At 34.4% G+C, this 60,948-nt stretch overlaps 2 protein-coding genes across 3 annotated transcripts in view; both read left to right on the top strand.

Annotated features, from left to right (window-relative positions):
* Nucleotides 1-12,856, top strand: part of LOC131153086 (ubiquinol oxidase 4, chloroplastic/chromoplastic) — an 18,848-nt gene extending 5,992 nt beyond the window's left edge. The window contains exons 3-9 of the mRNA XM_058105127.1: nucleotides 220-313; nucleotides 1,272-1,387; nucleotides 2,562-2,670; nucleotides 3,236-3,304; nucleotides 3,839-3,910; nucleotides 3,997-4,044; nucleotides 12,337-12,856. Coding sequence (XP_057961110.1) covers nucleotides 220-313; nucleotides 1,272-1,387; nucleotides 2,562-2,670; nucleotides 3,236-3,304; nucleotides 3,839-3,910; nucleotides 3,997-4,044; nucleotides 12,337-12,557 — 729 coding nt within the window. The 3' untranslated portion in view covers nucleotides 12,558-12,856. The remainder of the gene's footprint in view (nucleotides 1-219; nucleotides 314-1,271; nucleotides 1,388-2,561; nucleotides 2,671-3,235; nucleotides 3,305-3,838; nucleotides 3,911-3,996; nucleotides 4,045-12,336) is intronic.
* Nucleotides 12,857-30,381: 17,525 nt separating this feature from the next.
* LOC131153379 (E3 ubiquitin-protein ligase COP1-like) lies at nucleotides 30,382-59,220 on the top strand. 2 transcript variants are annotated; one of them, XM_058105649.1, is made up of 13 exons: nucleotides 30,382-30,934; nucleotides 35,690-35,767; nucleotides 37,386-37,541; nucleotides 38,588-38,941; nucleotides 39,366-39,523; nucleotides 39,771-39,836; nucleotides 56,099-56,177; nucleotides 56,606-56,761; nucleotides 56,846-56,944; nucleotides 57,383-57,487; nucleotides 57,913-58,092; nucleotides 58,520-58,630; nucleotides 58,700-59,220. In XM_058105649.1, exons 1-13 carry the CDS (start codon nucleotides 30,572-30,574, stop codon nucleotides 58,868-58,870), a joined length of 2,076 nt encoding a protein of 691 aa, XP_057961632.1. In that variant the 5' UTR covers nucleotides 30,382-30,571; the 3' UTR covers nucleotides 58,871-59,220. The 2 variants fall into 2 exon arrangements, with proteins under 2 accessions (XP_057961632.1, XP_057961633.1); XM_058105650.1 differs by lacking the exon at nucleotides 37,386-37,541 and having other exon boundaries at nucleotides 30,440-30,934.
* The last annotated feature ends 1,728 nt before the right edge of the window (nucleotides 59,221-60,948 follow it).

Consider the following 60,948-nt stretch of genomic DNA (forward strand, 5'->3'; position numbering starts at 1 on the left):
TTGAATTATAGTGATGAAAACTTTCTGGTGCAATATGCATTGCAGTGCTTTTGTTTATTAGTGTATACATGTTGGGTACCTAGTACACACATTTCTTTGAGATAAAGCGTAATAGGGATAATTGTATGATTGCCTAGATACACATTTGTGAGTGGAAGTGTTAAAAACAATCTTAAGAGTTTTCTTTCTGGTATAAATTGAACTCTACTAATATTCCAGGAATCGGTGATAAAGATACTTGATACTTTGTATCATGATCGGCATTATGCGAGGTTTTTTGTACTGGAAACAATTGCCAGAGTTCCTTATTTTGGTGAGTTTTTTTTTTTTAATGTTTTATTCATACGAGGGGAAGGGAATGTTTGGGCATGTATTGAGAAAGCTTTTTAAAATGTTTGACCTGTTTTTAGTCTTTAAGATGTTAAGGTAAAAAATTTTGGATGCTTCACAGCTTTGTGTTATAGTATTGGGCTCAACTCCGGTGAGATATTGTTCTCTTTGGTCCACTAACCTAATGAGTTTGTCCTATAAAAGACGTTTCACATAAGTCTCCAAATTATCCTTAGAAGTCCAAGATCTCTTTGGTACACATCCGATGTGGAACCGTTCCAATCTTTGACGCCCTCGTCAAAGTGGCTTACACCTCTTTGTAGGATCCACCCACATGATAGTACCCCCAGGGTGACTCTGATACCAAATGTAATAGACTAACAGTTTTGGGTCCTACTCAGGTGAGGTATTGTTCACTTTGGCCCACTGGCCTCACGGGTTTGTCCTATAAAGTGCGCCTCACATAATTAGAGCTCAAACCATCCTTATAAGCTCAAGATCTCTCTTGTACACATCTAATGTGGGACTGTGACGCTTTGACGTGTGATCCTACTAAAATGTCGATAATAGAGAACTTAGGTGTGGCCTGGGCATTTTTATTTTTCATTGGAAAACTAGAGGGCTTGGATCATAAAGAATGAACTATTAGTGAAAAGGATGAGGGCCTTGGAAATACTATCAGCTGTCATTTACATATCCCTGCATAGAAGTGTATGCTCTAGCTATCAAGTATCAATCCCTTTAATCATGCATGAATCCACTTTGTAGAATCTTTTTATCTTTCAAGGAATTTTTTCATTTGATACTCAAATTCTGAAAGTTACTAGAACACTCTGCTACCTATCCTCTTTTTTTGAAAAATTGTATATTGTGGTATGTCATAGCTTGTGTCAATTGTGTGATTTGTGATTTGTGCCTTGTGACACTTGTTGTTATGGCAGCCTTTATTTCTGTTCTGCATATGTATGAGAGTTTTGGGTGGTGGAGAAGGGCAGATTATCTGAAAGTGCATTTTGCTGAAAGCTGGAATGAGATGCACCATCTGCTCATAATGGAAGTAATGCTCTTTCTCTGAGCTTCTTATTTTCCCCTTGTGTTTAATATGGCAAGAACTATAATGGAATTCTCCACCATAAATTTACTCAATATTGTTATAGCATCTGTATATTATCCATTTGTGCTATGTTTTCTACTTTCTTTTTGGAAACTAGTGCATTGGAAATGCTCCCTAGTTTAGGTAAGGTTTCTGAGGCTGAAAACATAGAGAAGGTTGTATCAGATGATTTGCATTGATACCAACTTTCTGTCAGTCGCATCTGAGAACCCCCCAACTTTGAAGGTGCTAAAACCCATTTCTGCTTGTGTATTTCATTTCTTCTTCCATCTGCCTCAAACCTTATCTAGGAAATCTTTTTAAAGAAAGTTTGGATTTTTTGAAATTAAAGACTAAGATATCAGCTATTTTCCATTTGGTTGGAACAAATATCTTTAGATATTGAATACTTTATTGTAAATAAAATAATTTTTAAATCTCTCTTTTTCTTTAAAATGTATATATATATATTTTAACTTGATGAATAAGCATAGTTTGTCAATCAAATGAGTCTTTCTTTTTTCTTTAATATAGATATCTAATTATTTTCATAGACTTGTTTAGTTTGTTTGCTTGAACAAGTTTAGTTTTACCCTTTTCTTAAAATCAAATATGCACATTGTTGCATTTTGGTTGTGTTTGGTTTGTTCTGCATGCAGCACTAATTATCCCCCAATACAAATATAGGTGAAGAAACTCTGAATGTTAATACTGATGGAAGCACTAGATTAATATAAAACACAATATCATTACATTGATTTTGTGTGGAAAAGATGGGTTGAGAACATGCATGTGTCTGCTTATGGTAGTATTCCCACCAATAAACGTTTCTTCAGGGACCAAAATGCCATGCAATACTGGTGGTCAATTTAATTAATAAAAAACATAGCATGGATAGTGTGTTGAGATTGAAGTTAATGTCACAAATTTGGAGCAAATATAAATAAAAAAATGAAACACTGAGTGCACAAAGCTCCCACACCATAACGGAGGAGGGAATGATGTACTCCAAACCACTTTTGCCTTCATCCGCGATCATTGGTCCATTATTTGTAATAGGCACCAGATGACATTGACATTTTTCAAATACTACTTGTGCAGTCCGTTGATGTTAGAGCACTTGGCATTTTTGTTGCAGGAGCTGGGGGGAAATGCTTGGTGGTTTGACCGCTTTCTTGCTCAACATATCGCAATCTTTTACTATTTTATGACAGTCTTTATGTATGCATTAAGCCCAAGAATGGCATGTAAGTATGCATATCTAGTTCATATTACAAGCCTCCCCACCCTTGCAAAAGCATTCTAGCTCGCAGCCTATTTATTCAATATCTGGAATGGTTGTGGAAATTTTTGCTTTGTTTTAAACTCCCTCCGTGCCTATATGAAACCTGAAGTTTATAATTACTTCCAAATGGAGTGTCTGAAATATTTCAAAATAACTTCATAAAATTTCCGTCATGTAGAGCCAATTTTATAATGTTTCAGATTTTTCTTGGATTTCAGAGGATACTCTCTAAAATTTTATTTCTCAGAGATGATCTAGCCACTTAAATGCGTACAGCTTTAGAGGAAAATAAAGCCTCAAACTGATTTTGGGTCACTTCACCAAAAGTGCACTCAAGGCCTCTTGATGAATGAATCCATTAGTAGCCCAATTATGAGAAAATTTTATGACCTTTCTCTTGTCAAAGGTTTTTCTGGATGTATTTCAAGCTGAAATTTCAGTCATTAATGCTTGAAGATATGGATATAATGTAGTGTTTAGCTATATTGATTTCAAGCTGATACTTGTGTCATTGGTTCGATGTGCAGATCATTTTTCTGAATGTGTAGAGAGTCATGCATACGAGACTTATGACAAATTTATCAAGGCCCAAGGAGGTAAGATCAAGCATTCAAATATAATCTTTAGCTTGATTTCCCTTATACATGCATGGCACTAGAAGTTAGAGATAATGGCAATGTATCTTCCCTGATCCTTGATATGGTATGGAAACCTTTTGGAGGTCCAAAGTTCAAACCTTCACAAGGGGTGGGTGGGTGGTGGTGTGTTTAGTTTTGTAAAGGGCATTGTAGGGTTGTAGTCTTGTCTAGGAGACTGCCAAATGTGCAACACCCATGTTGGACCTCTCGAGTTCCAACCTTGGGAGGGAGTGAAGGGATTGTGGGATGGGGGTGAACACCCGAGGAAAGAGGGGTGTGGTCTTCTGAATATTTGGTTGCATTTTAACACATCTGAGCATGTAAAATATGGCCTACATTTGAATAATCAATTAACCATTTGATTGGCCACAGCAAGGTTTTGCCTCACATATCTTAATGCTACTTCCCTAATTTCAACATGGCCATGCTACTTACAGTATTTTGGCATCCTGATACAAATAGCAATACATTACCTTACTGTTTGTGTTATAGATGAATTGAAAAAATTGCCTGCGCCTGAGGTTGCTGTTAAATACTACAGTGGAAGTGACTTGTACCTATTTGGTAAGGCGGTTTTTTCTAGTATGGAACTCCTTCTGACTTCTCTAATGTTATTTGAGTTTAACAACTTTTGAGCATTTCTTTTTCAGATGAATTCCAGACTGCTAGAGTTCCTCATTCTCGAAGGCCAAAAATTGGTGAGGATCAAACCCAGTTTGTCTTTTTAGTTTATTCACAGTTGGTGACGAAGGATTCCTCAAAAAGTTGACGATCAGTAGTCCCTTCTAGAAATTGAATGGATCATTTAATACATATGCAAGGGGAAGGTAACCAAGAACAGCTCATCTTCTTTCTTTAATAAGTAATGAGCCGTGCGAGACACGTTCAGCACAGTTTTGAATAAAAAAGTGAGGAATTCTCCTCTTAACTGCCTTCCCACTCTAGTAGTTACTTTTATGTCACTTACTTCAGAAGTAGCTGAAGTGGACTGTTGAGATTTTGATTAAAATGAATGACCTAACTAGAAGATAGGTCTCTCCCTCTATTTATAATACAAATTAAATACATTTTAATGACAATAATACCCTAACTCTCACTAATTAACGTACTAACACACTTAATAATAATAATAATACTAAAAGACATAAATAACCTCTAACACTCTCCCTCTGATGTAGGACGGTTCTAAGTAGTCCTTGTCCTATGGTTGACCCTCTTTGTAGCACACACGCACAATATCATAATCTATGGGAAGAATTGAATTAACCAAGCATGAACATCACAAACATATTCTAATGATCACAAGGTGTTGAGATTTTGAAAATGTATATGATTTGGTTTAAAAGCCCTTAGTTGATCATTTCATTCAAGTAATCATGTTCACTTTAAAATATGTTATATTAGAAGTCTTAGATCACAAGTCCCAGTGTACAAATCAAATATCCCTAAGCACGGTACTAGCAAGAATGTTCATGTTAAATATCTAGGAAGATTCAAAGAGAATGAACAAGGTTTCTCAATCAAGGATTTGGGTAGAGTTTCAAGGCTTACAAGGTGCTTTTAGGGGCTGTTTTAGATGGTCACAAACAAGAAATTGAAACGAGCTTACCAAAAGGTTCGGAATGACAAACTCCAAGACACACGAGTACTCGATCGCACCACGAACAAGCTTGTTAATCCTTAGGAATCTTGAGACAAGAATGAAGCTTGAGGTGGTTGTCGCTATGAGCTATGAAAGAGGAGTGGGCGTGTAGTGTTGATGTTGTCGTGGCCTCTCACCACCCAATCTCTAGGGAGACAGAACGTAGCCTCTCACTACTCACTCACAAGGAGAGGAATAAGATTCACAAGTTCAAGCAAAGGCTTCCTTTTCAATTGATAATGCAAAGATACCTTTTACAATACAAGTGATGACATATTTATAGCCTTACATGAGCATGCTCATGACTTGCACATGGCTTCTTAAGATATTAAAGAAAATACAAAAGTAAAATAAAACATTTAAAACTTAGGTAATGAGGTTCCTAGGAAATAGTTTGTCATAGGAAATAGGTGCCTAGGAACTAGAATGATTATGATAGTGGTGTCTAGGAACTTAAAATGAAATAAATGTTTCTTGAAAAAATAAGACTCTGTTGCAAGTTGTCATGCTTTTTGAAAAACCAACACTTTTTGACTTGCAAGTTGTCATCCTCTTTCCAAGCTAACTTCCAAGAGAAGCTTCAATTGCTGCAAATAAAGTTCACATCCAGTGTTGGACTTCGGGCGGTCGTCCACGTGTCACAATATCTGCGAACGATACTCGAGGTGCATGTTGATCCCCATCACCCTTCAGTTGGAGCATAAATGTTATATGCTCCTAGCTTGTTACAAATAAATTTAACACAAGCATCCCCCAACGCTTTGGTAAACAAATCAACAAGCTGCATATCAGAATACATATGAGCGGTAGTAATGAGTTTTTACACAAGTTTCTCCTGAACAAAGTGGCAATCAACTTCAATGTGCTTTGTTCACTTATGGAAGTCTAGGTTAGAGGTAATATGAAGAGCATCTTGATTGTCACACATCAACTTCATAGGCTTAGAATGCGAAATACCCAATTCTTCCAACATGTTCTTCAACCAGACAAGTTCACAAGTAGTGAGTCATAGATCTATATTTTGTTTCAGCCCTTAACCTGACCACTACAGTTTGTTTCTTACTCTACCAAGAAACCAAATTACCACCAACCAACATAATACCTGATTGTGGGTCTTCGATTAGAAGGTGACCTAGCCCAATTTGCATATGTATATCCATGAATATAAGTGTGACCTTGATCACAATATAAAAGACCTCTCCTAGATGTACCTTGAGCTATCTCAAATTATTGCGTCCCAATGACTTGTTCTTAGAAAATCTAGAAATTGACTCACAACACTTGTTGCAAAAGATGTATCCGACCGAGTGACTGTGAGAAATTCAACTCTCCAACCAGTCTCTGTGATTTTCCAAGATTAGGTAGCAAATCACCCATATTTGGAACTAACTTGCTATTAGGATCCATGGGTGCATCAACTAGTTTAGATCCCAATAATCTAGTTGCATACAATAGATCAAGAACATACTTCCTCTGTGACAAAACAGTTCCTATGCGAGATCTAGATACTTCTAAACCCAAGAAGTATTTCAACGGTCCCAAATATTTGATTTCAACGGTCCCTTTATCATCATCACTTGTAATAACAATATCATCCACATAAACAACAAGAAGGGTCCTACCTATATGACAGTAAAAAATGGAATGATCCATTGCACATCGTCGAAGACCAAACTCACGTACTACAATGTTGAAACGACCAAACCATACTCTGGGAGACTTTTTTAAACCATATAGAACCTTCTTCAATCGACACACTAAGCCTGACTCCCCCTGAGCAACAAACCCAGGTGGTTGCTCCATATATACCTCCTCTTCAAGGTCACCATGCAAGAAGACATTCTTCATATCTAACTGATGTTGAAGTCAGTGACAATTAGTAGCAAGGAGGTGAACAAATGTACTAATGTAAGTTTGGCAACCAAAGAAAAAGTATCAGAATAATCCAGACCATACACCTTAGTATGTCCCTTAGCAACAAGATTGACCTATAGAACCATGAGGGTTGATTTTCACAGTGTAAACTCAGTGATAACTAATCACAAATTTGTCAGGAGGAAGGGGTACCATGTCCCAAGTGCCATTGTCATGTAAAGCATTCATCTCTTCAACCATAGCATTCCTCCACCCAGAGTGGGCTAAGACTTCCAAAACAGATTTAGGAAGGGTAGTAGATAATAGAGCAATAATAATTAAAAAAACAATAATAGGAGGGTGATAAGAAGTCATAACAAACATAGTTGGAAATGGGATGTTGGGTGCATGTGTTAACCTTTATGAACAGAAATGGGAGGATCAGCATCATGGGAAATATGATCATCAGATGAGGAATTCAAAGGCATGGTAGTAGCTTGAGGGACTCTCTTCCTAATCCTTGGAGCCGCCATCACGAATACACCTGCAAATTAGGATAATCAAGATGATGATGAGAAGGACTTGAATTACATGGAGACTCAGATAGTTGGTTGGGAAAGGACAGAAAAGTAGAATATGAAAGATTAGGCAAAGGAAGAGACTCATTAAGCTCAGACGCACTCAGGGACTTGGTGTAGTAAGGTGTAGACTCAATAAAGGTAACATCGGCAGAAACAAGGAAGTGATGCAACACGGGACTATAACAACAATATCCCTTTTGGGTATATGAGTAGCCTAGAAAGACATATTTTATAGCACAAGGATCTAACTTATCCACTCCAAGAGTTAGTTGATGAACAAAGGATACACACCCAAAAATACGAGGAGGGAGGGAGAATAAAGGTGGATTAGGAAAGCGAGTAGGGAATTTTACCACTAAGAATAAAAGATGACATCCTGTTGATTAGATAACAAGCAATAAGTACAACATCACTCCAAAACACTTTAGGTACATGCATTTGATATAGTAAGGTGTGAGAGATTTCAAGAATATGTCTCTTTTTTCCTCTCTGAAAGCCCATTTTGTGGAGGAGTGTGGACACAAGATGATTGATGGAAAATACCAAACTGAGTCATATAAATTGTAAATTGTGCATTGAAATACTCTTTAGCATTATCACTTCGAAGTGTTCGAATTGGCAAACCAAATTGAGTCTTTATTTCATAACAAAAGGCAAAAAATACATGAAATAACTCTTTAACGATCTTTTATTAAATATAACCAAGTTAGTTTTGAATAATCATCCACAAAGGTTACAAAGTTTCTAAAACCCAACTTGGACACAACTTTACTAGGACCTTAAACATAAAAATGAAATAACATAAAAGGCTTGTAGCCTATTTATTGGCTTGGGAAGCGAAAGGGAGACGATGGTGCTTTCCCAACTGACAAGACTCACAATCAAGACTAGGACACAAAACTCAAACTAGGAACCAGACAATTTAACTTTTCTAATGAAGGATGACTAAGGTGACAATGAATTTGGAAAGGCGTGGCAGCAGCATTGCAGACGGTAGGAGTTAGGGGCTCAAAGTGATAGAGTCCACTAGCTTCATGTCCTCCTCCAATCGTCTTCCTTGTCTTCAAATCTTGAATAACCACAGAATCAGGGAAGAACGACACTGAACAATTCATGGATTTAGTAATCTTGCTAAGGGATAGAAGATTGAAAAGAAATTTAGGAATATACAAAACCGAAGGAAGAGATATAAAAGAAGTGGGATTTACAATCCCAATTCCCTTGATTGTGGTGGTAGATCCATCAACAAGTGTAGCACAAGGTGAATTTGCAGGATATTGAAGAGTGGAGAAGAAGCTAGGTATGCCTGTGATATGATCAGTGATAGCTGAGTCTATGATCCAAGGACTAGGACAAGAAGTACTGGATGACAGGCATGCCGTGGGATTACCTGTTTGGGCAAGAGATGCAATGGGAAAAGAATCTTGTTGTGACGCTTGATACTGCTGGAACTTGGAATACTCTTTCTTTGGCATGGATACAGTACGCTGCCCCCCACTTGGCCCCAAAGTTGAGGGGTTGGTGGTGGCTGCATTAGCTGCCCCCAAAGGTGTGAAGTTGGTGGTTGCTGCATTGGCAACACATGAAGGTCTACCATGGAGATCCCAACATTGCTCAATAGTATGATTATTCTGTCCACAATGAGTGCATTTGCATGGAGTATCTCTACCTCGTCCTTCTCTACCACCATGACCACTCGAACCACCTCAATAACTCTTGTGGTTGTTTGGGAGAGAACTAGAATCACCTTGTGTAGCAAAGGCTGTACTCTCATAGCCAGATGCAAGTGCAGGAGAATGCGTGCTAAAGGAAGCACAAAGGACATGAGAATAAACATCAACAAATGATGGCAGCTCAGCACTACTAAGTATTTGGGACATGACTGCCTCAAACTTGGGTCTTAAGCCTGCTAGAACACGAAGGACTTCATCTGCTCCCTCTGCTTATGTATCTCAGGAACGTCGGTAGTTATAGGTTGCATGATGTTAAGCCCCTCATGAATATGCTTAATCTCTCCAAAATAATCTACAGTACTCCTATCTCCTTGTTGTAACTGAAAGTATTCATGGGATAAATCATATGTATGTGTAATGTTACTAGAGTATAGAAGCTTGACATAATCCTAAATTTGCACGTTTCTTGCAAGAGATCTTTTCCTAATATCAAGCGTATTGGTATTAGATAGAAATGAAATGGTAACTCCAACATTCTTTGTCCTCAACGCCCCTTAATTGAATTTCCAGGAATTAGTCACTTCAACAGTCTTCGATGGTTATACAGGTATCCCAAGTACAAAGGAGATGGATTTTTGTTGTCCCAACCATTTTTGTTAGTCTCGATCCCAATACAGAATGGAGATAATTTATAACAAAGTTTTCCTATTGTTGATTCCTACGTGTAGTGCTTCTTCCCTAGATGCACACACATATATGCAATCTGTGGCTTCATTGAATTTCATAAGAGGGAAACAATCAATGCATCTTCTTAAACCCACATTTCTTTTCTCTTCTTATTAGAAGGATCTGGTTGGAGCAAGTGGTCAGATTTTTCTAATCTTGCTAAAAAAACCTGAACAGCTTCAGATCATTGAACATAGTTCTTTCCATCCGACGTTTGAGTCGTTATCTGTGGCAGGGATGTAGGAAACAGATTTTTAGCATTCATAGGCTCCATCCCAACACTCACAAACCAGCAGCCACACCAATGTCAAACAAGAAGAGCAATCAAAATTGATCGGGACAATCACAAACTATGTGAAGCACTGACACAACCACGGACAAGGTGAGTGACTCACTGACTGAATAGCACTGCCACAGCCTCACAAATGGACATACAAACACTGCCGCTGCTCCAAGAAACACACAAAGAAGCCTTCACAAACCTCGAACAGGGATTAACAGAGTACTGTGAGTGCATGGTTGAAAAAGGTTGGATTTTTTAGCAAAAAACTGGCCCAACAGCTTGATAATATTGTCTAGAGAAGGAATTAGAACATGGCAGAGGAACAAAAAAGAAAAAGGTAGCCAGAAACTCACTCATGCGCTGGCGCGTGGGGTTGGCAGTGCTGGTAATTGGCCGGAATGTGGCAGCGCATGGGAGCTTTTCCAGTGATGGGATTTTGTGGGGTTAGGCTTTGGAGGGTTCTGCGATTGGGTTTATGGTTGGTTTTGTGAAATAATGAGGGGTGGAGGTGGATCTATGAAGGACAGCAGCGGGAATGGCGCTGAGAAGTGTTTAGGTTGGATCACACTCTGATACCATGTTGAGATTTTTATTAAAATGAATGACCTAACTAGAAGATAGGTCTTGCCCTCTATTTATATTACAAATTAAATACATTCTAATTACAATAATACCCTTTTTAACTCTCATTAATTAACATACTAACACACTTGATAATTATAATACTAAAAGACATAAATAACCTCTAACATGGACCAAATTTGCACTCCTTATTTTATTTTCTTCAAATTAATTTGTGGGGTATAATGCTTTGTGCACACAATCTGATATATGCATTCACAAGTACAGGTAAGGTTCCAATTTCCTACAAATTAGTTGCCCTGGCTTTATAACTTCATAATTGTGGGGAAAAGGTTTCTTGTTTTGTTGCTGCTTGATATTATATGGTTATTAATACTGATTTTTTTAAACCAAATCCCTGTGAGTCACCCCATTAGCAAAGGCATGGACAATGCTTGTTGGTTAGATGTTCGAATCTCATACCTACTTTGTTGGAGGAGGGTAGGAATTAAGGGGAGCCCCCCTCTGCCTTGTAGATTAATTGAGCGTGAAAGGGAATTGGATGGTTACAAAAAGAAGATATTTTCAAATAATGTGACTTCTTTTAGATCCTTTCTCCCTCATTCAAACCCTCTCGCCCCCCCCCCCCTCCCCCACAACACGCACACAAAACAAAAACAAGATGGGATGATATAAGGTGAATTTTGTTTCTCTACATTCTTTTTGTGAGCACTATATGGTGTTTTCATGATTCCCATAAAACATTTTTTGGCTAGAGCAATCTGCCAGCATTAGAAATCCTTCATGCCTTCTGATAAGAAGCCTTTTCTTGTCTTGTTGAGGAGAGCCTTGTCGTCACCTCTGTTTTAATCCAAGTGTTACAGTGTATTTTTGTCCGGCACATCCATGTGCAACCTGTATGCATGTCACTATTGGACTTTTATAGTTAACTTCCATAGGATTTGTCCAAAGGCATTATTCAAAGTTACTTTCCAGTTTAGTTCACCAACTTCACGTACAAATTTGACTTGGCCATTACAATAGCTACAAGACAGGAGAAAATGGTTGACGTGGTCCACATCCTCCTCCCTTCTCCACCCTCTCTTTTTCCCAGGCGATCAAAACAAGCTGAAGGGGCATGCAAGTACAAGACTGATGAGAGTTGTGCTGATTGGGAAATAGAACAAAAATAACCTTAATCTTTAATGTAGTGCCTTATTTGGAAACCTTCCTGAACCTAGTTCAATTGTATTGGCCTCTTTTAGGGTTTTGACATGTTCATACTGTGATTTTTGAGAGTTACGCTAGGAACTTGCTGAATGAAGACATTTCATAGAGCATGTGGCTGTTAAACTTCCCATTTTGTCCTTCACAGGCAGCATCGAGCCTATTTAGATGTGGAAAATAGTTTTCATTTTCACAAATTTACAAAATTGTGGCCATGTTTTTCGTTTTCCCAACATTTATATGGGAAACTTGAAAAATAATAGATGTTTCCTAGGCTTGATGTGAAAATTTTGAAAAATAATGCCTTCACTAATGGTTGTAAAGCTGCTTGTTGCATATAGAGCTTATGGAAGTGTTATATGCTTTTGTGGGCTGCCAAAAATGAACTGACAGAAATTATCTTCCACTTTCTTCTCCTGGTTTGTACTTTTTCTTCTCCCCAGACAATTTGTACGATGTGTTTGTGAACATCAGAGACGATGAAGCAGAGCACTGCAAGACGATGAAGGCATGCCAAACGCATGGGAACCTGCACTCCCCTCATTCCCGTCCCAAGGATTCAATTGTAGATGATGAGTCCGGCTGTATTCTGCCACAAGCTGATTGCGAGGGGATTGTAGATTGTATGAAAAAATCTGTAACATCCCAGGTAAGACAGAAATGATGCACATCCAAGAAGAAATATTACAGAACATTATACATTTTGCCGACACCGACACGATCTGTATGCAGAGTAGTGAAGATTCAACAGAAGCCTTTTCTCAATCCATCATTGATGCCCCCCTGTTAGGAAGTAATCTGTTCAAGTTGATTCCAATATTCAAGCTGAATTAAACTCATACTTGGTCTAGTTGCAGCTTAATTCAATTCCATTGATTTGTGTTGTCGTTTCGGCTGGGTGGATAAACAGTATAACATTAAATGATGAATTAAGAAATAAACATATTCGTAACTTTGTAACTATGCATCACGAATAGAAAATATAAAATAAGAGAGGGATATTAGAAACGCAGGTTAAACTTCAAATTGAATTGAATTGGAGCAATTGAAAAATTAACCGTGGTTTATTTTTTTTGGTTTCTATCGATTCTTCTGTGTGAGAATTGAAGATAGCATTGCAACGTATATAGGTCACCATCACCACTCCATGTTATTGTCAGTAGGCATGATGTGGTTTGACACGAACTGAGATTTGACCTTGGGTGCGTTTACGCGTGGCTGTTGGTCGCACAGTGCCCCGCACAATCGTACGTTAAATATTTGTTTGAAGAAAAAACAGTATATTAATTGTACTTGTCTGATTGATACACTAATTTAATAAAAATATGTTGCTAAGGATTGCTTATAACTTTGGATCATTTGGTATTGCTGTTAAAAATTAAAGAAACGAAATTAAAAATTAAAATTAAAAATTAAAAACAGACACTAAAAATTAAAAATTGACAATATGTTTGATTAATACAAATTAAAAATTTAATTAAAAAATATTCATTTTCATCTTAAAATCAAATAATATAATAAAATATAATTTAAACAATAAAATTATAAATAATTCATATTAAAAAAATTATTATAATAAAAATAAAATTTATTATAATTATTCTACTTTTAGAATTTACTTTGCAATTAAAATTTTATTAGACATGAAAATCGAAAATTAGTGAAAGTGTTTTATTATTATTATTATTATTAAATTTATGCATGTTTTTTTTCTTTTTATTATTTTTAAATTTATATGAACATTTTATTTAGTTTATGATTTAAAAGTGTATAAAATGAATAATTTAATTCAAAAAAACTATTTCTAAATATTAAATTTTTTCGCAATAGGTTGTTAAAACAATTGAAAATGATAAGATCTAATTTTTAGTTTTTTGACAAATAGCTGAAAATGAGCAACACAAACAGAAAATTGACAACATAAACAAATGCGTTTTTATAATCTGTTTCTTCATTGTGGAGAAACAAAAATAGAAAACAGAAAATAGTAATGATACCTAATTGACCCTTATTCGAGAGTTTGATTTAGGAAAAAAATTTGTTTAAATTTGTTCACTATATAAATAAACGATTTCTATGCCCAATTCTAAGAAACATGAACGGAATAATGGACTTGTTTAATAGTTTTAGATTAGACTCATTTATAGATTTATTTGATAAGGTTGAATTATATTTTGATTGATTGTAACAGGCTTACTTACGAGTAGGAATTTTTATCTAAGTATGGACTTGTCTAACTCAAACTCCATAATTGAGTTCAATGATAGGCGCGGGCATAGTGCCAATACCCTATTATTATTTTTCACCCCTTCATCTTCCACCCCTTTCCCTATAAAAGGGCACCCTCTCCCACTAATTTGTGATATACATATAGCATGCTTATATATACATATTGCATGCTTGAAGTGAGGACTATATAGAAAGGAAAAGAAAAAGAGAGAATGGTAGAAGTAGAAAGAAGGATGAGAGATATAAAAGAAAGTGGGAGAACTTTGTAATTCCTATTGAAATAGTGAAGCTTTGATCTAATCCGCCTGTGAAGTAGATATATCCAAACCACGTAAAATTCGGTCTCGTTTCCATTTATTTTCCGCTCATCTTTATTTATTTTATTATTAATTTCTACATCATTTTATAACACGTTATCTACACTAGTCTCTAACTAACTGACATATTTTTATATATTTATACTGTCTTAATTGACGGTTTTATTTTTGTTTATACCGCCTTAATGGCCGATTTTATTTTTGTACCACCTATATATATACATATATGTATTTAAAGTACCAATCTCCAAAAGAGATGGTAAAATAGTCCTCTTGAAAAGGTTGTATATATTTAATCTATAGAAGAGATGACAAGATACATCTCCTGAAGAGACTATATATTTAAATCTTCCATATATATATATATATATATATGTAACGCCCTGAACCCTTAAATTCGGGTCTGGTACGTTATACCTGATAAAATCCTGATAATCCATCATCCATAATATACGCTTCGGAAAACATCACCATAATCTCCATATAACATAATACTAGAGTTTACTAATTCTAACTATAATCCATAATAAATCATCCATCATCTGCATTTTCATATATACAAATATCTCAAAAACATTTCATTATTTACAATCATTCCTTTCATAACTGACTTAAAACATAAAGACATAAAACATAAATATTTACATTCCCCAAAATTAACATAGAAATATACCATTTTCTTTTTCTATTTTCCAATAATGCTATAAAAACCTCGAGCTTTCAAAGCTCGATCGCGAAGAAATCCTAAAAAATATGAATTCATATTTGGGTGAAACACATCTTAGTAAGGGAAGAAATAATATATTAAACACAGCTTGTGACTAACATGAGGTATATAGATTTCATTTTAAATACATTTTCAAATTATTATCATAACATTAAAACCATTTTCTGAACCTAAACAATCACATGTAGAGATTTACCCACGAGATTACCCAAGGATAGGGGAGATTACCCGCCTATATAAGTAGTACCTATCTGCTCTGATACTTAGGTAACCCTAAGGTTACAATCAAAACATACCAGAGCACTCACCTTACTCAATAAGCCCTCAAGTGTAAAATTAATCTCGTATTCACACAGTTTAACAATAGTTTACTAGCAAAGGCCCTAAGGATAGGGAAATCTATCCGCCTATACAAGTAGGCTCTCTCTACCCTAGTACGTAATACAACTACTGTCATATCTGTGACTACTAGTGCACTCGCCTTACTCAACAAGCCCTCAGGTGAAAGGTATGTCTCACCTAATCGTAACATGTTCTACGTACATACATACTTCTAATATCATAATATATCATTTTTTCTATCATACAAATCTGTTCATATTCATGGCTTAACATTGCATTACATTTCACTTTAAGTAACTCTTTCCCATTTGTATTATTCACGTTTCACATTTCATTTTATTGCATTATTGTTCCATTGTCATTTCATTGTATAACGTTTTCATTTCATTTGATTTCTTCGTACTACAGCTGGTCTTTAGCCATCATCAGTTAGTTCACATAAAAATGCGATATAATCTGCTAACACAGCTCCTTTTAACTGTCATCAGTTAGTCCACATAGAAATGAGCTAGATCTACTAACATGACTGTCTTTCAACTGTCTTACATTTATATGGTTGCATTTAACATACACATGCAACATTGTCTATATCACATTTTATTCATAATGTCTTACTTATTTAGCCTGCATCTCATACATTTAACATATATTTGCACAAAATCTCATGCCACACAATTTAACAGTAAAAATTCATACATATTCCTGTAAAATAGGTCAACCTACATTTAACATTTATATGCTGAAAATACATTTCCATTTCTTACATAATTATCTAGAAAATTTCTTCCACTTTCTTCAGTTCATTTCCACAAATACATAACTAAATAAGTGGTCTTAGGCTCAGAAATCATAGTTTTACATGATTGGTATTTTAATAATTCACACCAATACCTACATATAATATAACATAAATTATTATCTTTAATTTCATAAAATCTGATTTAATATATAATTTTCCCTTACCTAATTTCTTGCACTACGCCAACAGGAATCTCGAAAAGATGCCTGCGGTGCTCACTCGGATCCTGATTCAAAAACCTTAGTTTCATTAAATTATTCCTAAATAAAATACTATTTAAATATTTCTTAGGATCATAATTTCCAAATAAATAGTTATACCCGAAAATATAACCATTTTGTCAAAATTTTCAAATCTCACTCTTACTTTTGAGTGGAGCCTAAAAAACCCTAATTAAAAGTTTACCTACGGCAAAATAACAACAATCACGACTAGGACCACGTGGTGGTATCCGATTGTCGATTTAACCGCATATTTTATAGAAAAATTGGGAATATGGGGAAAAGTTACCTTTCCCCAGGAGTAGGGCTTAAGCCGTTCCCACGACAAATCTGCTCTAATAGAAATGTCGGTGGCGGAGTTAGGAATTCAATGATACCTTCCGTTTTCCAATAGGTCGAGTATCCGCTAGGAAATTGAGAAGAGAGGGACGGGGACGGAGGAGAATGACGAGAGCTGCGTAGGAAAATTCACTGGGGCGTGAGTCTTTGCAGAAAAACAACTTCATCTCTTGAAGCTTAGAAGCTTCAAAAGAGTTCCCATATATATATATATATAATATTATAATCATATATTATATTATATTAATATATATTAATATGTTATGTTATATAATTTAATTAATGATTATCATTATTTAATTAATTACTTAATTTAGTTAATTATTTAATTCAATTTAATTTATTTTTAATTTTTAATTTTATTTATATATTTATTTATTATTTTATATTTTTTTAATTTTTTAATTTTTTTTTAGGATCACTACAATATATATATATATATATATATATATATATATATATATTAAATCTCTCAAAGAGATAATCCTAGTGAAGAGCCAATATATTTAAAATTTTTCATTTACATATTTAATCTCCCGAAGAGATATACCTCCCGAAGATGCTCTATATCTAATCTCCAAAAGAGATGCTATATATTTAAATTTTCCATCTATATATTTAATTTCTAGAAGAAATATTAAATATTAACCTCCCGAAGAGGGTATATTTTTAACCTTTTGGATAGAGATTCAAATCGACCTCCTAAAAAGATGAAATGTTTATCCTCCAAATGAGATAGTACATTTAACCTCCGAAAGAGGTGATAATTTATTATCCAATTTAATATTGTAATTGGGATCATACTCCTGAAGAGTACAAATTGAGAAAAATAAAATAGTGTTCCTAAAAAAACATATTCAAGTGCCCCGGAAGGGTGGAATTAATATTATATTATTATTTTAGTTTTATTTCAGCTTTTACATTTTGTTTTTACAAATTGCCTTATTATTATTGTTAATTTATTTACATGTCAAACATAAGTAAAATTAAATTTGTACTACTTGACATCGAAAGGCAATAATTATATGTCGTATATTCTTGATGTCAAAATCCATCTAAATACAATGAAATTGAAAATACTATTTTAGATGGAAATACCGCATCCTTGCAGGATCGCGTAAAATCATGATTTTCCTCACACATGTATGTATGATGGTGTGTGGAATGTGCACGGATTAAACAACTTATTAAGAAAATATTATTATTATTATTATTATTATTATTATTATATAAAATCACACATTGGTTCAAATGTATTTGCCTCTTTTATTTAATAATCAGATCCTCATCTAATTAATAATTCTTCTATCTCATAAATGTTATCTCTCTTTAATTGCTTTCTCTCTCATATGTTTTTATTATCATTGTTATTATCATTATATTTATAGATAAAGAATTAAAGACTGAATACATCACTGTCAAAAACCCACTTATCGTATGAAAAATTTTTAAAGGATATATTTGACCATTAGATTTTACCAAAAGCTCGATATGAATAGTTGCACTTGAAGTTGTAAGATTTTAAAACAATTAGTAAATATAATTCAGTTCTACATAAAATTAGCTTGAAGCTAAAACTATGTGATGAAAATATTACTGACAGAGACATGCTTGAAAAGATTTTTACTACTTTTCATTCCACTAATATGCTCCTACAGCAACAATATAGGGATAGGAAATTTAGTAAATTTTCTGAATTCATATCATGTCTTGTGCTAAGTAAAATAACGAGTTTTTGATAAAATATTACCAAACTTGTCAAACTGGTTCGATCCTATTCCCTGAAGTGAATATGAAAACATTTTATGGTTGAGAACGAGGTCAAAGGCACGGTCATGGGCATGGTTGTGGACTTGATTGAAATTATCACTGACGTTGAGACATAAGGATACGATCCCCCAGAAGAGGGATGACCCCCAGAAGCGGGATAATCAATGATATGCATCATGAAAATGAATGTTACAGATTCAGAATAAAATGTCATTGGTTGCGTACCTGTTGTACGTCCAGACACTTGGTAGATCTATACTAAGCATCTATAAATGAAAAGGAAAATAGTAAAGAAGTAAAATAAATTTTATTGATTTTCTTGCAAATCAAACAATGATGCAAAGGAAGCAATTTCATGTTTGGATTTTTCATTGCTTTGATAATAGTGCTATAATACACAATTATTCAAGATAGGAAATTTTTCCATTACTTTAATATATTTTCAATAAATGTCAATACAATATCTTTTTCTACAAATTTGATTGAACTTTATCAAAAATCAATGAAACTTTATATTACAATAGATTTAGAAGAAATCTGTTAAGTTTTAAAGATTTAAAACTCAATGGATATCACATTGAAATTACAAATGAAGGTAGTAAATAATTTCTTTATATTATTTCTATTGGTTCTGGAAGAAATAAATTTTAGAAAAACTGCCAACTTTATTTTCTAATTTGTATTATACAAAGATTAAAGCAATTGAATCATATAATGTCTTGCACTAAAAGTGCAATGATCCAAAGTTATTTACACTTTGACATGATCGCCTTGGACATCATGGAGATGTAATGATATGAAGAATCATTGAAAATTCACATGGTTGTCCACTAAAGAACTAGAAGATTCTTTTATCAATGGATTTCATGTGTACTGCTTGTTCTTAAAGGAAATTAATTATCACTTTAATGAAGCAATATACCCGTTTAGGAGGAGCAAAATCAGTGCCTGAAGCACAATATGAAATCACATGGAATGCCATGAGTTTATCTCATTTAGATTATTTCACAAATTAAAGTGAACTTGAAGGTCAGAAGATTATCCCTTTGCAAGGGATTGCAAATCAATTACCAAATTCTTTTTCAGATACCAAGGTCATGTTAAAAGCATGCAAGCCATCACTTGAAAACTTAAGTCAACAACAAAAAATAAATAAATAATTATCAATATGTGAGTGTGGTGTGCGAGAATGTAATGCAAAAAGCAAAAACAAAAGCAGTATAGTTATTATAGACCCAAGTGTATATATGAAAAAGATGAAATATATGAGCTGCTGATCCTCGAGGTCTCCTCTAGGCCTCTCCATCATCAGGCCCTTCTTCATTGCCACTTACATCCATCTGCTCCTCACCGTCATCCTCCTCATTCATCTCCCTCAGGCACTCACCAAGGATGTGGAAGTTCGCCTTTACAACATACTGAAACTCTGTGAACTCGGCATAAAACTCAGAATGCCTCGCTTAGGATGAGGAAGCCTGGTCCCTGTTCTCGCTCTAGATAGACGTCTTAAACTCATCAAAGGACGTAGTGAGACCAGTAATGGCAGCCATAATCTCAGCATTAGATGGCATGTGGGTCTACTCCTGAGGAACCTCCTGTGGCCCTGGTCCTCTCTTGGGTATTAGGGGTGTACACGGTTCGGTTTGGTTCTGTTATTGCCAAAACCGCTAACTGAACCGAACCTCTCGGTTTTTAAAACTACTGAACTGCAACCGAACCGTACACCGTCGGTTTAAAACCAAACCAAACCGTTTATTTTACGGTTCAATTCGGTTAATTCGATTTTATCAAATTTCAAACTAACAAAATGAAAAAATAATTACATAAAGCCCCAAGTCAAGCCACAGCCAACTGGGTCACGGCTTTGAGTGTAAAGCCTAGCGCAAAGGAGATTACAGATCCAACTTCATTAAATAGGGTGGGGAAAATTTTTTCTTCCCATTTCCAACCGATGTGGGACGGCCAGAGCACCAAGATAACGTGGGCGTGACTGTGAGCGTCTAGCGTGGGTGACGGGCGTGAGCGTGGGCATTGCTGTGTGCCTGTGTGTGAGCGTGGGCGTGGAGAACCGGAGATGTGGCCGTTGGCGTGGGCGTTGCTGTGTGTGTCTGTGTGAGCGTGAGCGTGGGCATTGCCGTGTGCGTCTATGTGAGCGTGAGCGTGGGCGACGGGCGTTGCTGTGTGTGACTGCGTCGGCGTGGAGATGTGGGGTGGGCGTTGGTGACTAGCGTGGGCTATGGGCGTGAGCGTCGTGGAGAATCGGAGATGTGGGCGTTGGCGACTAGCGTGGGCGGTAGGCGTGAGTGTCGCTGGTGTGGGCGTGAGCGTCGGAGGGCATGGCAGTCGGCACTCGGCACTGTGCAGTGTGCAGGTTACTAGGAGATGGAGAAGATGATGCCTGCTGTGGTTGTAGCACTGTAGCAGGCTGCTATTGGTTCGGCTCTTCCCAATAGCACTCGTCCCACATGGCCAAAATGGGAACCTTTGGTTCTCATTCCTCCTTTATAAAATCCTTCCCCACTCCTTGAAAAAGTATAAGCCAATAGTTTAAATTAAAAAAATAATGTAGGTATAATATTTTTTTTTTCATGTACTCGTAATCAGTTTTCACAGGATATAATTATTTTAAAATTATAATCGGTTTTCGGTTTTTATGGTTCGGTTTTTGAGTGAAACCGAAACCGAAACCGAAAATCTATCTTTTATATATTGAAAACCGAAACCGATTACCGAAACCAAAAAACCGAACCGAAGCTTCAAACGGTTCGGTTTCGGTCCGGTTCTCGATTTTTCGGTAAATTTTGTACACCCCTATTGGGTATAGTTGGCAACCACATGTTGTCGGTCAACTCATAACCCATCAGCTTCAGGGTCGTGGAGGAGAAGGTATCTGTAAGAACCCGAAATATGAAAAATGGGTTTAAATATTAAGAGAGGGGCAAAATTGAAAATTGCCCAGGTCAAAGAGCTATAAAAGGAAATTCTCATTTATGCCAAGCTAAGCAAACTTAGATTTTTATCTCTCTCTCTCTCTCTCTAAACCTCTCCCTACTCTTTCTCTCTATAATTCTTCGTCGATCGTTGATGGAATCGGAAAACGGAAGCTACCACGAGGAGCATGGAAGGATTCTCTACAACTTCTACGGATCGGAATCTCATTTCAGAGATTTTTGGGTTTCGGCGTAAAATCGAGGTAAGGCTCGGTTTTCAATTCTGATTCGGTAGATTTGTAGGTAACTGTCTTGTGAACATATTCTGTACTGTAATTTGTAGGTTTTGAAACTCAGTTCACTATTTAGGGACCTTGGAGTTCAGGATTTGCTTACGGGGTTAAGGTAAGGAGAACTATGTTTATATTAATTATTTTTGAAATCGGACTCGGTGGAACTATGGTCCGGGTCTTATGTGTGTTTTGGCTACTCATTTGGGAGGATCTAATGAGGAAAACTATGGGTTTTTCATTATTACAGTTTTGGGAAAAAGGGGGCGACGGGCTGAATCCCAAGTTTTGTTGAAAATCGAGTATATGTGTGATTTATACTGTGATATTGGGATGGTCGTGCGTTGACTTTGTTTAAACTGTATTTGTTTGGAAAACCATGATTTAGATTACCAAATGAGTGTGGTTTGTTTGGTTATATGAGCATGCATGTGTGTGTGAAATGTTGAAATGTTAGTAGGAACACGGTTCTGAAATTGTTCCAGATACTGAGAGTGTCCGGCTCTATATCCGAGGGCGTGAGCCTATTTCGGCAGATCAGGACGAAGGGTGTGGATGCACCAGTTTAGCGCCGGTACGATGCCATGGGAGTCGGGGACTAGCCATGTGCCGGTGGCGCCGTGTTCGTAGGTTGGCTACAGGCCAACGCCGTATGTCGCGGGCCGGCTTCGGGCCAAAGAGTGTGACGACACTGAGGATTACTGATCATGTGTATGTATTGTGACGGGGCTGCATATAAATGGCCTCCGTATGTGTGCGTGTATGCACTGTGTAAATTAGTACTGGAATGCATTTAACTACGTGTATGTTGTATCATAATAACACTCAAATGCCACACTCCGATATAACCTGTATTCTTCCTTACTGAGAGGTGTTTCACTCCTACTGTACGTACATTTTTACAGGTCCTTCGGGTAACCGGAACTAGCGTCTTGGTGTAGGGAGCGTAGTGGCCGGTGTACTGCGTTAGCGCTTAGGTAAGTGTTAGGACTGTAGTTTTGTTGGGTTGCCATTTTGAGTTGTATTTGGGCACCCAGTTTGTACGTTTTGTTAGAACCATGTTCTGCTCTTATATAGACTCTAGTATGGTACTGCATATGTTGATATAGAATGACTTTTTCCGCTGCGTATATGATTATGATTGGATGTGTTTAGGGTGCCTAGGAACCCCATGGGGTCGGACCCTCATCCTTTGTACTGTATCTATGATGATTTGTATGATATCGGGACAGGTTAGATTATATTTTCACCCTCGGGTCCCATTTTCGGGTTCGGGGCGTGACAGTATCTATGTCCTTTATCTTCTTCAGCACTGCATACGGAGTCTTGGTGACTCTCTCTGACAAAAATCCTAGTCAGGATGCCCCCGTATGGCAAAATAATCCTCTTGCCCACAATCTTTACAAACATCCACTTTAAGATCAGTCTAGGCAAGTCCAGCTTCTTCCTTGTAAAAAGGCACCACATCACGAAGCAGTCTAGGTATCAAACATGATCTCTAGACCTAGACTTTAGTAGAATGTTATAGGAGATCAGGTGGTGCACAACTTTTGCCTCGAGTGTCAGAGACTTATAGCTGCGGGTGTGACTTAGATCAACCACGAGGTTAGTCATAACCAGATTAACAAAAGTACTCATAGTGAAATCCTGCTTGTTAATCCAGGTAGAGACCGAGTCAGGGCAATCAAAATCTCCTCTCTAGATATTGAGGGTCTCGGCTAGATATCCATCGTCAAACCGTATATCGGTCTCAAAGACCTGGGAGTAGTATCCTTGGTTATCCTGTCCTAGGGCTACATAAAATAGACGAACAAGAACGGGATATATCCCTCTGGGCTGAAAGCTAATGAACTCGTACCACCCCTAATACTTAAACATTTCTATAACATTATTAAAATGATTCTGCATGAATTCTATGTCAAGAACTTTACCTAGGATAGGCTCCTTGAGCCTGAAGACTTTCTCGTATTTGATCCTCCTTTTTGTAGAAATGAACCACTGCTCGAGAGCAATGTCGAATTCAGCTCTCCTCTAATCTCAAGGCATGATTGGAAGAGGTATTCTGAGGCAAACTAGGCTTGGAGTGAGAGTAGGGGGTAGCAAGAAGAAAGAAAAACTGAAGTGCTCTCAAGGAATATGAAAAAATGAACCTATGTCACGTGGCCAACATATATATAGTTTGCGATTAGGTCGCCCGATTCAATGTTCGGTCGCCCAAACCATAATAAATACCCTAGAGGCGGAATTTGTTCGGTTGGTTGAACACAGGGTCGGTTGGCCGAATCTCAGGTCTCCTTTTATATTCTGACCCTTGGTAGCCCGAACGAAAACAATTCATTTTAGTTCGGTTGGCTGGACCTCACTGATGAAATGATTCGGTTGCCCGAACCAATTTTTAACTGAAATGTTTAGGTGCCCGAATGTGGTCAACATGCTGGTCAACTTCCTTGTTCGGTCGACCAAATGGTCTAAGCTGAAAAGGGTTCAGCTGACCGAACCTAGTCGACTTTTCTCCTTTTGACTTTTTCTCAGTTAACATGACCCCCTATGATTTAGATGCTTGACCTAAGGATTATGAAGTCCACCTATTCTAACCTTTTGACCCTTAGGTCATTTTTAGGGTCAAGAAGAGATGGGTTCGTGTTTTTCTTTTACTCTCCACACCTACTTCATTTTCACCCCTTTTCGTTTGAATGGACAATCAAACTTTGTGTGACCTTTCTTTTTACATAATATGCGGTGGGTATGAGTGTAAGGATTGGAGGAGGTACTAGTATAATGTTTGGACACTCTCAAGACGTACTCCATGTATAGATTCTTCTTCTTTCTATTTCTAACTCCATTATATCCTATACCTTCCTTATCTAAGGTCATCTTTTATGAACCTAACAACTTATTAAAGTTGTCCTTGCCTCTAGTGAACGTATAGATGATCTTAGCTTGGTCTTCTATTTTCTTTTCTAGATCTCGAATTTTTAAGTTCTTTAGACCTTTGCAAACATCCTATAATTTCCCAAATTCTTTGGTCATGTTGTTTGTTTTACATTCAAGTTCTGCAATGAGAAGATCTTTATTATTATCACTTGAAGTTTGAGATCTTACTACATTCAATTCTTTTTCCAACTTTTCATTCTTGTTTACTAACTGTTTGATTTTGAAATCATTTTCCCTTTCAACAAGAACTTTTGACTCACATTCTTTCAAAGATGCCTCATACTTGTTTTTCAATACAATATATATTTTGTTAGCTTTAACAAGTGACTTATGAATTCTAACATATTCAACTTTCAATTCTTCATAAGTAGGCATGCTTTCACTACCAGAACTATCACATGATTCAGTATTAGATGCATCATTAGAATTATCACATGAATCATTACTAGGATTATTTGATAAAGTAGAAGGCGACGAATTTACCTCATCGTCGGTTAAAGCTATAAAGCACCATTTTTCTCCTTCAAGATCCTTTGAGCTTGAATCACAAGGAGTGATCGTCTTTTCTTGCTTAGTTGCTCCATATCTCTTTTCAAGTTCCTCCCATATCTCTTTAGCACTATTGCATGCCATAACTTCACAAAGAATGTTAGAATCTAAAGCATGTAGCAAGGTGTTCATTGCATCAAAATTTATTTACATTAAGTTCCTATCATTATCATTCAGCTCAATTTCAAACTTGGGAACATCAACACAATCAATGACTTTCATTGGTATACTATCTCCCTGGGCAATAACTTTCCAGAACTTCCAATTCAAGGCTTTAACAAATATAGACATTTTAAATTTCCATACGACGGAATTTTCACCGCAAAACATTGGAGGTTTTGTAAATAACCTTCCTTCACACGAAGGGGATGCACCAACACGAGCCATCATGATCTTTTTACAAACTAATGATTAAGTCTAGGTAACAGGGCTCTGATAACAATTGTTGACTTTAGTGCAATCCCAATGGGGGGTGAATTGGAGATTAAAAAATTTCCTTATAGGTTCAACTAATCCAGTAACAATATTACTCAACCTAGGGACAGTCTAAGTATGTGTGAAATTGCAGATATGATATATTAAACAATTTTCAGTACATGCACCACAATTTTAGTATTTCTCAACTAGATACAATACCGTGTCAACCAGATATGTAGTATATTCAACAGGGAAATTAAATCAAGCATAAAACAGAATGTAATGTAGGAAATGTAAAAGAGACACCGAATATGTTATTGAGGTTTGGGAACAATGCCTACGTCCCCGCCTTGGCTCACAAGCACAAGGATTCCACTAAGGATCACTTCACGGGTGGAGCGACATCATATACAACACCTTACCAGGATAGTGCACCTAACTTTTTTAACCGGATCAAAGCCAATCTAGGACTTTTCACAAGGCAAGTCTCCCTCTTCCAAACACACGTCGGGTATACAATCAGATATGAAATTTTGCGTACAATTAAAGTGCTTCTACAGAAGCATATATGTACTAAAATATAGTCCAGATAAATATGCACCCACAAATGATAGTAATTATGCTCAGTGCCAATGAAGTGTGCTAACACTCAATCTGATGTAAATATATATAATCAAGTCCTAGAGTGTATTTTCAAACAATCTTTGAAACAAAGTATCAATATTAATCAATCACCCCAAGTTTCAAAGAGTTCCAACTAGAGTATTCAAAATATCTCAAAGGTAATTTTCTCAAAATAATAGCTCAAGAGATATTTGAAAAGTATGCTTGTGAAAAAGATTTTGCACAATCAAAAACTACAAGATTGATGCATCTTGCAACAAAGATGCAAAGACTCACTAGCTACAAAGGTTTTCCCATACAAAGATTTATTAGTTAAATTGGAGGAAAAACCTTAGCTAAAATTCTCAATAAAAATAATCAATTAATTTAGAACAAAGAGAGTTTTTAAGCAAATTGAATCACTCAATAACACTTTTAGGAAACTTGATATATCAAAGGAATGACAAAGGAAGAGTGTATGGCTTTGGATTTGATAAATATGCACTCAAAAAATTAAAGAATTTTTAGGCTAATCCAAATGCTAATCTATTTTTAATTGTGCAAATGAACCTATATATATAGAGAAGACCAAAATTATAACCATTGGGGACACTCAGGGAATTATTAAAATTATTTAAAATGTGTTTAAGAAATTAACCCTGTTTAACCCCAATTAACCGTGGTAAAAATTTGGCAAACCCGAGAGTTTTGGTCGACTGAGCCATAGGTTCGGTCGCCAAAATAGACACATGAAGAAAAGCTACTTTTGAAGTTTGGGTGCCCGATTAAGGGTTCGGTCTGCTGACCAAAGCGATTTTCCAATCTGTCTGAGGTTTAGTTGCCTGGTCTCAAGTTCGGTTTACCGAACTTGCATATTCGGTCGCCCTAAGGTGATTTGAACGTGAACGTTCGAGCGCTCGAGCACTCGAGGAGTTGGAAAGAGTAATGGTATGAGTTTGGTTGACCATGGACACTTAAGCCATTTGAGTTCGGTCGCCCGAAGTCAGGTAAACTATTTAACTAATCAATAGTTCGGTCGACCGAGGCAATTTGACTTGCCTAGTTCGGTCGTCCGAAGTCTTTATGATTTTAAGCCTAAGGTCCATACTTTAATTTAAATTTACCCCTGATGCTATGTGAGCTTAGAGGGGTTTTGTGCACTAAGTGTGTAGGAACCTAAAGGTCAATCTAAGGCAACCTGAGCATACAACGCTATCATGCATGATGTAGTTATTACAGACCATAATACGTTACAGTCCAAAAAGAACAATATACAAATTACAAATACAAACTAAGTATAATATTCTTCATTCTTCCTTGGAGGTCACCATATGCATCATGATATAGAAATCTTTTCAACTTCGTGTGTAGAGTGAACTTGCATGCAAACTCAGGGCAAACATTAGTACCAAGGTATTTGTCATTATCAAAACAGGATATGATGAATAAGGTCAATAAGGATATTCTAACAGTTTTTTATGAAGATAATGCTGCATGTATAACTCAGAGGATACATAAAGGGTGACAAAATAAAGCATCTCTCTTCAAAATTATTCTATACATATGAATTCCTGAAGAATGGTGATATAGATGTTCAGTAAATCAGATCAAGAGATAATTTAGCAGATTTGTTCACCAAAGTTTTGCCTACTACAATATTCAAGAAATTAGTTCATCTTATCGGAATGAGGTATCTTAAAGATCTTAGCAGAATGAGTTAATATATGGGTGACATCCATGGGAGAGTGTTATGAAATATAGGTGGATGTCCCCCCCATTTCCCTATGAACCTGCCCCATATATAAGCACTAATTCATATCCTTATGAACCTACCCTATATGTCTGCACTAATTAATCTTCCATCCCTTCATCTTCCACCTCTTTCCCTATAAAAGGGTACCCTCTCCCACCCATTTGTGATATACATATAGCATGCTTATATATTTGTGTGTGTGTGTGTGTTGCATGCTTGAAGTGAGGAGTATATAGAAAGGAAAAGAAGAAGAGAGAATGGTAGAAGTAGAAAGAAAGATGAGAGATATAAAAGAAAGTGGGAGAAATATCTTGTACAAGGTCAGTTCTATATCACTTTGTAATTCCTATTGAAATAGTGAAGCTTTGATCTAATTCGCCCGTGGAGTAGGTATATCTAAACCACGTAAAATTCAGTCTCGTCTCCATTTATTTTCTGCTCATCTTTATTTATTTTATTATTAATTTTTGCATCATTTTATAACACATTATTTGCACGAGTCTCTAACTAACTGACATATTTCTATATATTTATACCGCTTTAATTGACGGTTTTATTTTTGTTTATACCGCCTTAATGGCCGGTTTTATTTCTGTACCACCTATATATATATATATATATATATATATATGTATGTATGTATGTATGTATTTAAAGTACAAACTCCAAAAGAGATAGTAAAATAGTCCTCCTAAAAAGGTTATATATATTTAATCTATAGAAGAGATGATAAGATACACCTCCTGAAGATGTTATATATTTAAATCTTTCGTATATATATATAAATCTCCCGAAGAGATAGTCCTCCTGAAGAGGCAATATATTTAAAATTTTTCGTTTACATATTTAATCTCCTAAAGAGATAGACCTCCTGAAGATGCTTTATATCTAATCTCCATAAGAGATGCTATATATTTAAATTTCCCATCTAATACAATGATTTAATAGCTTATAAAAGAATAATTATTGTCATTACAAAGGAAATAAAAATTCAAAAATTTTATTATTTATTTATAATGTAGAACAAATAAACAATTATCATTCCAAAATTTTAAAATGAGTATAATTTTTTATCCTATTCTATGTTCGATAAAAAAAAAGTCTTGGCATAAATAGCATTTTTTAATATATAAATTATTAATTCTTATAAATTTTTATTTATATTTTTATAGAAGGAATAAACATTTTGTGAATTAAACATAATTTAGAACTCAATTTGTATTAAGAATTTAGTGTGAAAAAAGGAAGGAAAAAGAAAAAAAAATAAAGAAGAAGAATAATTTTCTTTGTATTTTTTGGTATATTAAATACTAATAAAAAAATTATTCTAATTTAATTAATATTGAATGTTAACGACGTATTAAATGAAAAAAATAATTTTTTTGTTCTGTTTTCTATATATTATATTCAATTTTTCATTTTTTATAACAACAAAACATGAAAGTTAAATTCCCTCCATAATTCATTTATTTTCCTAATATTTTCGTAGAAATCTAAATTAAATACTTGAAATTAATACTCTCAATTGCAACCTTAGGTTATGTTTGGTATGTGAAATGTTTATTCCTATGAATAAAATAATTATAATATAAAACATACCTTATATCGTAAAAAGTAATAATAAAAAAATTCATAAATTCATAAAAATGAAGAATGATCACGACAGCTGTTACAAAAAATATATAGGTTATGGAAAATGTGAATGTCACCCCATCTTCTAGCACTTCGGTTTTGTCACCACAATAAATATTATATTATCCATATTATCTTATAAAAGGACAACCTCCCTCTCACATTTGTAATACACACATCTTTACATGCTTGTATGCTCATTTGCATGCTTAAAATAAGTAGAGTATATAGAAAGAAAAGAAGAGAAAAGAAGAGATAAAGAGAATAGAGATATCTTACAGGTTTCGACATTTCATATAAGACCGATTCCAAATCATTTTGTAATTTCACCCGTGATAGTAAAGTTTTTTATCCTATCCGCCTGTGGAATAGGTATAGCTGAACCACATAAAATTCCATCTTGTCTTCATTTATTTTTTTGTTCATTTCTATTTATTTTATTATTAATTTATGCATTTTTTTATATTAGCGGCTAATTTTTTTAAAAATTAATAGAATTCTTCATAATATTTTGGGGGGGGGGGGGGGCCAAGTCAACACGGAACAACACCATAAACGACGTCGTTCCCCTGCCTTGTCAAAAACGCTTTTCTCGAAAAAACGAAGAATCAAAACGCTCCCCTCCCCGCCCAACGTGGGTCGTTTCTACCCTCACAAATCTCCCTCTCTCTCTCTCCACGACAACATCAGTAGTCAGCACGCCCACTCTGCTTCTACCTCGTGTCGTTTCGTACGGACTTCCCCTCCCTTCTACTTTAAGCAAATTACTCCTCTCTCTAATCAGTGATCACTGAATCGAGAGAGAGAGAGAGAGAGAGAGAGAGAGATGGGGGAGAGCTCAGTGGGCGCACTGGTGCCGTCCGTGAAAGCGGAGCCCGCCCCGTCCTCGGCCGCGGAGCCTCCGCTGCTGTTATCTCCGTCGGCGGCGGCGGCGGAGGAGGAGGCTGAAGTAGAAGTAGAAGTAGAAGCGGAAGCGGCAGAGCTGCGAGAGAGTGGAGCGGCTGACTCGGACAGCGACTTTCTGTGTCCGATATGCATGCAGTTCATCAAAGACGCGTTTCTAACGGCCTGCGGCCACAGCTTCTGTTACATGTGCATCTTCACTCATCTTCGCAACAAGAGCGATTGTCCCTCCTGCGGTCATTTCCTCACCAGCAACCAGATCTTCCCTAATTTTCTCCTCAATAAGGTTATTTTATTCTTTGACCTCTCATTCCTCTTCGTCTTCTTTCCTCTCTCTCTTTCGTATGCGTTGTTTTTGTTATATATTCCCAGTTTCTGTTGGAATCTGCGAGTTGTTTTAATCTGTTTGCTTAATGAGAGAATGCGGGGAAATTTAAAGAACATGAACAAGAATATGAATATTCGGTGTTTCAATATCCAAGGACCAAGGAGAACCATTTGTGGAAAAGATGACAGTTCCAAGATACAAAGAACCTAACGAACTAATTATATTATGTTTTTAATTGAATGAATTCATGTCTGTGTTTTCAATTGAATGAATTCATCTTTACAAGACTGACTTCTATCCTTTATATACAAGAACTAATTACACATGTTACATAATAAAAATAACTTCCTAACTAACTGATTTATATGTACGTACGTCAAAAATTAGCAGAAACTTAATTTTATTTTTTGGCTTGTTCTCTTTATTGTTTCATTTTCGAAAATAAACATTACGACTTTATGTGAAAAATGCAGTGTAAGCTTCGTAGGTGAAAATATTATGGGTCCAGTATTTTGAAGTCGAAAGCTACTATGGACTTTAACTAAATTTAATTTTACTCTCTTACTTATGTTCATTTTTGGACTCTACTTCAAAATGAAGGATATTGTTTTATCTGCAGGGTGAGTGCCCTAGTTATGTTCTGTCCATTCGAGCATAAAGAGCTTGATTGTTCCCAAATTTAGACTACATTTATATGTGTTTTCCCCTAATATTTTATTACCAACTACCAAGTATGAACTTTAACTAGCTACTACTTGGATGTTTGCTGTCGTTTGAATTCAATTATCAACTTAAGTTGACATGTAACTTAATGCTTATTGATTCTCTTCTAATAACCCATCATATTGCCCCTTTTCGTTAGTTCGTTATTCCATGTTAGCACACTCTGAAAATATAAGCTAATATCAATAACTCTTTACAATACATGTTGGTAGCTTTCTAGAAAACCTTGCTTGCCTTGTGAAGAGTATTACTATGCTCAAATTCATTCTATTCAGAGTACTTATACCTTGGTTGTTTTCTATTAAGTATGAAGAGTAGCTTATTGCCTTATTCCCAAAATTGGATAGAATGTCAACCTGTGTACACTTGGATAGCATGTGCATACTTTTTTTGTATTTTCAGTATGTTTGGTTGGAAGGAAAAATGTAGGGAAAGGGAAAGATGGGAGGAAAATCTGGAAAGTCTTTTTTCTTTTCATTTGATGTGGTGGAGAAGGAAAACCAAGGGAGGTAAGTGAAGGAGAAAGGAGTTTCCCCCTCCTCTCAAAATCAATCCCTCCAATAGGGAGAGAAAATGGAAGGAAAAAGACAAAATTACAATTTTACCTGCTTACCTACCCTATTTATATTTTCTTTCCTTCAGTCCTTGAAGCTTGGCTTGGGTGGTAAAGGGTTATGGTCAAGTTTTTAAATTTTGACCTCGACTAAAATTCCAAGGCTTTCGGAAGTGTAGAAATTTTGATGACAATTTCTATCTTAAAAATAAGACATGACAGTGCAAGATTTGGAACTAAAATATCATAGATAAAGTACATCAATGGCCATGTATGCTGTCTATGTGGGTAGTATTGTGATATAATAATTTTGTTAATCATATTCATAATCAATTAGTATGAAAAAAATTCATAAATCAATTAAATATTAGTTATTGTGCAAATACGACTAAATGGAGGTAAGAGGTTGAGGTAAATAGCATAGTTAATATCTAAGTTCAATAAAATAAGATTTATTAGGAAGAAAATTTAAATTGGAGTTTTGAATCTGAAATTTCAATTTCAAAGAAATTTTGTTCCATTGTCAAATTTTCAACAAAATAGCTTCAAAATTTGAAGATTTTAATAAATTACGGTGATGGAAATTGATTGCCATATCGATTTCCAAGGGGTTGTGGAATGCCAAAATTTCAATAGGAAATTTGCTAATTTCATGAAAAATTTTAAAACCATGGTTCTAGTAAGGTAAAGGAGAACCAGGGTTCAAATCTTACCATTATTATTATTATTATTATTATTATTGTTATTATTATATTTTATTTTGCCTTTCAACCAAACCATAGGAGTAAAAAAAAAAGTATACTTTCCTTTCGTTGAACCTTTTTCTTTCCTTCCATTTTTATGTCTTCCTACCAAACACAACCTAAATTACCGACTTAGACTAATGAAGACAAATTCGTTAGGTTATGGCAACTTTGACTAGCTATTATTTTGGATACTTGCTGACATTTCAATTCAGTATAACCTAAGCTTGTCTAATGTCTCTTTTTCCTTGTTAGCAGATACCAAAAAATATATGCTAATTTCCATTCCATGAAATTTGCAATATGTGCTGTTACACTTCCTGAAAAATTTTGTTTGCATCCTAAGTAGTAATAAGATATTGAAGATTACCCTTTGTGGTGGATAATTGCGTCAAGTTGCAAATTGGGTAATGCACAGCAGTAAAGGAAATGAACTCAACCTATCTGGTAATTTTTACTTGCATCCTAAAGGGTCATGTTGATATCCAAATTCAAATCTCCTATAGATAGTCTTTGTCGCGGATAATTGTGTCAAGTTGCAAATTGGGAATTGTAAAGGAAAGGAAGACAAAATCTATAGATTGTAATGCCTGCTATAATAAAATATATTTAGAAAAATGGGATATGGGCAGTAGGTAGTTAACTTCAGCCACCCACAAACAACAATAGTTAGTTAAGCTGTTTATGACACCTATTGGTGTGAAAAAATGCAATTAGTGGTGGCCAACAATTTGCTCTCAAGAGTCAAGACATGGGGTGAATTCAGTTATGAACTTAGCTCATGACTAATGTTGCTCATTCCCTCTGCTAATTTCCATCCATGAAATTTGCAATATGTGCGTTTACTTTATGAAAAAATTTACTTGCATTGTAAAAAATAATGAGATATCCAAATTCAATTCTCCAATAAATAGCTTTTCTGGTGGATTAATTATGTCAAGCTGCAAATCAGACAATGGTGAAATGAAGACAAATTCAATAGATTGTAATGCATGTCAAAATAATATATATTCAGAAACAGGATTCGGGCAGTAGTTAATTTTTTTTTATAGAAATGTCAGTAGTTAATTAATAATGGCCACCTATGAACCTCAAAAAGTTACTTAAATTGTTTTTAAAAACTAGTTCTGTACCCAAAACCAATTAGTTGTGGCCAGGAACTTACTCTCATCCAGAGTCAAGACTCGTGAATTGAGTTATGAACTCAACCTCATGACTATTGTTGCATATTCCCTGTTTGCAGATACCAAAAATATCTTCTAGTTTCCATTCTATGAAATTCGCATTATGTGTCAGGACAGTTACTGAAAAATTTTACTTGCATCCTAAAGAGTAGTAAGATATCCAAATTCGTTCTCCAATAAATAGCCTTTCTGGCGGATAATTGTGTCAAGTTGCAAATTGGGTAATGTAAAGAAATAGATGAGAAATTATATAGATTGTAATGCCTGCTAAAAGAAGATATATTTGGAAAATGGGTATGGGCAGTAAAAATAACTAGTTAAATTGTTGATGAAAATCATTGCCCTACTAGATCTGACCAACTGCCCAACCTACATCCTCTACGTTCTTGATAGCCCATCTTTGTAACAAAATCCTATTAGTTGTGGCTAATTATTTGTTCTCAAGATTCAAGACGTCTGATGATTAGTTGCAACTGATTTCTGGATTTGTGTCTTCACAAAAATAAATTGTTTGCAGGCCATACCTCACTGAACAATTGATGTTAGAACTAAAATTAGAAATAAAATCTGAATTACTAGAGTGAATTTCCCCATTGAGACCCTTCATAGTTTGTAAAAACATGACTTCTATCACCATTATGACATTTTTCCCAGATGCCTTGTAGTAGAGCAGCTAAATCAATGCACTGATATCAGTTTCATAACAGACCCACTCTTGAATGATTCTCTCTTGATTGTTTTTTCAAGCACATCATATCCTATGTATCTTTGCAAGTCACATCTGTGATGTTTGTGCATGATGCAGGCCATGACATGATTTGAAACTAATTTTAATTTAATTAATTTTTATTTTTCAAGCTTTCAAAGAGCATGGGCTGCAGTTGGTATAGGTTCTAATGGTTTCTTTGGTTATCCTAATAGTTGCATTGACTGAATTTGAGTTTGCATTGCCCAGCTAACAGCATAAAAATAATTCCAAATGGAATTTATCAGTCACTGGAAAACTGGTTAGATTGGAATTTGTATGCGAACTGCGAAGTATTAAAGTTGTCCATTTTTGCCCTCAACTAAAATTTATCAGAAGTGAGAAAGCAAGAGAAGGAGTTATATACGTCTATTCTTGAAAAAAAAAAAAAAATTAAAATAATGAATCATGAACTAAATGTTACATTGTTAATGACTTAATAATTGGGGTTTTGAATATGTCAAAAAAAATATTTTGGTCACCCAAACGGTGAAGAACTTGTAAATGATTGAGCGGTGGATTGTTAAGTGGGGCTGATTTGAAATGAGTAATATTCTGCCATTCACTTTTTGAAGCTGAATATATACAAAAATTGAGGAATTTAATTTCATCATTTTCTTCTTTATCGGATCCATAGAATTGCAAACTCTAATTCAAATGTAAGAATTGAGCTTTATTTTAATGCTTCTCTATTATCTGTAATATCGTTGGTTTATGAAATTATTTACCTGGAATAGATTATAAATTTGCATACAAATTCTGCAGTTAGTGAAGAAGACTTCTGCTCAGCAGATAGCAAAAGCATCAACTCCATTTGAGCGACTTCGTCAAGCATTACAGCAGGTCAGTTTTGTTATAGACATTATAATGTGTGAAATTTACATTACTGATTTTATATATAAATATATATATATATATATATATATATATATATAAAATGCAAAAATGCAAGGTAAGGCTGTGTACTATAGATCCATTATGGTCCGCCCCTTCCCCGGACCCTGCATACGAGGGAGCTTTGTGCACCGGGCTGCCCTTTTTTTTTTTTAATGTATATATATATATAAAATGAATGGTACTACCACTTGGTCTCATTGTAATGACATCATATTGATAGAAAATTTTAATAATCTAAAGTCTTTAGCAGCTTTTGTATGTTTAACTGTGGATATTGAGCTGGTGGAAATGATGGTAATTTTTCTTTGAATCTACCTATAATAAAACATATGGCTATACCACTTGTCTTATTGTAGTGTCATAACAAGTCATAGGAAATTTCAGTAGTTTGAAGCCCTTAACAATTTTATTGAGTTGATTTTGTAATTCTCACAAAATTTGAGATGCAAATTGGATGCTTTGCAAGGCTGAGATTTGGTATTTATTCATGTTTAATTTCTCAAAATTGGAAAGCAGCTGCATCTCTAATTTCTGTATAGGCTAAACTGTTTTACAGGCCTTGGGGTCTCTAGTGCTTATAAGTCGTAGGAAATTTTAAGTCTGAAGCCCTTAAGAACTTTATTGAGTTGAGTCAGTTGACTATGGATTTCTTGCAAAATCCAGAATGCATATTGGACATGTAGCAATTTAAGATATGATATTTATTCATGTTTATTTTCTCAAATTTGTCCAACACTTGCATCTCTAATTATTGTCAAATTTTTTTTACAGGCCTTGGGGGTTCTAATGATTATAAGTTAAAAGGATATTGAGTTGACTATGGATTTCTTGCAAAATCTAGCAAGCATGTTATACATGTAGCAAAGCTAAGATTTAATATTTATTCATGTTTAATTTCTCAAAATTGGAAAATAGTTGCATCTTTGATTAAGATCAAACTGTTTTACTAGCCTTTGAGGCTGTGTCTTAAATATATCAAATCCTCTAGTTATGCCACTTGTCTCATTGTAGTGGCTTAATCAGTTGTAGGAAATTTCAATAGTCTAAAGCCCTTAACAACGTTATTGAGTTGATTATGATTTCTTGGAAAATCAGCATGCATATTGGACATGGGCGAAGCTAAAATTTGATATTTATTAGTGTTTAATTTCTCAAAATTGGAAAACAGTTGTCAAACTTTTTTACAGGCATCAGAGGTTCTAATGATTTGTTTATTATCCTCTCCTTTTAGTTTAATATTCTTGAGAAGGAGGAAAAAAGCTGGTGGTTGCTGGGTGCCAAAGATTTCATCTTTTAAATCGTAACACGTCCTTGCTTGGCATGGAGATCAAATTTGTTGGCGTCAATTATATTAACTATAAATGTCTACAAAGCATTACTTACACCTTTTCTAATATGAATAGATATTTTCCTTCTCCTTCACCCTAATGCTCCTTTTGTTTTTTTGGCTCTTATTTGTTGTTAATCATTTTTTTGGTAGTGTGTATGCTGCTTGAATATTAAGTTTTACCATTCATTTTTTGGTCACATAGAGTGTGACAATTTCTCATGATCCTTAGGACAGGGTTGTGAAGTTTTGGTTAAGGAGCTAGATGGCTTGTTGTCTCTCCTTACAGATAAGAAGAAAAAAATGGAGCAAGAAGAAGCTGAGGCAAATTTGCAAATTTTGCATGAATTCTTGCGTGGTTTAAGGAAGCAAAAGCTTGAAGAGCTCCACGAGGTTCTTTAACTTAAATTTACCCTTTTGTGGCAAGTCTTACTTTATTATTAAATTAAATCAACAGTTTGTCTCTTTTACAAATGGGGATAAGATAGCACCCCTGTTCATATAACTGTTTGACTGGTGGGATTATCATTTATTGGTTGTGCCTGTGAAGAGAATCATGGCGTCGAACAACACACATCATTGGATGCCTGCAAACTTTTAGTGTTTTAATTTGGTTTATGAAGCAGAGGATGTGGTTTATGGAAATGGCTTTTTATTTTTTGACATGTCAAAAAGAAAGAAACTGCCAATGGATTGCAGAAAGAGGGTAGGTTCTATATGGCCTGTGGTCGGTGACATTGACATCTCTAATTGTTAATTATTATTGTTGGGCACAACAAATTTGGTCATTGACATGGGATGTGTTAATAACATGTTTAATCCTTGACATGCATTTGGCAAGCTTGTCTAACAATGAGATGGACATGTTCCTAGCTTACTTAAAGTTCCCTGAGGCTCTTTGTAGAGTCATTCCTCACTATGGGTTATTTCAAAATGAATTTAGTATTGATGTCTAACATTTTATACCATACAGAAACTTCATTTCACTTTCTCATAGGAAAGGAAAAGTCGTGCACAATTGAGTTGTTTTCTTGCATTCTAATGTGTAATATTTCAAGATTAGATTAATATGACACCTAATCACATGCTTGACAAGTTTCTAGATTTATCATCTTGATCAACGGGAGCAGTTGGTGGCATTTGTGAGTCCATTTATCTTAAATGTCATTAGATTCGATGGGCTGCACTCTTGTTTTATAGATATAATGGTTTTTTATATAAAAAAAAACATAGATGTGTGCGTGCATGTTTAACAATTCAGTTTTCCATTTTGAACTGGCTTTTACTGTATAACTTCTCCTGTCTTTTACTCATTTTTTTTGTCTGACATTTGTGTCATTTAACTGCTGGATGACTGCTCTTGAGGGCAGGGTGGCACTTCTATCTTAACCTGTAGTATATTTAATCAATAAATTTATGGTCTATTCCTCCTTTTGTAGATACAAACTGATCTCCAATACATTAAGGAGGATATAAATGCTGTAGAGAGGCATAGAATAGATTTGTATCGAGCGAGGGAGAGATACTCTGTGAAATTGAGGATGCTTGTTGATGAACCTGCTGCAGCAAAAACATGGCCCTTGCCAATCGACAAGTGTACCAGTGGCATTATTTCTAATGCACACAGCATACAAGGCTGGACGGTTTCAAGCAATTTGCAGAACAAGAAGCCTGATGTAAAGGCTCAAGCAAATTCTCAGGGACTCCAGAAAAAGGATGCTTACTTTGGTTCAGATTCACTTGTTACTCAGTCAGGACAGGCTGTTGCAAGAAAAAGACAGGTTCATGCTCAGGTCAGTTAGCATGAAAAAATTATGTTTCTGCTGACCTGGATTGTTGGTTCGGCAACCATTAATGGAAACTTTGCTATCTACTGAACTAAAGAATGATCTACCAACAGTCTACCATTGTTTGGCAAAGCAGGGAATCTGGGTCACAACATTTTATAAATCCTAACAGATTAATTAATTAAGTGCCCCAAGAAGTAGTGCTTCCTGGATCCCAATCTACTTCATGGGGCTGGTATGCTGCTGGTTAGTCATGGTTATGTTGAGCTTAGAGACCTCGTTTAGTAATTAGAATAGGTTGGCTTGTCAATTTTTGTAAATTGACCTGCAGTTGAAGCAATGGGTTTCTAGGATTAAAGCCTCAGAATTACTGACTGATTCCATTTAATTTTTTATGCACATTTGTTAATGAGATTATCTTCTGCCTCAGTTCAATGATCTACAAGAGTGTTATTTGCAAAAACGGCGGCATTGTAGCAGACAATCTCATAAACAGGAAGAAAAGGATTCCACACCTGTTAGGAGAGAAGGATATCATGCAGGTCTTGAGGAATTCCAATCTGTGCTAACAACTTTCACACGATATAGGTAGATAAATTTTCCATTATTAATTTGAGATGTCACTTAGATTTGATTTTTAGGAATCCTCTCTTTATAGTTTTTGCATTTGATTTACTTTTAGAAAAAAATTGCAGGCAACCTCTGGCCATGTCCTGCTTCCGTATATAGGTGTGAATGTGCATGGTTGAGTGCATGTTTTTATGCTGTATAAAACTTGCAAACACTTTATATGCTTCTAGTTGCTTACACATTTTCGTTTGTTTGTTGGAATTAGTCGGCTGAGGGTCATTGCAGAACTTAGGCATGGGGATCTTTTTCATTCTGTCAATATTGTTTCAAGGTGAGCTGAATCCTTTGCATATTATATCATTTCATTCAAGTTACACTACATAGGCCGGAAAAATTGGTCTTATATGACTTTCTTTGGCATTAAAAACTTCTTTTAAGGGGGACTTTGGTTCACGGCATCTAAAATATTTCCGTGGAATGGCATTCTTGGGAATTTCATTTCAGGAATGGAATGCTTGTTTGTTTAGTTCATGCTGTAAGATACCTGGGGAATGTACATATGCTGTCCATGTCAATGTTTTGTTCAATATGGGAATCCTTATAGGCATCTCAAGAAGATGACCATTATACTCTTGACATATGCATGAATATAATATGAAGGATACTTATAATTTCAATTTGAAAACACACTTAAAATATGTACCTAAAAGTTTAAAAAAAGTTCTTATAGCGCTTATCACTTAAAAGTAAAAATAAAAACTTTTACAAAAAAAGTAACGTTTGGCTTGTACTGCAAGTCTGCCACAAATACTTATCATTTAAAATGCCTTTTCATAATCACTTTTTTGTAAACTATTTAAGTGAATTTTTAAAAGACAATCGAAGATAACTTTTTGGCTACTTATAAGTGGCACCATTCATTGGTGGGGTCAACTTTGTAAATATAAAAAAATTTAGTGGCTAATTTTTAATTTTAAGAAATATTGTTGAAGATAATCATGTATTATAATATATCAATTATTGATTAAACATAATTCAATTCTAGAATGAAAAAGAACCATCTATTAATTTAAATTAATATTAAAAATTCAAAATACTAATTTAATTAATAATATTGTTTTAACATAATTTAATATGATAATCATTTGTATTGTTAATAATTTTATTTTAACAAAAATTAATATGATAATCATGTTTATTGGTAATATAAAAAAAAAATATTATTTTTACTTAATAAAAATATTTAAATTTTAATTAAAAATAACAATTAAAACAATTATTAATTAAAATTTTAATTAAAAATATTATATTTTTAATTTAAAAATAAAATAATTATATATTATTCAAATATGTATTAAACATATTAATTATTAATAAAATATATTAAGTTTTTGAATGAATAAAAAGAACCATCTATAAATCTAAATTAACATAAAATAAATTAAAATTTTTAATTTAGTTATTAACACTATTTTTAACGTAATTAATGTGATAATCATATATTATAAATATACATTAATAACAAGATCATTGTTAATAAATATTAATATTATATTATTTTAATTAATATAAAATATTTAAACTTTAAGAAGAAAATAAATATAATTATCATTTAAAATTTTAATTATAAATATTAATATTTTTATTTGAAATATATTTTAAAATAATTATATATTCTTTTACTATGTATTAGTATGTTGTTATAATTCAATTTTGGATTAAACAAGAACAATTTATTAATTTAAATTAACATTAAATAAAATTTTAATTTAATTAAGGATATTATTTTTATGATAAATTAATATGATAGTAATTTTCTATAATTATATGTTAGTAACAATATTATTATTAATTAAAAATAATAATCTTATATTGTTTTATTTAATATAAAATTTTAAATTTTAATGTAAAGTAAAAAATAATTATTAATGAATTTTTAATTAAAAATATTAATGTTTATTATTGAAAATTTATTTAACTCCACTTATGAAGCACTTCATGTCCTAATTTTTCACATATCCAGTCCCAAGCCTGAGTAAAGGAGGAAGGTTGCGTTAGGTAGCTGATAGTTAGTGTAAAACTTGTTAGACCACTATGATATGAATCTTTACTGTTTATTTATTGGGGTATCTCCTACGAGCGACGCGTTGCATTAGACCACTCAGGTGTAGTGAAAAGTAGGCGAGGGTGGGCTAGGTCATCGCTCGAAGTCACATGCCATGTCGGTGCCTCTATACAATGTCAAATGTGCAAGAGTTCCTACATCATTTTGGATGTGGGCAGATAAAGAAGTTAGTTCAAGAGACTAAGATTAGATTAGCAACTTGGAATAGAGGGACACTTATGGTTAAAAGCATGGAGTGGATACAATGATTAGAAGAAAATTAATATAATCAGTCTTCAAGAAATTAAGTGGGTGGGAGATAACATTGTAGATGTTAATAATGTAGGGGGTAGAATTATAAAAAACAAATTAAGATGGTCTTAGGCAAAGAGATAATAAATGTCACTAGTGCTTAAGCTCCTCAAGTAAGCTTAGCAGAAAATCTTAAGAGACTTTTTGGGAAGATATAGATAGTATTATACAAGGCATATTAGGGACTAAAAAAATATTCATAGGAGTAGATCTGAATGGACATGTTGGAAGGGATAATAAAAGTTATGAGATATGCCTGAAGGATATGGATATGGAGACAAAAATGAGCCTGGGGAGATGATTTTAGACTTCGCTACGTCATATAATTTTTTTACAATGAATACTTGCTTTAAAAAGAGAGAAACACTAAATAACTTTCAAAGGTAGATGAAATAAAAGTAAAATAAAATACCTAGGGAAGTTCTATGGTGAGCTTTTGAAAGAAAGGGTGTATACAGTAGGTACACTGATGTCATTAAGGATATGTATGATAGAGTAATGACTAGTATAAGGACTATAGGTGGAGTGACTACAGAATTTTCAATTACAATAGGTTTATATCAAGGATCTGCTTTGAGCCCATATCTTTTTGCTCTAGTGATAGATCAACTGACTAGGAGTATCTAAAATGAGGTTCCATGGTGTATGTTGTTTGCTAATGATATTGTCTTGATTGATGAAACTAGGGGTAGAGCAGAGTCTAAGTTAAAATTATGGAGAGAAACTTTAGAATCTAGAGGCTTTAGGATAAGTAGAAATAAGACGGAATATATGAAATGTAATTTTAGTATTAGTAGGAGGAATATTGGAGACAAAGTTAAACTTGATGATGATGAAATCAATAGCATTAGTAGGTTTTGATACTTTGAATCTATAATGTAAGCTGAGGGAGTTATTGAAGAAGATGCAATGCATAGCGTTAAAGTAGGTTAGGTAAAATGGAGAAGTGCATCAAGTGTGCTTTGTGATCATAGAATACCCTTAAAATTAAAAGGGAAGTTTTATAGGATGACTGCAAGACCAACTATGCTATATGAATCAAAATGTTAGGTGACAAAGAAATAATATATCCAAAGGTGAAAGTTGTCGAGATGATAATGTTTAGATGAATGAGTGGTATAAAGTTGAGAGATAAATTAAAAAATGAATATATTTGCAGTAAGTTACTTGTAGCTCCTGTAGAAGATAAGGTAGGAACGATTTAGATGGTTTGAAAACTTGCAATGTAGGTCACATAGTGCGTCAGTGAGGAGAAGTGAGTTATTGTGAGGGATAGTAGAAGGGTAGGGGTAGACCTAAAATAATTTGGAGCGAGATCATGAGTAACGATATAATAGTCCTAAATTTGTCGAAGGAAATTATCCGTGGTCACATAAATTGGCAGAAAAGGTTTCATGTAGTCGACCCCACCCAGTGAGACTTAAGACTTGGTTTTGTTGTCGTATAATTTAAAATATATTTAAAAATAATTATATAGCACCCTATAATAAAATGATGTCTCCAAATACACTTATTTTAAACAACCAAACACCATTTATAACTTTCAACACTTTTTCCAGTTTAGCACTTAAGTTATTTTCAATACTTATTTAAATTCAACACTTTTTTGAAAAGCACTTCTATATAAGTGGTTCTAAATGATCCTTTAACTCCATGTCCTAAATGTTTCAACAATCATAAATTAGAAAAAAATTCAGCACTCAATAATCTAAAACCCAAATAATTTGGAGTAAAGTTAATTTTCAACACTTTTTCTAGTTTAGCACTTATTAAGTTATTATCAATACTTATTTAAATTCAACATTTTTTTTTTTGGAAAAGCATCTCTATATAAGTGGTTCTAAATGATCCTTTAAATCCATGTCTTAAATGTTTCAACAATCATAAATTTAAAAAAAAATTCAGCATTCAATAATCTAAAACCCAAATAATTAGGAGGAAAGTTGTTTTACAAGATTTAACCATTATATTATATTATATTGTATTATATTAATAATAATAATTTCTATAATTTATTTTTTAAGAATGAATCTCTTCATGGGCTCATGACCATTATGGGTTCATGTAGCAGAAAGTGAGAGGAGAGCACATTTGGGGCCCTCACTACATCCTATCCCTTGCTACATAGGTGGGTCATAATGTCATGGGCCCATGATCTTTAGCGTTTTAATTATTTTAAATATAATAATAATAGGGTAATTTGATACTAAAAATAGGATTCTCATGTGAATGGCGTGAAACTTATCCATGGAGGAGGGTGTTGGCCTGGGTGTAGAGTCAAGAGGGGAGGTGAATGGACTCTTTCGCGTATTTTCGCTTTTCTCTACAAAATAATAATCTTGGCAAGATGCAAGCAATTATATCACAATATATGAAATGTAAATCATGCATAAGATATGAAATGAAGAGTAAAGAGTAGAGAACTTAACACTGGTTTTTTAATGTGGTTCGGCACCAAGCCTATGTGTGCCTTGAGACCAATTCAAGGATTCCACAATCCACTAGCAACTCCTTCACCGGTCGAGAAGCCTTACAACATAGGAACAAATCCCTCTACGCTCACCAAGAGCCGCAAGGTTCACCAAGAAGCTGTGCAAATCGGTCCACCAAGAACCTTTAACAGTGGTTTACCAAGAACCTTCAATATGGGAACCAATCCCTTTACAACAAGAAGATGAGATACAAAATGATGCTCCTTTAATTGAGCTGATATCAAATACAACACAACCTCATACTAATCTCTCAAGTGATGAATCAAACAATATTTAGAGAACAAGAGAGAAATTGAGTACTTGATATGAAGAACTAAAATGCAAAGTACTTAGATTTTGTATTCAAAAGATGTTAATCACTAAACTCATGTAAAAATCATCAAAACCATTGCTAAACAAGTCTATGGACTTGTATTTATAGGTAAAATGGGCTACTAGCCCTTTTATGGCCGTTGGGGTGATATATTATATGTTTAAATTGAAAACTAGCCGTTTATAGCCGTTGGGCACTGAATCCCGATGCCAATCGTTGACTATTTGCCCTCATTTGTTGACTATTTGCCCCCATTCGTCAACTAATTGCCCCCATTCGTCGACTATTAACATTCTACTTGAAATCGTTGACGAATTACCCCAAATCAGAAAAAGTCATCAACACGAAAGTTGTGGGATTTTTTCTTAACTTTCCATAGATACCAAGATCGCCCTTTTTGGACTTTTCTAGCAAAAGTTATGCCCCAAATACTGAAAGGTGTTTAGAAAAATTGATAGGTACAACTGAGGTTTTAAACCCAACCAGGACCAAGTTTGTAACAGATTATAACACTAATATGATTAAAAACTTGTCCTTATGAAAATATACTTGATTTAATTGAATCTTTAGGTACATAAAAATAGTTTTGACTCAACCGAAACCAAGTATATAAAAGTTCATATTACCAAGATGTTAAAAACTTGTCTCTTATGAAATCATATTTGGAGTATAGGATTCTTTTGTCAAGCTCTTTGTTTTATCTTTGAAAACTATGAATGTTGAGTTTGTGACTTAGTGAAATCCTATAAACTTATGTGTCCTAGTATGCTTGTGCATTTTGCTCAACTCTTGCTCAGAAATCATGCGTGAAATAGAACTACAAGAGTTACAATGAATACTACTTCAAACACTCCCCATTACATATGATACATATGATTCTACATTAGTTTCGTTGGATGTGCTTGAGTTCTTTCGAGTGAGTGTCCTTTTGATCTTTCCTATTTGAACGTCTACTCGATCCGATTTTTGCCTTTGATCCAGTACTTCGTGTATTTGTCACTTGTATCTGTACTAAACATGATCTGCAAAGATAGGATACACTATGATCTGCAAAGATAGGATACACTAGGAACCACAAATAGGTTAGTATCATCAAAACACATTAAATATGATTATGAAGCCACCAAAGCTACAATCTCCCCCTTTTTGATGATGTCTAACCTATTAAGATTTTACTTAATCGTTGCATTTGAGATTGTACTTATCATAGCTTGATATGCAAAGATAAGTTCACCTAGAACTTTTAATGGCTTGTTATCATCAAAACATGACAATAAATATCATGTAGCCACCAAGGCTAACAATTTCTTCCTTTTTGATGATGGCAATCCATTGGTGTTCTTTATAGGGTATAATTTAAAGCTCTACCTCAATTTATGCATATTGTTAAATAAGCCTAAAATTTGCTCCCCCTCACTATATATAACTCATAATTAAATCATTCAACTAAATATTTCATATCCATTGGAGTTATATCACAATTATACATTAATAGAAAGTTCATGTAGGATAAAACAATAAGCAAACTAAACTTTCATAAAACCACATGCATTTTTCCCCCACATACATAACACCACATATCTTCTCCCCCTTTGATCATCATCGAAAAGAGAGGTACTATTCATTTAGCTAAAATAATTTCTTCCCCTTAAGATCAGTTTCCATGGTGATGAGGTGAGTATGTGCTAAACACATATGCCAATTGTTTGTGCTAAACCATAATATTTGAAATGCCTAGATTGACTTCCTTACTTATGAATGATGATTTCTAAGGTTTATTAGAATGATACTACTTGTCGTTGGATCAATCGTTCAATAATAATTCAAATATGCTCATTTTCCATGAAGAATTCATGCTTGTGATTTAAGCATGGTAGGTATGTCCTTACTATTCGGCAATGAGCATTTAGGCGTATACTAAGCTTTATTTAACAATGCTCTTGGTTAATAGGAGACATGTTCTCCTAATTTGCTACTAAAAGGAAGGTATTCTTCTAAACAAAACATATGCTCACAATGATATTACAAATAGATGCTTCATTTGAATACCACTTGTTGTTATGATTATCTCCACTAAAATTCAACTTCATGAATGCTATGTTTTTGATATTCTAACTATGTATCCAAACAGGAGCATATATCATCAAAACAAATTATGTGACTAAGGAACACATCTCTTTTCCAATTAGAGATGGGTTTACCTATCATAGCATGCTTTTGAACTTATATTCAAAACCTTAGTAATACACGTGAGAAAAACAAGGTTTTTCCATTTGCCACTCAAAAATTTATTCCTAAGGAGCAAGCTATGAGTGCATGCTTTTTCAACCCATAAGCAATGGCCAATACTTTTTAAAAGAAATAAACCAATTAACAAAGATATATACAATTTAAAAGATCATATTGGTTTTATAATTTGAACTCATCAATATTGGCCTGATCTTCTAAAGTTCCCAGCATAGTAATCAAACAATTTATGATGCATAATCTGGGATTTTATACTTTGAACACAATTGTGGTAAGTGTCTCTAATTTTGTACTATATAACTCACTTAGTCAACACTTATCCTATTTCACCTAGGTTTGGTTAAGTCTACCTAAATCCTATTTACTAATCCTAGGTTCTAAGGAAGCAATATTAAAAAATTAATGTAATTCTTTTTGGTACCCATTCTTCCTTGGGTGCCAAGGGGCTTGTTTTCTTCACTACCCATTCAAGCCTTCCTTTCTTTGCTTCTAGCTCCTCTATAAGGGCAAGAATATCGAATGCGACCCTTTCTCTTACAATATAAACAAACTTTATTTGTGTGTAAGGGTTTTGACTTATTTGTACTATTTTTGCTTGTTGAGGCATAACCATGTGATTTATAAGAGGATTTAAAGTTCTTTTTGTAAAAGCAATTTCTTTTAACTCTCAAGAATTTATTTGAGTTTTCTTTTTCTTTTATGGTTTTACCATGATTTTCACCTTCCTTTTTCAAGAGAGTATTTTCTTTTGAAATATTTTTAATTTGATTCTTCAAATTTCCTACTTTTACTTGAAAAGATTCATGGTTTTTTTGAGCATTTTCAATAAGTTTCTCATTTTCCTTTTTAAGGGAGGTATTTTCCTCTATTAAGGTGGAACAAAACAAGGTTCCTTTCCTTTGCATTTTGACAATTTATCTTCCAAGTTATTTATTTTTACTTTAAAAGTTTCATGCTTTTTTTGAGTATTTATAAAAAGTTCCTCATTTTTCCTTTTAAAAGAATCATTTTTTTTTATCAATGAGGATTCTCTATGTTTAAACAAAGCAAGCTCTTTCTCAAAATTTTTGCTCTTCTTCTTTACCAAAACTAATTCTTCAAATAATTTAGCACAATTATTTACTACTTCATCATAGGAAGGAGCATAAACATCATCATCGGAACTTTCTTCCTCATCTTGTTCATTTGCTATGAAGCAAGAATGTGCTTCTCCTAATGTAAATGAATCTAAGGTAACACCTATTTATTTCTTAGGCTCTTCGTAAGCATATCCCACATTTCTTTGGCGGTTTCACATTTGCAAACACGATTGTATTCAACATCATTTAAAGCACAAAAAATGAAATGTCTTGCTTTAAAATTCAGTTCAACTAACCTCTTTTTGCTTTTTGATAACTCCATTAAGGCCTTTGGAATATCCTCACTCTTGTCATTCTTCTTTGTGAATGAAAAGTCTCCTTTGGAGATGATCACCCACAAATCCAAGTCGTGTGCTTGAATGAAGATGGCCATTTGATTTTTCCACGAGAGGTAGTTGGTGCCTTTGAACATTGGCGGTTGATAAATGAATCATCCTAGGGAAGAGGTTATGTCAACCATATACGCCATTTGATCTTTTCGCTTTGGATTTTACTTTGAAAAAATGAGCCTCTCGCTGTGATACCACTTGTTAGCTCGGGTTTAGAGTCAAGAGGGGGGGGGGGGGGGTGAATGGACTCTTTCGCGTATTTTCGCTTTTCTTTACAAAATAACAATCTTGGCAAGATTTAAGCAATTATATCACAATATATGAATTGTAAATCATGCACAAGATATGAAATGAAGAGTAAAGAGTAGAGAAGCTTAACACCGGTATTTTAATGTGATTCGGCACCAAGCCTCCGTCTACGCCTTGAGACCAACTCAACGATTCCATAATCCACTAACAAACTCCATCACTGGCGGATAAGCCTTACAACACGGGAAAAAATCCCTCAACGCTCACTAAGAGCCGCAAGGTTCACCAAGAAGCCTTGCAAATTGGTCCACCAAGAACCTTTAACAATGATTCATCAAGAACCTTCAATATTGGAACTAATCCTTTTACAACAAGAAGATGAAATACAAAACGATGCTCCTTTAATTGAGCTGATATCAAATACAACACAACCTCACACTAATCTCCCAAGTAATGAATCAAACAAGATTTAGAGAGCAAGAGAGAAATTGAGCGCTTGATATGAATAATTAAAATGCAAAGTGCTTAGGTTTTGTATTCAAAAGATGTTAATCACTAAACTCATGTAAAAATCATCAAAACCATTGCTAATCAAGTCTATGGACTTGTATTTATAGGAAAAATGGGCTACTAGCCCTTTTATGGCCGTTGGAGGTGATATATTATATGTTTAAATTGAAAACTAGCCATTTATAGCCGTTGGGGACTGAATCCCGATGCCAATTGTCGACTATTTGCCCCCATTCGTTGACTATTTGCCCCCATTCATCGATTAATTGCCCCCATTCGTCGACTATTAACATTTTGCCCGAAATTGTCGACAAATAACCCCAAATCGTTGACGATTACCCCAAATCAGAAAAAGTCATCAACACCAAAGTTGTGGGTTTTTTTCGTAGCTTTCCATAGATACCAAGATTGTCCTTTTTGGACTTTTTGAGCAGAAGTTATGCCCCAATACCGAAGGGTGTTAAGGAAATTTGATAGGTGCATAATTGAGATTTTAATCCCAACTAGGACCAAGTTTGTAAAAGATTATAACACTAATATGATTTAAAACTTATTCTTATGAATATATACTTGATTTAATTGAATCTTAAAGTACATAAAAATAGTTTTGACTCAACCGGAACCAAGTATATAAAAGTTAATAACGCCAAGATTTTAAAAACTTGTCCATTATGAAAACATATTTTGAGTATAGGATTCTTTTGTTAAACTTTTTGTTTTATCTTTGAAAACTATGAATGTTGAGTTATTGACTTAGTGAAATCCTATAAACTCATGTGTCCTAGTATGCATGTGCATTTTGCTAAACTCTTGCTCAAAAATCATGCGTGAAACAGAACTACAAGAGTTACAATGAATATTACCTCAAACAATCCCCATTATATATGATACATATGATTCTACATTAGCTTTGTTGGATGTGCTTGAGTTCTTTCGAGTGAGTGTCATTTTGATCTTTCCTATTCGAACGTCTACTTGGTCCAATCTTTGCCTTTGATCTAGTACTTCATGTATTTGTCACTTGTACCTGTACTAAACATGATCTGCAAAGGTAGGATATACTAGGAACCACAAATATGTTAATATCATCAAAACACATTAAATATGATTATGAAGCCACCAAGGTTAACACAGGGTAATACTATATGATGGGGACATTGATGTTCAATTGGCCAAAATAGTGAGGGCAATTTGATATCAAAAGTAGGATTCTCAAGGGAATTTACCCATGTTATTGTGGAATCCTCCATTCTTAAAAATGTCAAGATTCTTGTTGCATTAGATTTTGGTGCCCAAACAAATGCTGAAATGAAATTCTATGGACATTACATTCATTGGTGTGCAGTAGATCACTCTGTATTTTATTGTCATACTCCATTGGGTAGTATTTTGCTTATAGTATATGTGGATGACATTGTGATCACTGGTGATGATGATCGTGGTATCCAAGACTTAAAGCTTTTTCTACAGAGTAAGTTTTAGACCAAAGACTTGGGACCATTGAAGTACTTCTTGGGTATAGAAGTATTGAGATCTTGTACGAAAACTGCCTTGTCACAAAGGAAGTATGTTCTTAATCTTTTAGATGAGACAGGGCTTTTCGGATGCAAACCTGTAACACCCATGGATCCCAATAATAAGTTAATGCCAAATATGGATGATTTGTTGCCTAACCCATATCGATGCCGGAGACTTGTTGGAAAGTTGAATTATCTTATGGTCACTTGACCAGATATATCCTTTGCAACAAGTGTTGTGAGTCAGTTTCTTGATTCCCTGAGAGCAAGTCATTGGGATGCAATGATTCGCATTTGAGATATCTCAGAGGTGCACCAGGGAGAGGTCTCTTATATCAGGATCGGGGTCACACTCATATTCAGTGATATACAGAAGCAGATTTGAGATATCTCAAAGGTGCACCAGGGAGAGGTCTCTTATATCAGGATCGGGGTCACACTCATATTCAGTGATATACAGAATGAGATTGGGCCGGATCACCATCCGCTTGAAGATCTACAACCGAGAATTATATCTTTGTCGGTGGTAATTTGGTGTCTTCGAAAAGCAAGAAACAAACTGTGGTTGTCAGGTCAAGTGCTGAGTCAGAGTGTAGAGCTATGGTGCACACTACATATGAACTTGTTTGGTTGAAGAACATGTTGAAAGAACTAGGTTTTCCACATTCTCAACCTATGGAGTTGATGTGTGATAATCGAGTTGCTATTCATATTGCCTCCAACCTTGTCTTTCATAGGTGAACAAAGCACATTGAAGTTGATTGCCACTTAATTCGAGAGAAACTTGTATAGAAGCTCATTGAGACCATTCATGTGAAGTTTGAGTTTCAGCTTGCTGATTTGTTCACTAAAGCCTTGGGAGGTGCTCATGTGAAATTCATTTTGAAATTAGAATAGCTTTCCTAAGAGAGGGGTGAATTGGGTTTTAAAAATTTTATTTTCTTTTTCAATGCTTCTGTGTTAAAACAATAAGCACACCCCAAACACAATCACAAAAATACTTGTAAATTAATTCAAATCAACCACAATCAAAGCGAAATAACCAATCACTTGATTTTTTGTAACAATAGCCTTGTAGTAATATGTAATGCTTGCTGGATTTGTATAAGCCCTATGTTAAAATTTACAATCACACTTCTTCCTAATGTTCAACTTTTAAATAAACTTTCAGTTTAATAAATTTAGGATGATCAACCAACATAGTCCCTTTCGGTTTCCACAATCAATGCTGATCAAACCAAAACAAATTATCTTCCAGTCTATTTAATAACCAAACACTCAGAATTCAGAAATTTATAAAGCATCCATGCAGTTTGTAAATTTTGCTGAAAAGTAAAGAGTAGGGAAAAGAGAGTGAGACCACTGTTTTTACGAGGTTCGGCTTATACCCTGCCTACCTCCTCGCCTTTGGCAAACCACCAAAGGATTCACTAAAACTAGTTCCCTTGCTGGGTGGAACAACACCGTTTACACGCTCCTTCAGTAGGCTAGAGCCCGCCTTTCCAAACGATGTACCCTCGTTCGGTCACTCCTTCAAATAGGCTAAAGCCCGCCTCTCTAAGCGATATCCTCACACTTAGCCAATGATCCAAATAATCTTGAACCATCTATATCTACAAGATACAAATCAAATAGATGTACAAAGAGTTGCTCCTAAAAGAGCTGATTAGTACAGTTCAAAACTATATACTTCAATGTAATTCACAATATGAAATTCAGATTGAAGTTTTAGAAGTATTTCACCGTATGATTCTTTCAATGGATGGAAGAATTAGTAGTTGTAGCACAATATCAGTGAGAGAATTAGCAAGAACTCAGTAAGCTTCGTGCCAATTGAGAGCAAGAAAGAGCTTTGAGAATTTCAGAATAGTTGAGAGAGATTTTGAATGCTGAATTGAATTCTTGGTGTTAAATCAATTTAACTTGGGTGTATTTATAGATGTAGAAAAGTATCTAGCTTGTTCCCCAAGTTCCCCAAGCAATTGAATATTTGAAAATATGTCCGTTATATTTTTTAAATTTTTCCGCGTGAGAGTTGATTGTGAGGACTCTGGCAGTCGCTTGTCAACAGGGGAGGCAGGCGCCTGTCACTGAACAATTGGGTTTTTTATATGATCAGAAGGGTGACAAACAACTGTCAAAACACAGTTAGTCGTCTCAAGTTGCACTGACAGTTGCCTGTCCAGTTCTAGATAGTTGACTGTCATGTCTTTGTCTGTTTATTTAACACCCTTTAACATGGCAGTTGATTGTCCATGTGCAGTCAGTCGCCTATCAACCAATTGTTTCTTGTTTTAAAATTTTTTGTTCTCTCTTTTCTTTGCTTATTTAATCTTTGGAATATCAGTTTGTTTTCCTTTGAAAAATAAGTTCCAAGACTTAAAACAAGGTTCTTAGGTCTCTTTGCCTAATGAGCTTCAAAATGAAAAGTCATACTTGAATCATGCTTGAAGTACTTACAAAGTTTGTTCTAAAAACTTATTTGACTCTTCTTTGCTTTGAGTTCTCTTTGTGGTTGATCTTTGATCTTTCAATCTTCTTTGAGCTTTCATTATGGATCATTTATTTGATATGGGCCTTCCATGTTCTTTGATCCTTGTGAGCTTTCAAGATATGCCATTTTAAGGTGTAAGCTTCATTTGATCTGAATTTTGACATGAGCTTTCGGAATTGTCCCTTTTCTCATCTGAAATCCACTTTGCCTTTATTAACTGAAATATCACGACTTTGAAGCAAATTAGATAGCCTTACTTTGTTATCATCAAAATCAAGAGTCGTAAGCCTAGCTAGGCCAACACATTTGTAACAAGTTAGGAGCATATGATATATGTGCTCCAGCTTGTGGGGGAGTGTTAATGGTTATTTAGTCTTTTAGAATTATTATTTTTCCTATTTTGTGTTAGAGTTTTGTTAGTAATAAGTGTGAGTTAGTAAGGGTATTATGATCATTCCTATTGTACTTACATTATAAATAGAGGGAGTGACCTATCATTGAGTTTAGGTTTTCTATTTTACCCAATTACTCAATAGTATAGAATGCCATTCATAGATAGATTTGTGGACTAGTTGGAGATTCGAGGGTTTCAAGGTTGGTGTTCATATAAATGCCTAAACTACTCAACTTGAGAATGATTTATTGCATGCATGCTAATGTTGTTAAATTAAATTACTTTAGTGGGGACTATTAGAGGATTTACACTTCTAAAAGTTTTGCAATCTTCGCATAAGTAGTGGATAACTAATAGGAATCTGATGTAGACACATCAAGAAGAAGCTATTACATCAATGGGAACTAAAACTTTGCTCCACAACGTTAGGGCTTGAGCTTTTTCTTTTCCTCATTAAGGTTATTGAAGCATATCCTTGCAATATTAAAATTGGGTAAAATTTTATATTGTTATATTGTCTAGTCATATGTGAGTTAGATTGAGTTGGATTGTTTGGGCATCTAAGCTTAGATGGTTCTATAGTTGACAATGTGTTGATGCTTGCTTGTTTTATCAATTTATTTGTACCAAAATACTAGTAATGAAACTAAATCACTCGATGATCCTTTCTTTTGAAATTCTATTTCCAAATTGCGGTGCATCACCGTTGTAGCAAGTCAAACTGGCCATGCTAGAGCAATAATTTCATTTGTTGGATATTATTAGAAAAATGGTTGATGATTGCTTAGTTATCAATTTTTCTTTTTCAATATTTAAATGCATTTAACCTTGTTGAATTACTAATTTTCATTGTCAAAGACTTGGTTCATTATTCTCTAACTACTTGAGATCCAACATGATTTGGTTGTAACTGAATGGACAACTTTGCAAATGCAACCCATTCGCATTGTCGTCCTAGGTTCCTGCAATTAAGGGTTTATTTGGTATTGTTGTTGTTTTCTATTTTCTGTTTCTATTTCTACTTAGTAAAAAAATAGAATATAAAAACATGTTTGTTATATTATCAATTTTTTTTGTTTTCATTACTAGTTTTTAGCTATTTGTGAAAATACTGAAAACTAGATTTTATGGTTTTCAGTTATTTTGGCAATCTTTGCCAGAAATTTTAATATCCAAGAATAGTTTTTTTTGGATTAAATAATCCATTTTGTACACTTTTAAATAAAAATAAAAATAAAATGATAATATGAATTTTAATATAATTAAAATAAAATATACATAAATTTCAAAAAATAATAATAAATCTAATTACAAAATATTTTTACTATTTTTTAATTGTCATTTCCAATAAAATTTTTATTGTAAGTTAATATTTGAATATCTAACAATTAAGTAAAATAATTATAATAATTTTTATTTTTATTATAGTATTTTTTTTAAATATGTATTATTTGTAATTTTATTATTTAAATCATATTTTATAATTTTATTTGATTTTAAGATGTAAACAAACATTTTTTTAATTAAGTTTTAAATTTGTGTTAGTTTTATAAATATTAACCAAATAGGTTGTTGGTTTTTGGTTTTTAGTTTCTATTTTTGGTTTATGATTTTTCGTTTTTGTAATTTTTGACAGTTATACCAAATGGCCCTTTAACATTCTTAAAGCACTTTCTTACCATATTTGTAGCATAATCCTTCAACAAATTGATTGCATTATTTAATGTTAATTAAGTCCTAAGTCCATACTTGAGATATATATATATATATAATTTTTTTCCCAAGTCCATATTTGAAATGATGAATTTATGCTAACAAGATTCAGTTCTAGCATAACTAATTTTTTTTTTTTTTTTAAATATCTATATTCTTGTTTTTTTTTTTTTTTCTAGTGAAGTAAAGAATACCTGCAATTGCTTGCTCGCTGGCATATATCTGCATGCGTGTGCACATGTGTGTGCACGTATGTGGTGGGTAGAATTTTTCAAGGAAGGCTTTAAGTTTACATCACCTGTTTAATGCATAGAAAACTTTATCCTCCATTACTCTTAAATCTGTTTAAAAATTATCAAATATGTGTGGTGATTTGAAGTTGAATTCCTGGTCTGCCCCCTCCCTGTTGTTACTTTGTTTTCCCCTTATTCGCATAATTGAATAAGATGGGCATGCAATAGCATTACATAGGGATACAATGGTTGACAAAGAAAAGATGGTGTATCCTAAGGGAAATGACCATATAAAACTTGGTGCTGTTCCAACCAATATGAATAGATGTTCTCAATTTTTACCATGGGAATGTCTATTCCTATGCTGTTCCCTTGGAATAACATTATGTTTTGCATGGTCGTTTGCACAAGCATTTCTGTAAGCCATTATATCCCTACACAAAGCAATTCCATTCCCACTCTATTCCATTCCTCAGAGCAAAGCTAACATTAGTTATATGTAAAATTAAATTTGTTTCGGGCTTGTAATTTCCGTATGTTATTGCAGTATAGAATTTGATCGTGATGATGAGTTGTTTGCAACAGCTGGAGTTTCACGACGAATCAAGGTTTTTGAGTTTTCCACGGTGAGCTTGGCCAATATGTACTCAACAATAGATTTGTAACTATGAATTTTGACCCCATTTCATGGCTCCACTAATTGATGGTTCTCTATCACAATTTATAATGTTACTAAATGGCCTTGAGTGTTCTTTTTGTTGCTTTTATAATTGTCCTAAACATTGTGGCAGAGCTGGTGTAAATACTCGTTTTCTTGCAGCATCGGATTTGATAATAGATTTGTTTGTTTAATATGGGAAAGCATGTACTTATGGTTGTGTTGCATTATATTGATGATGCTGCTTCCCAAATGGTATTTTCAATTGACATTAGGAATATTTTAGTTTCTTTGATTCTGAAACTTTTCATCACTTTAAAAATTATCACAATTTACTTGTTATAACCATCCAATGCTGTCTTCTAGCATGCAATTGCTCACATAATTGCTTTACAGGTGGTCAATGAACCTGCTGATCTGCATTGTCCCATTATCGAAATGTCCACGCGATCCAAGCTGAGTTGCTTGAGTTGGAATAAGCACACAAAAAACTATATTGCTAGTAGTGATTATGAGGGGATCGTAACTGTTTGGGATGTAACTACTCGTCAGGTATTGCAATATCTTTTCTTTTAGCTCAATCTCCACATTTTCTGTATTCCTGAATGTTCACTTGTGTAGTTTTTAAATTTTTAGAGTGTGATGGAATACGAGGAGCATGAAAAACGAGCATGGAGTGTTGATTTTTCACGCACAGAACCTTCAATGCTGGTATCAGGCAGTGATGATTGCAAGGTACTTGGAAACTCTGGAAAAGTAACTAGTCTAGAGAAATATAGCGAACTAGTCTACGGAAATGCAGCTGTGTATTTTAAGAACCAATCCTTAGTATTTGTGTCACCATCAACATTTTAAGGTTACGTTACTATATGAAAATTCTTGGAAATTGAGTTTCTGGGAACAATAACAAATTTCTAATAGAATTTCTCACAATATGCAGAATTAGTATCCTTTATTTTATTTTATTTTATGAATTAGCAGAGTTACTGAGGAAATGATTTTGCTGTGAGAATAATAAGAAGCTTAGAGAGCTTCTAGGTGATATTGACAGAAAATGTAGTAAATAGATCTATGCACAGGCAGAAAGGATCTATTATTTAGCAATAGGTCAACTCTCAGTTCTATACTTGAAATCAGTCTTAATTGTGCATCTGTGGTTTGTGTGTGGAACAGGTCAAAGTTTGGTGCACAAAGCAGGAAGCAAGTGTTCTCAATATTGACATGAAAGCTAATATTTGTTCTGTTAAATATAATCCGGGATCTAGCATTTATGTGGCGGTACATCCATGTTCGAACATAGCTACTTCATCATATCTCTCTGAGCACAAATATATCTAAATTTTGAAGTATGCTGAAGGAGCAGCACCATTTTTCTTCAGAGTATTTGGATGATAATTTTAACAGAAAAATGTATTTTCAGTTATTTTTTATTTAATTTTATTATTTGGGGAAATAAAATTGGAAACCTGCCTGCTTCATAGCTCAAAAATTCAAAAATAGGTAATCTGTTGATCTGAATTTTTTTTTTTTAAAACTGTAGTTTTCAGAAAATTTCCATCAAACTTCTTTTCCAAACTATTTTCATTTTTTTTAACAGAAAATTGATTTTGATGCTGAAAGCATCTGTTAACTTTGCTTTGCTTAACTTCGAAAAAATATCATTTTTGGGAATTTTGCTGGTATAACACTCGTCCCTTTTGCAGGTGGGTTCTGCGGATCATCATATCCATTATTATGATCTCAGAAATATCAGCCAACCACTGCACGTGTTCAGTGGGCATAGAAAAACTGTTTCATATGTAAAATTCTTATCTAGCAGTGAGCTTGCTTCTGCTTCCACTGACAGCACATTGCGCTTATGGGATGTAAAGGAAAATTTGCCAGTATGTTCTAAACTTATGACAATACATGCAGCATCTTTACTGCCCATTTAATCTTGTAACTTTTTTCATATTTTATGTTTATTTAAGCGATGTTTCATTTTTCTCTAGTACTTCCATCCACAGATGTGTGTAATTTTAGTGCTTTTGAATTTGAGCACTAAAAACCTTTGAACGCTGCATATTTTTAACTGATGGAAGCTAAATTGACTGACTTTTGGGGGGAAAATTTGCATCCTGTTCTCACACTTTTTTTCCCTGGACACTACAATCCTCCCTGTGCTTTTATGAAACTCAAATTGTGTTATTTTTAATTTAGGCTGTTTGTACATATTATTTTCCTTATATGTTTAAATTTAAACATAAGTTTAACAGTGGTGAACTAATATGATGTTGCTTTTGTTTATTTATTTATTTTTTGGATTTTCAGTTGCGCACATTTAGAGGCCACACAAATGAGAAGAATTTTGTGGGTCTCTCAGTTAACAGTGAGTACATTGCTTGTGGCAGTGAAACCAATGAAGTTTTTGTTTATCACAAGGTAACATAATATTCGAAAAAAGTTCATGTACTTGTCATCCAGTTCTATCTAATTGATTTTTGCTTGCAGGCAATCTCGAAACCTGCAGCATGGCATAGGTTTGGATCATCAGATGTGGATGATACAAATGATGATTTAGGATCATACTTCATCAGTGCTGTGTGTTGGAAGAGTGATAGCCCGACAATGTTAACTGCCAACAGTCAAGGAACAATCAAAGTGCTTGCACAAGCAGCTTGAAAGCAAAAATAAAAGATATAAGTTAGATGTGGAAAATCCATTGCCTGAAGCCTCGAGATGTTGTTGGTGGTGAGAATTCGTGTGTATATTTACCCATTTCCTCAGCTTGTAGGTGCATTTATAAAAAATAGCAAGGCAGGTGCAAAAAAAAATAATTAAGAACAGCACTTAAGGAGGGCTGTGTAAATGTTTCCTTTAATGTAAGCTATTGTAATTGAGCGTCTTATTTTGAGAAGATTTGATTCTTGGCTGAAAGTATCAAGTCCATTCTAGGCGTGAAATTGAAATACCATACCATCTCTTGTATTCCCATTTTTTAAGCAAGCAATTACAAAGATGGAGATTTGTGACATCGATGGAGATTTTAACTAGTGCGGCTAAATATGGGAGGCATACCGTTAGATTATCACTTTACTTAAAAGCTTAAGTTGTTAAGTTGTGGGTCAACAATGTATATCAAGCTTTTAACACTTCCTTGCACATGTAGTCCGATAGCACGTGGAAAGATAAATAAATGACAAATAATGTCAGAAAATAAAGGCAGGCGATAAGATTAGAACATAGGACCTCCTGATAATCAGAACTCTGATATTATGTTAGATTATCACTTTACTCAAAAGTTAAGTTGTTAGGTTGTGGGTTAACAATGTATATCAAGCTTTTAACACAAACAATGCAAATAAGCAGCGGGAATACCACTTAAGTATGGCTATAAAATATGGTTATTTGTAAAAATTATTTTTATTATTGGAGATTTGATATTGCAACAAATGAAGTGTTTGAAGAATTTGAGATTTAACCCCACGAAACCTAAAAGACTAATTAATGTTCCGCCCGTCCAAGCTTCATTCTTAAAGCATGATTGGCATTTGTAAGACCAAAGATCAAACCCTAACTTTGCAAAAGTCAGAGCTAAGTTCAAAGAAGTTGGGTGGTCTTCTTGCGCAACTACTGTGCTTAGTAACTCCCCTGTAGGAAGAATTTGGGTGGGTTATAACCTAAACAACCTCACTATTTCTCATGTACTTGTCACTAAGTTTATTAGCATAAGGGTGAGGGCAGCCAAGGCCCCAAAATGCTGGATTACCTTTGTTTATAATATGCCTCAAAAGGAAGTCTAAGAAAAATGCTGTGTGACCAGTTAAACTCCTCTACAACTGTCTAAGATGAACTCCCTTGAATGGTCTTGCGTGACTTCAACAACAACAGATAATGCACTTACAGCAAGAGCTTCATTTCTGCTACTAGCATGGTGCATGGGAGTTGATTTCAAGTACTTCCTCCTCTCTGCTGCGTTGGATGACTACCCTTTCACATGGTCCTTTTCAAACAAATGAAGCTCTAGCTTTATCTCAAGAAAACTTCACTAGGTCCTAACCTTGCAAGTCTATAGCAAGACTTTCCCTTCTCTCACCGTGTAGTTTACAAGCTGGTATTTTTTATGATACCTATTGTGATGAAATCAGCATGGTTAAGATGGGATAAATTCTCAAGAAAAAGCTTAAGATAGTGTTCAAGAGTATCAATTTTAGGCTTTGAAGTTGGATTTGAATAAGCTCAAGGTAATTTTACATAATATTTTCCAGGCTCTTAAACCCTTGGTAAGAGTTCATCTTCACTTCTTCAAGTTCAACACTAGAATTCAAGAGGCTAAGAAGCCATGAATTAGTTTTAACTCATGCTCTCACATTCCACTCTACATGAAACCTCTTTGGTTGATGCCACCAATAATCATTGGGCCTATATTAACCTCTAGAAAGCTAGAAATAGTTGGATTTAGCTAGGTGATCATAACAACATGTTCTTCCCCATGGCCATCAAAATCTAGAGAACCTACCATATTGAAAATGAGGAATGTTAGGCTTTTCAAAGATACTTCTAATATGAAAAATTTTGTTGTTCAAAACACACACCTTGATGTCAAATGAATGTGTCTTGATGGTTTTGTTGTGAAACAAACACTATAGTTATGTGCGGACACACATAACAAATAAAAAGAAAATAACAAAAAAAGCACAACGATTTATGTGATTTAAAAATATTTGCAAACAAATAAATTTCCCCTATACTGTCAATAA

Source organism: Malania oleifera, chromosome 4 (genome assembly GCF_029873635.1).
Source record: "Malania oleifera isolate guangnan ecotype guangnan chromosome 4, ASM2987363v1, whole genome shotgun sequence".
Taxonomy (NCBI): Eukaryota; Viridiplantae; Streptophyta; class Magnoliopsida; order Santalales; family Ximeniaceae; genus Malania; species Malania oleifera.

Coding starts and splice junctions, on each gene's coding strand:
- LOC131153379 (XM_058105649.1), top strand. CDS start 30,572: ATGGGGGAGAGCTCAGTGGGCGCACTGGTGCCGTCCGTGAAAGCGGAG. Junction 30,935..35,689: donor CTAATTTTCTCCTCAATAAG/GTTATTTTATTC, acceptor CAAATTCTGCAG/TTAGTGAAGAAGACTTCTGC. Junction 56,178..56,605: donor AGGTTTTTGAGTTTTCCACG/GTGAGCTTGGCC, acceptor ATTGCTTTACAG/GTGGTCAATGAACCTGCTGA.